Source organism: Oncorhynchus nerka, linkage group LG11, assembly GCF_034236695.1.
Source record: "Oncorhynchus nerka isolate Pitt River linkage group LG11, Oner_Uvic_2.0, whole genome shotgun sequence".
Taxonomy (NCBI): Eukaryota; Metazoa; Chordata; class Actinopteri; order Salmoniformes; family Salmonidae; genus Oncorhynchus; species Oncorhynchus nerka.
Genome location: NC_088406.1, coordinates 44,651,549 through 44,711,500, shown reverse-complemented (window position 1 = coordinate 44,711,500; position 59,952 = coordinate 44,651,549). Strand labels below are relative to the sequence as shown.

General features: G+C 45.1%; 4 protein-coding genes across 8 annotated transcripts in view; 2 read left to right on the top strand and 2 right to left on the bottom strand.

Moving 5' to 3' along the window:
- The first annotated feature begins 2,825 nt into the window (after positions 1-2,825).
- LOC115136965 (proprotein convertase subtilisin/kexin type 7-like) lies at positions 2,826-29,026 on the top strand. Its single transcript, XM_029672904.2, is given in 17 exon segments — positions 2,826-2,936; positions 4,208-4,681; positions 4,956-5,090; positions 5,484-5,649; positions 7,653-7,743; positions 7,947-8,001; positions 13,404-13,542; positions 13,633-13,733; positions 19,132-19,299; positions 20,560-20,664; positions 20,858-20,960; positions 23,307-23,463; positions 25,792-25,886; positions 26,028-26,121; positions 26,299-26,315; positions 26,318-26,415; positions 26,498-29,026. Coding segments are annotated over 16 exon segments (2,175 nt in total). The 5' UTR covers positions 2,826-2,936; positions 4,208-4,267; the 3' UTR covers positions 26,735-29,026.
- Positions 29,027-29,291: 265 nt separating this feature from the next.
- LOC115136966 (transgelin-like) lies at positions 29,292-34,971 on the bottom strand. 2 transcript variants are annotated; one of them, XM_029672905.1, is made up of 6 exons: positions 34,842-34,948; positions 32,002-32,044; positions 30,745-30,939; positions 30,297-30,468; positions 30,023-30,125; positions 29,292-29,892 (listed from the first exon to the last, which is right to left on the bottom strand). In XM_029672905.1, the coding sequence occupies exons 2-6, from the start codon at positions 32,011-32,013 to the stop codon at positions 29,754-29,756; spliced, it is 621 nt and encodes a 206-aa protein (XP_029528765.1). In that variant the 5' UTR covers positions 32,014-32,044; positions 34,842-34,948; the 3' UTR covers positions 29,292-29,753. The 2 variants fall into 2 exon arrangements, with proteins under 2 accessions (XP_029528765.1, XP_029528767.1); XM_029672907.2 differs by lacking the exon at positions 32,002-32,044 and having other exon boundaries at positions 34,842-34,971.
- Positions 34,972-41,865: 6,894 nt separating this feature from the next.
- ftr86 (finTRIM family, member 86) lies at positions 41,866-51,052 on the bottom strand. 3 transcript variants are annotated; one of them, XR_010465077.1, is made up of 10 exons: positions 50,479-51,052; positions 50,249-50,344; positions 49,819-50,052; positions 49,548-49,707; positions 49,290-49,388; positions 49,148-49,183; positions 48,501-48,566; positions 48,138-48,340; positions 43,297-47,717; positions 41,866-43,004 (listed from the first exon to the last, which is right to left on the bottom strand). XR_010465077.1 is itself a non-coding variant. In XM_029673961.2 (9 exons), exons 1-9 carry the CDS (start codon positions 50,986-50,988, stop codon positions 47,382-47,384), a joined length of 1,740 nt encoding a protein of 579 aa, XP_029529821.1. In that variant the 5' UTR covers positions 50,989-51,052; the 3' UTR covers positions 41,866-47,381. The 3 variants fall into 3 exon arrangements, 2 of the variants coding, with proteins under 2 accessions (XP_029529821.1, XP_029529823.1); XM_029673961.2 differs by having other exon boundaries at positions 41,866-47,717; XM_029673963.2 differs by lacking the exon at positions 41,866-43,004 and having other exon boundaries at positions 47,576-47,694.
- Positions 51,053-59,750: 8,698 nt separating this feature from the next.
- Positions 59,751-59,952, top strand: part of LOC115136964 (uncharacterized) — a 4,669-nt gene continuing 4,467 nt past the window's right edge. The window contains exon 1 of one of the 2 annotated variants that reach the window (XM_029672902.2): positions 59,751-59,925. The gene's annotated coding sequence lies outside the window, so the exon portion shown is untranslated. The other variant, XM_029672901.2, reaches the window with a different exon arrangement.

Genomic DNA, 59,952 nt, shown 5'->3' with positions numbered 1-59,952 from the left:
TTCATCCCCCTCCTGGATGCAGATGAGATTGTATGCATTCCGTAGGTCCAGTTTGGTAAAGAACCGGGCCCCACGGTGCTGTTCTATAGCTCCCGGCACCAACGGGAGAGGGTAATGGTACTTTGTGGTAATTTCATTGAGTCCTCTAATCCTGCTTGGCCACGACGCAGGAGAAGTGGACATGCTCCATGGCCTGGGTCTCAGCCACCGACAGACGGTAGATGAGTCTGTGCGGAGGCACAGCCCCTGCCAGCAGGTCAATGGCACAGTCCAAGGGGCGATGAGGAGGAAGACAAGTGGTGCGGGTCTTGGAGAATACCTCCCGCAAGACCTGGTAAACCTCCGGGGATGTTGGGCTGAAGGGCAACCATAGGACCCTCAACCAACGTGGAACCACAGGGGATGGGGAAGCGAAGCAGGTCCTCCAGCATTCAGGTGACCAGTCTGTGATTCTCATCCTCGACCATGAGATAGTGGGGCTATGGCGTTGGAGCCAAGCCAGGCCAAGGATGATCTTATGAACTGGTGATGTTCTCCTGATGAATGGACTCCACGGTGAGGGTGAGTGGTTGGGTGATGGTTCAGGGCCCTAATGGCCGACTATTGAAGGCTTGAACTAGGAAAGGATCGCGGGTATGATATGTTAAGAGAGGCGGCAAGGGTCTGGTCAATAAAGTTCCCCGCGGCACCAGAATCCACTAACGCTGTAGACACAGTACGTGAGGAGCAGTCAACTAGTGTGATGATGCCAAAAAGAGCATAGCAGAAAGTGATGATTGAATACTCACTCCTGCCCCAGGAGGTGGAAGATCACTGACTGTCCCTCTGCTCGTAGATCCCGAATTGGGAAGTGCCGGACAATGCTGGAGCCCTACTTGACCACAAAACAGACAGAGCCCCAGCTGTGTTGCTCCACCGCAGGGAGGTGTGTGACCCCTTACCTCCACAGGTTCAGGCTCTGATCGAGTGTTCACTGAGGGAGGGAGAGAAGCGATGAGAGTACCGAAGCTCCTGAATTAGGTTATCCAGACAGCCGGCCATCGCAATGAGTGCGTCCAAGGAGAGGATGTTGTCGCGACAGGCCAGTTCCGTCTGGACCTCCTCACACAGACCCCTTCTGAATAGCGTATGAAGCGCCGGCTTATTCCATCCACTGGATGCGGCTACTGTCTAGAAGGTGAGCGTGTACTCAGCAGCCGTCTGGTCCCCCAGCCGTAATTGAAGTAAGCGCTCACCCCCTTCTCTGCCCTCCGGAGAGAGCCATGAACCCCTCATTTGAATCTAGCTCCTCTCCCCCAAACGGTCGTTTCCCATTCAAACACCCACATAGTCAGCAGAGAAATGACTGTGGCAACCTTAGACCTCTCGGTGGTGGTGCTCCCATCTGGGGTGTAAATTTTAGGGAGCACTGAAGAAGGAAGCCACAACTTTTAGATGGGGTACTGTCATATTTATCCAGGAGGGACAAATGGGCATTGCTGACCTGAGAGGGTTGCTGAATGGGCTCTCTCAACTGGTTGTAGAGTATCCTTCGCTAGTTGACGACAACGCCTTCCGGGCATGTTCGAGACGTTGCACACTGTGAAGAGCCTCTTCCATAGCCGTCCCCAGTTGTGCCAGCTGGTCATGGCGTTGACGTAGAAAGTATCCCTGCTCGTCGACCATCTGGGAGATATTCTGTTTTCCTGCTGCTTCCATTGTTGGGGTCAGAATTCTGTAACATATATGCTGGGAGTCGGAAGAAAGTGGTGAGTTTAATAATAAATGGCGCATTAAACAATATCACAAGTCGCATATAGACATAAACAATACTGACTGGAGAAAGAACCTAAGGTAGTGCCAGATATAGGGGAGGTAATAAGTGAGGTGATGGAGTCCAGGTGTGCCTGATGATGATGGGCAGGTGCGTGTAATGATTGATGCCAGGTGTGCATAATGATCCCAAGACCAGTGGTTAGTATACCTGCGAAGTCTAACGCAGGAGGGGAGGAGTGGGAGTAGACGTGACAGTTACATTTTATGTAGGTTGGAAACACTCAAGGTCTCTAAGTGAAAGAACAAATACTGCAGTATCATGATTAGAATAACTTAAATTATATTTTTCAAGATGGGAAGCTATTGTGGCGACCCGCACAGACAGCTGTGTGTTATGTGTTAGGCTAGTAGGTGGTTGTGTTGTACTTACCAGTACCCAGTGTTCGCGGGGTCCGACATGCCAATCAACCTGCTATCTGCCAATCACGGGAATGCCTGGAATGTTCTGATGCCGGGCATCCTGGCGGTTAGCGGAGGGGGTTTGGGCAGGGGGAAGGAGCATTGGAAGTTAAGACCAGGTTTAGCCTTTGTTCTCTCTCTTAAATCTGGCCTTCACAAGAGAAGGTCACGGTTGGCTTGTGGGTTATCTTTCATTTATTTGGCTAAGGCCAAACAGTAGCCTGTGTAAAGTTGGGTTAATAAACTGTCAATTCGTAAACTCAAACCTCTGTCTGGACAATTGTTCCTTCATGATCTAGTCAGGTCATTACAATATAATTCATTTAAAAGTTTTAAAAAGTTTGTAGCAACTAAAAAAAATGATGTACCGTTAGCAACTTTCCTAGAGGTTATGATTATCTAGCTGTGAGAGATCGGTAAAAGGTTATTATATTTCACCTTACTTTTTACCTGGGTCCCAGTATGTTTAGCTAACATTCCACTGCTTGTACTCCGTGTCATGAGCCAAAGATGTTTAGCATGACAAGGAATGCAATGACGGCTAAACATACTGGTACACATAATAAGACTAGATCTCCCCCAAGTGGGGGAACAAATTATAGACCGCCAAGTTGTTGCGGAAGTGACAACATTTCGGAAAACGACAGATGACAGCGAAATAGCTATCGTAAATGAAATTGTTGTCTACAAATAAACTGTACAATAAAGACGTCGACGAAAAGGTAAAATACATAAATCAGTATGACATTTAGCCATGTTATTATACTATACTTGCTTGCGTGTTGTGGGCTAGCTCTAACTACAACATCCGCATGTCAAATGAGCCATACTGTCCGTTTATATCTCACTAACTAACGTTAGTAATGATCAGATTCACCAACGACTTCTCTGGCTATTTACATAGCTAACTAGCTGTTGAATAAAAACAATACAGTAAGCTGCGTTTCAGTCGCTGTCGTGTTATGAAACGAGCTTCCAAATTGCTTTACTGTAGCTAGGACAGTAACGTTAGCTAACTACAGTACTATAGCTAGCTAGCCTACGTATACTTTACAGATGGCTACACTCTTGAAACCAGCAATAATGGGGTTTTACATCGATGTATGATATCTAGCCATCTTACTAGCTGCTATGTCAAGTTGATTCCATGTATTTTGTAATTGGGATGTAGGAGGCTGAGTAAGCTAGTTAGTTTGGTAGAAGTAGGCCTAAACACACAAATGACATGGTTAACGTTAGCTAACAAACATGTTTTTCTTAATTTGTGAATATCTGTCAACATTGATATCCATACTCAATTAATTCACTACTGAATAACTGGTTGAACAGGTCAAACGACCCAGAAGTGACAAGTATTTCCCTTTGTTGATGTAGCCTAGCTTATTCTGCTTTGTAGCTAAATTCTCCCATCTTAATTTACAAGCTTGACAGATTGTGTACAAGTGGGTTGAAATGGCCTCTGTCCACACCCAGTAAAAAACAAAATGTGTGTGAATTCGTGACACAAGTCTGTTGTCGGTTGTCTTAGTCGGTTTATAGTCCTATTCTTTCCTAACAGAGAAAAAGGGCTTGTCAATACTCGGCAAAATATGCGTTGTTGGCTTTGGCTTTTTGTAGAACTTGAGTTGATTCATATGCTTACATGGCGTTGTCCTTGTATTCTGTGGTTAGACTAGCCTATAATTAGCAGGATCATAGTGTCACATGGATATGGTACAACATGTACCTGCCGCCTCTCCAGTGTTAGTGTCATTAACAGCACAATGTTATATAGGGCTGGTGCAGTGATTGGCTGGAGGTCTGATATGAACAGTGTGCCAATGAAGGGTGTGTACCAATGTGTTACTTTGAGGGCTGTTGAATATGAGAACTGGGCTGTTGTTGTGAAATATCGCTACTGCCTTTTGAATACCACACTGCAGTGGAACCATCTCTCTCCCTTCTGTGTGTTCAGCTACCTTCCCTACTCTTCCTCACCACACTGTCTCCTCAGGCTGCCGGTCCTAATGTGGAGGCGGAGCAGAACTTGCGTTGAGCACCTACCTGTGTTGCCATGGGTTCACCCCCCTTGTTCCTGCTCCTCCTGGGCCTGACCCCTATGCTCTGTCTGACTGTTCATACCCTCCATACGTCCGCCCCTCCTGCGGCTCCTCCACCCTCCTGTGGGCCGGGCCAGTCCTGGGCCGTCCGGTTGCACACAGACTCAGAGCTCCTGGAGGCTGACGGCTCCACCCTGCACGAGCTGGCCAGCATGGTGGCTGAGCAGGCTGGCCTGGAGAACAGGGGCCAGATAGGGCAGCTGGAGGGCCACTACCTGCTCTGTGCCGGCCCTGAGGAGGAGGGCAGAGCGGGGGACGTGCTGGCAGCCCACCCTCATGTGCTCTGGCACTCCCAAGAGCAGGTCCTCAGCCGCTCCAAGAGGGCAATGGCCTTCAACGACCCCAGATACCCCTTACAGTGGCACCTGGTGAGAATTGGGCCTAATTTGTCTTCTTTTATTTCCTCTTCAAAACTGTTTCATAGCTAAGCAACATTTAGATCTACTTACTGCACACTTATAGCCTATAGAAGATTCAGATCTGTAAGAATGAACAGTGCTTTTTGAACTGAGTCGGCTATATGCCACGTTTATTTTCATTCCTAATTTGCAAACAATGTCTTGGACTCGAACCATTGTCACTTCCCCGCTCTTCTCCTCCTCCATCCACGCTTTCTTCCTCCTCCTCTCCACCTACCCGCAGCACAACGATGTCAGGGAGGGCATGGACATCAATGTGACTGGTGTATGGGAGCACAACATCACAGGGACAGGGGTGACAGTGGTGGTCGTGGATGATGGGGTTCAACACACCCTCCAGGATATTCAGCCAAACTATGTGAGTTTCATACTGGCCACGTCTAGGCCTATTTCCTTTTTAGCTTTTTGCTGTTAAAAAGCATAAGATGACGCACACCTCAAAATCTTTTGTAGAGGTTCTGACTAACGCAGAGTAAACTATAAAAAGAAAGTAAGTAGCACACTCTAATTATGCTCCCAAATATTTCATGGGTATCGAAACCAATGTTCCCGCACGCAGTGCCTTCTTCAGTGTTAGGGTTCAGTGCCCTGAAAAAAGCACTGTGCCAGAAACGTTGGTTGCGATACCCATAAAATATTTGGGAGTATAATTAGTGACTTTCTTTCTATCATGTCATCATCTAGTATGTTATTTTCCAAATTCACATTCTCACAAATACGAATGTTGTCGTGCTTCATTCTGTCCCTTTAGAGTCCAGAGGGCAGTTATGACTTGAACTCCAACGACCCGGACCCCATGCCCCACCCGGACGCCCTCAGTGACAACCACCACGGCACGCGCTGCGCCGGGGAGATCGCCGCCGTCTCCAACAACAGCTTCTGTGCTGTGGGCGTGGCCTACGGCAGTAAAGTGGCAGGTACGTTGTGTGTTTGGAAAGCTTGGTTATGGTGGCTGGCAGAAGTTTTTCCAGGGTTGTGTTCATTAGTGCACACCGTAGCAAATAGTTTTGCACGGAAAATGAACATTTGTGTTGCTTATTGGACAAGATCATGTAATTCCTCCCTGTTTGTCTGTTTTCTTTAGTTTTGTGCCTAGAGGGGAATTCAGACCCAAGTTACGTACACATAAATGGAACTTTATTCACTTTTTATGCACTTTTCTCTCAATGAGTATTCTGATCTTGAACTTGAGCATCAAGAAATGCATGTGACAGCCAGCTAAACGTTTGGGGTGGATATCATAGAAATTGAGGTGGCAGAGGTGTACGCCATATTCTGACCTTGACTTAATTCCCTCATAACTCCACCACCTTGACGCGCAAGGAATCCATGAATAAGGTCGAGTACCTGTCTGTTCAATGTGGAAAAACATCTACTATTTCCGATAGAAATAACACCCTTCTCCATGCATGGTAATGTAGAAGTTGATAAGAGCTAGGTAAATTAGTAATCTGTTTGGAGAAGGGGATTGTAATTTAAATGGCAATTGTTTTAGGGTATTTTTCCTTATGATCTCTAAAAAATATATTTAAAAAATATTTTACCTTTATTTAACCTAACCAGGCAAGTCAGTTAAGAAAAAATTCTTATTTTCAATGACGGCTTATGAACAGTGGGTTAACTGCCCGTTCAGGGGCAGAACGACAGATTTGTACCTTGTCAGCTCGGGGATATGAACTGCAACCTTCCGGTTACTAGTCCAACGCTCTAACCACTAAGCTACCCTGCCGCCCCTAAAGACAAATGTGAAACCAATCATGGAATATAACAAAATAATATCAACGTGACATGTATTTCGGGCCTTTTTACAGTGCATTCGGAATGTATTTAGACCCCTTGCCTTTTTCCACATTGTTACATTACAGCCTTATTCTAAAATTGATTAAATAGTTGACCAAGGCCCTTCTCCCCCGATTGCTCAGTTTGGCTGGGCGGCCAGCTCAAGGAAGAGTCTTGGTGGTTCCAAACTTCTTCCATTTAAGAATGATGGAGGCCACTGTGTTTTGTTACCCTTTCCCAGATCTGTGCCTCGACAGAATCCTGTCTCAGAGCTCTACAGATAATTCCTTCAACCTCATGGCTTGTTTTTTGCTCTGACATGCACTGTCAACTGTGAGACCTTATATAGACCGGTGTGTGCCTTTCCAAATCATGTCCAATCAATTGAATTTACCACAGGTGGACTCCAGTCAAGTTATAGAAACATCTCAAGGATGATCAATGGAAACAGGATGCACCTGAGCTCAATTTCGAGTCTCATAGCAAAGGGTCTGAATACCTATGTAAATAAGGTATTTTTTTATATATTTTTTTTATAAATTTGCAACAATTTCTAAAGCACTGTTTTCACTTTGTCATTATGGGGTGTTGTGTGTAGTAGATGAAGATTTTATTTTATTTAATTCATTTTTAGAATAAGGCTGTAAGGTAACAAAATGTGCTAAAAGTCAAGGGGTCTGAATACTTTCCGAATGCACTGTATACAGTAAAGTAGGCTATAAATATTATTCAGAATTTTATTGTATGTCCTCAAAATTTGCAGGAATGAAATTGAGACCGAAGCTATAGGCACTCTACAGGGCACAGGTACTGAAAACTCCATGAGGAAATCTGTTGGCCAGCAAGTGGGAGTGTTTTCAGCAGTTTAATTAAATCTATTCAGTGCACATAATATGCCTCTCCCAAAGAGCTCGTTGCGCACCTGCATAAGGTAAGTCTGAATACCACATACTGAGACGTGCTGAAATCCAAATGTGTAGGAAAGGCATACATATCCTAAGTCTGAATCGGGCCCCTCGTGAATAAAACCTTGGTCTGATCAGGTGCTGAGAAAAATCTCATGGCCCTAGTTATGCAGATGGCGCTATGAGATTCTTATGTTTTTGAAGTCTTTTCTTCACGTCATGTTTTGTCTGTTCAGGTATCAGAGTCCTGGATGGGCCGCTCACAGACAGTATGGAGGCGGTGGCTTTCAACAAGCACTACCAGATCAACGACGTCTACAGCTGCAGGTACAACAGTGTACAGCTCAGCCTCACAGGACTCTGAACATGCTTGGTTTGCCTATAATCTCAGCGTAAAGCAAACTACTAAGCGTAATATACAGCCAACCACCGCTCTAAGCATAGTTATGAAGATATGCCCTTCTCGCTCTAGCCCCCCCCCCCCCTGTCTGACTCAACTGTTCTCTCCTCTTCCCTTTCCTCCTCCTCAGTTGGGGTCCTGATGATGATGGCCGCACTGTTGATGGACCACACCCCTTGGGCAAGGTTGGTTTGGATACAACACACGTTACTACACACAACCCATTTCTAACACATATTGCCAGTCCTGGTTTCTTTACAGAAATGCATTATGAGAATGCATTTTTTGCGCCACTCTTCTGTACCAGCAGAGGGCAGTATACTGTTGCACTCTACAGGGCACAGTTTGTGAGTGTCTTATGAGACCAAAAAAGAGAGCGCGAACGTCTCACACACACACACACACACACACACACATTCTGAATTGAGACAGAGTGTCTGGCTTTTTCTGGTCATGTTTGTTGCCTAGGTGTTCCTCACTCTCTGAATGGCTTTGGCAGGCACTGTGGAAGTGAATCAGAACCTTCAAATCCCCTCAGCCAGTCCTCATTGTCAAATAGAAATTCATGCTAGCTGTGGCATCCAGGTTTCACAAACCTAAGAATGGAGGTATACACACATAGTGATCATATAGTTATAGGATTATAGTGATGTATACTGAGTATACCAAATATTAGAAACACCTTCCTATTATTGAGTTGCACCCCCCTTTTGCCATCAGAACAGCCTCGTTGGGGCAAACGAGCTTCAATGCCATACAGCACTCCTTCCGTGGCCTCCAACTGCTCTTAAACGCGAGTAAAACCAAATGCATGCTTTTCAACCGATCGCTGCCTGCACCCGCATGCCCGACTAGCATCACCACCCTGGATGGTTCCGACCTTGAATATGTGGACATCTATAAGTACCTAGGTGTCTGGCTAGACTGCAAACTCTCCTTCCAGACTCACATCAAACATCTCCAATCGAAAATCAAATCAAGAGTCGGCTTTCTATTCCGCAACAAAGCCTCCTTCACCCACGCCGCCAAGCTTACCCTAGTAAAACTGACTATCCTACCGATCCTCGACTTCGGCGATGTCATCTACAAAATGGCTTCCAACACTCTACTCAGCAAACTGGATGCAGTCTATCACAGTGCCATCCGTTTTGTCACTAAAGCACCTTATACCACCCACCACTGCGACTTGTATGCTCTAGTCGGCTGGCCCTCGCTACATATTCGTCGCCAGACCCACTGGCTCCAGGTCATCTACAAGTCCATGCTAGGTAAAGCTCCGCCTTATCTCAGTTCACTGGTCACGATGGCAACACCCATCCGTAGCACGCGCTCCAGCAGGTGTATCTCACTGATCATCCCTAAAGCCAACACCTCATTTGGCCGCCTTTCGTTCCAGTACTCTGCTGCCTGTGACTGGAACGAACTGCAAAAATCGCTGAAGTTGGAGACTTTTATCTCCCTCACCAACTTCAAACATCAGCTATCCGAGCAGCTAACCGATCGCTGCAGCTGTACATAGTCTATTGGTAAATAGCCCACCCATTTTTACCTACCTCATTCCCATACTGTTTTTATACTGTTTTTTTCTTATTTTTTTTATTTACTTTTCTGCTCTTTTGCACACCAATATCTCTACCTGTACATGACCATCTGATCATTTATCACTCCAGTGTTAATCTGCAAAATTGTATTATTTGCCTACCTCCTCATGCCTTTTGCACACATTGTATATAGACTGCCCATTTTTTTTCTACTGTGTTATTGACTTGTTAATTGTTTACTCCATGTGTAACTCTGTTGTCTGTTCACACTGCTATGCTTTATCTTGGCCAGGTCGCAGTTGCAAATGAGAACTTGTTCTCAACTAGCCTACCTGGTTAAATAAAGGTGAAATAAAAAAAATAAATAAAAAAAATGGACTCTACAAGGTGTCGAAAGCATTCCACAGGGACGCTGGCCCATGTTTTTTACATTTTTACATTTAAGTCATTTAGCAGACGCTCTTATCCAGAGCGACTTACAAATTGGTGCGTTCACCTTAAGACATCCAGTGGAACAGCCACTTTACAATAGTGCATCTAAATCTTTTAAGGGGGGTGAGAAGGATTACTTCATCCTATCCTAGGTATTCCTGAAAGAGGTGGGGTTTCAGGTGTCTCCGGAAGGTGGTGATTGACTCCGCTGTCCTGGCGTCGTGAGGGAGTTTGTTCCACCATTGGGGGGCCAGAGCAGCGAACAGTTTTGACTGGGCTGCGCGGGAACTGTACTTCCTCAGTGGTAGGGAGGCAAGCAGGCCAGAGGTGGATGAACGCAGTGCCCTTGTTTGGGTGTAGGGCCTGATCAGAGCCTGGAGGTACTGAGGTGCCGTTCCCCTCACAGCTCCGTAGGCAAGCACCATGGTCTTGTAGCGGATGCGAGCTTCAACTGGAAGCCAGTGGAGAGAGCGGAGGAGCGGGGTGACGTGAGAGAACTTGGGAAGGTTGAACACCAGACGGGCTGCGGCGTTCTGGATGAGTTGTAGGGGTTTAATGGCACAGGCAGGGAGCCCAGCCAACAGCGAGTTGCAGTAATCCAGACGGGAGATGACAAGTGCCTGGATTAGGACCTGCGCTGCTTCCTGTGTGAGGCAGGGTCGTACTCTGCGGATGTTGTAGAGCATGAACCTACAAGAACGGGCCACCGCCTTGATGTTAGTTGAGAACGACAGGGTATTGTCCAGGATCACGCCAAGGTTCTTAGCGCTCCGGGAGGAGGACACAATGGAGTTGTCAACCGTGATGGCGAGATCATGGAATGGGCAGTCCTTCCCCGGGAGGAAGAGCAGCTCCGTCTTGCCGAGGTTCAGCTTGAGGTGGTGATCCGTCATCCACACTGATATGTCTGCCAGACATGCAGAGATGCGATTCGCCACCTGGTCATCAGAAGGGGGAAAGGAGAAGATTAATTGTGTGTCGTCTGCATAGCAATGATAGGAGAGACCATGTGAGGTTATGACAGAGCCAAGTGACTTGGTGTATAGCGAGAATAGGAGAGGGCCTAGAACAGAGCCCTGGGGACGCCAGTGGTGAGAGCGCGTGGTGAGGAGACAGATTCTCGCCACGCCACCTGGTAGGAGCGACCTGTCAGGTAGGACGCAATCCAAGCGTGGGCCGCGCGGAGATGCCCAACTCGGAGAGGGTGGAGAGGAGGATCTGATGGTTCACAGTATCGAAGGCAGCCGATAGGTCTAGAAGGATGAGAGCAGAGGAGAGAGAGTTAGCTTTAGCAGTGCGGAGGGCCTCCGTGATACAGAGAAGAGCAGTCTCAGTTGAATGACTAGTCTTGAAACCTGACTGATTTGGATCAAGAAGGTCATTCTGAGAGAGATAGCGGGAGAGCTGGCCAAGGACGGCACGTTCGAGAGTTTTGGAGAGAAAAGAAAGAAGGGTTACTGGTCTGTAGTTGTTGACATCGGAGGGATCGAGTGTAGGTTTTTTCAGAAGGGGTGCAACTCTCGCTCTCTTGAAGACAGAAGGGACGTAGCCAGCGGTCAGGGATGAGTTGATGAGCGAGGTGAGGTAAGGGAGAAGGTCTCCGGAAATGGTCTGGAGAAGAGAGGAGGGAATAGGGTCAAGCGGGCAGGTTGTTGGGCGGCCGGCCGTCACAAGACGCGAGATTTCATCTGGAGAGAGAGGGGAGAAAGAGGTCAGAGCACAGGGTAGGGCAGTGTGAGCAGAACCAGCGGTGTCGTTTGACTTAGCAAACGAGGATCGGATGTCGTCGACCTTCTTTTCAAAATGGTTGACGAAGTCATCTGCAGAGAGGGAGGAGGGGGGAGGGGGAGGAGGATTCAGGAGGGAGGAGAAGGTGGCAAAGAGCTTCCTAGGGTTAGAGGCAGATGCTTGGAATTTAGAGTGGTAGAAAGTGGCTTTAGCAGCAGAGACAGAAGAGGAAAATGTAGAGAGGAGGGAGTGAAAGGATGCCAGGTCCGCAGGGAGGCGAGTTTTCCTCCATTTCCGCTCGGCTGCCCGGAGCCCTGTTCTGTGAGCTCGCAATGAGTCGTCGAGCCACGGAGGCGGGAGGGGAGGACCGAGCCGGCCTGGAGGATAGGGGACATAGAGAATCAAGGGATGCAGAAAGGGAGGAGAGGAGGGTTGAGGAGGCAGAATCAGGAGATAGGTTGGAGAAGGTTTGAGCAGAGGGAAGAGATGATAGGATGGAAGAGGAGAGAGTAGCGGGGGAGAGAGAGCGAAGATTGGGACGGCGCGATACCATCCGAGTAGGGGCAGTGTGGGAAGTGTTGGATGAGAGCGAGAGGGAAAAGGATACAAGGTAGTGGTCGGAGACTTGGAGGGGAGTTGCAGTGAGGTTAGTGGAAGAACAGCATCTAGTAAAGATGAGGTCGAGCGTATTGCCTGCCTTGTGAGTAGAGGGGGAAGGTGAGAGGGTGAGGTCAAAAGAGGAGAGGAGTGGAAAGAAGGAGGCAGAGAGGAATGAGTCAAAGGTAGACGTGGGGAGGTTAAAGTCGCCCAGAACTGTGAGAGGTGAGCCGTCCTCAGGAAAGGAGCTTATCAAGGCATCAAGCTCATTGATGAACTCTCCGAGGGAACCTGGAGTTGACTCCAATGCTTCCCACAGTTGTGTCAAGTTGGCTGGATGTCCTTTGGTTGGTGGAAAGAGGGGGACTTTTTACCCCTTTTTCTCCCCAATTTCGTGATATCCAATTGGTAGTTAGTCTTGTCCCATTGGTGCAATTCTCGTACGGATAGGCGAAGATCGTGAGCCACGCATCCTCCGAAACACGTTCCTGCCAAGCCACACTGCTTCTTGACACACTGCTCGCCTAACCCGGAAGCCAGCCTCACCAATTTGTCAGAGGAAACACTGTCTAACTGGCGACCGTGTCAACATGCATGCGCCCGGCACGCCACAGGAGTCGCTAGAGCACGATGGGACAAGGGCATCCCTGCCAGCCAAACCCTCCAACCCAGAAGACGCTGGGCCAATTGTGCGCCTCCTCATGGGTCTCACGGTCGCGGTCAGCTGTGACACAGCCCGGGATCAAACCCGGGTCTGTAGTGACACCTCTAGCACTGCGATGCAGTGCCTTAGACCGCTGCGCCACTCAGGAGGCCCGGTGGACCATTTTTGATACACACAGGAAACTGTTGAGCGTGAAAAAACCCCAACAGCGTTGCAAATCTTGACATAAACTAGTGCACCTGGCACCTACTACCGTACCCCGTTCAAAAGCACATAAATATTTTGTCTTACCCATTCACGCCCTGAATGGCACACATGCACGATCAATAACTCAATGCTTAAAAGGTCTCCTCCCCTTCATCTACACTGATTTGAAGTGGATTTAACAAGTGACAGCAGTAAGGGATCATAGCTTTCACCTGGTCAGTCTATATAATGGAAAGAGCATGTGTTTTGTATACTCAATATTGAATATTCAGGTATGACTAGGCCTGAGAATGCTGCTCACCAATGAGGACCCTTGTTAACCATTTTAAAATGTTACTATATACTCTGGTTGGCTGTATAAGTCTACAAGAAGTTACTAGGTGTGACTGAAGCGAATGTTTCCTTGTTTTGCCTGTAGGCGGCGCTGCAGCACGGCGTGATTGCTGGGAGAAGGGGCTTCGGCAGTATCTTTGTCGTCGCCAGTGGCAACGGAGGCCAGTACGAGGACAACTGCAACTACGATGGCTATGCCAACTCAATCTACACTGTTACCATTGGTAAGTGAATAGGAGCAATGTTGTCTGTCTCTCTGTGTGTGTGTGTGTGTGGTGGTGAGTGTTTTCTAATTGTGTGTGTGTCTCTTGTAGGAGCAGTAAATGAGGAAGGGAAGATGCCCTTCTATGCTGAGGAGTGTGCCTCCATGTTGGCTGTCACCTTCAGTAGTGGGGGCAGAACGCTACGCAGTATTGTGAGTCTGTACTGGTAGCAAACACACACACCATTTAGGGCGTTATCACACAGTTCTGAGTTATAGTTCGAATCAGAGTTCCATTATATGTGGTATTTTTTTCCTTTTGGTCGCCAAATGTCAACCTGTGTGTCCCAAACTTCATATTACTTTCGCTTTGGTCTTCCAGCAACATGCGGGACTAAACAGCGCAGTAGTCACTAACTATATTCCATAGCCTATATCCCCGGGTATAGCCCCCTCCCCTCTCCCCTAATCCGCATCAGATGCAATCATAAATGTGCTGCTACTCACAGAATGTTTCAGAGGTGCCAAGTTGAGGCACTGCGTGCATTTCATCAAATGCTCTCGGTCAAACAGCCAATAATACTGCACACCTCTGGTTCTTTTCCTGTGTTTGGTCCGGACTGCATTCTGCACCACGGTACCAATGGGATCCCCCTTCCAAAGACCGGTTGTGCCTTGCCCCTTAAGACATAGATTGATGTGAAAGTTAGACAGTGGGATATTGATAGATGATACTGTACTGTGCCATCAGACATCTTTGAATGAAGCAGAGAGGACACATTGATGGCTAGTGAGCTAAAGGAAAACCGCCCAAAAACTGTATTTTGGTGCTTAGTCCATTGTTGATATAGTCCCAGAACGCTTTGCATGTCAGCAATCAAGTTTTCAAGATGCATAACTTTCAAAGTACAGAAATGCCGTCGGTATGCTGCATTTTGCATCATGTGATGCTGCGTTTTGAGCGAGGGCAAAGGAGAGGGTTTTTCGGAAGCTAGAGAGGAGATCTGTAAGGCAAACCTCTGTTTGCTGCTGTTTGTTGCCATCTCCTGGGTAACATGGTTTGGCCGGGTGATGTAAGCCCCGGGTTAAAACCATCTAACTCTCAACTGGCATCCGTGACTTCCTGAAAAGCCAAATCCACCACTTAACACCAGGCCAAGTGGTTTTAGGGCTAGGCTCTAGCTCTTCTACCCTGTCGCACGGTTGCTCTGCACATACTGTGTGTGTCCCACACGGCACCCTATTCCCTATATAGTACACTGCTTTTGACCAGTAGTGCGCTATATACGCAACAGGGTGACATTTGGGATACAGACACTATCCACCCACCAGCCAGACTGCCTCTAGCTGCCATGTGCTATTCTGCAGTGCCACCACTGCTATGCACCATTCCCTCATCACATTCGCAACACATGGGATCCCATTTGATGTTGAGCAGTGCTGCAGTCTGTGAGCTCGCTTTTCCGCTCTGTGCTGTCATGGCTTTGCTTTAAATAAGAGAAGGCATTCTAGTTGACCATATGTCTGTGGATTCTTCCTCCGTCCCTTTCCCTCCACAGCAGAGAGGCCACATGTCGTGTTCCCGTCAGACTCTCTCCTCTGGGTGTCCGACCAGGCCAGTCGTTACCTATGATCAAACACCCCTAGCTGTCTGTCTGTGTCACCAACGCTCCAGAGAGGTCCCTTACTCCTCTGGAAGACGGGCTGTTTAGACGTCACTGTTAGGATCTGTACTGCAATTCTGCATCCCAAATGCATCCCACATTTATATTAATTTGACAGGGAGTCGATGCTGAGACCAAGGTCTCTTTTTCCAGATGAGGCCTGTATAGCACCACCATGCACAATACAATAAACACATTCAACTACACATTACCGTACACGAAAAGCCAAACACAATCAATAGAAACAGACACAATCTTCAGTGAAAAGGTCCCCTAACAATCTGAAATGCGCTAGAGGCACACATTCCTCCATTTTGAAAGTGTATTGTAGATCGTTCCACCCGTAAGAGTTGGCCATCCCTGAGCCCGGGTCCGGTAGCTCGTACGTCTGTAGGTTAACAATGAGACAAGGTATGGCGGAAGTTTATGCAAGAGGGCTTTATAGACGAAAAGAGAGCAATGCATCAATCTTCAAAGAGGGCCAGGTTACTTTCTGATACAAAATGAAATGATGTGTACTGAACCTATTGCCCATAATAAAGTGCATAGCGCTATGATAAACTACATCCAATGGCTTCAATACAGTGGCAGCTGCATTCATATAAATGTGTATGCAGGTCATTTGAATGAAGCCATTGGATGTAGTTTATCATAGCGCTATGCACTTTATTATGGGCAATAGGTTCAGTACACCTCATACCATACCATTGTCATGCATTTTATGCTCATAAGCTAGTACATATGCAAAAATACACCCTATACTCTAACCCAAAAGTACACACATCACAGAGCTCATATGTTATTCTCTCCTTGTTTATGTCAGATATTGAGCCCATGACTGTCCGTGAATAGGCTCTCGTTTGGGACGCAACCATAGTAATTTCTCTCCATTTGGAAGGGCTATGGGATCTATACTAGTATGCAGGTCTGAAATGCTTGAGCGTGTCAGTGATCATTCAGTAAGGCTGAAACGGTGTCTATAGATCTGGTAGAAATGCATGTGAAGCGAGAAAATGGCATCTTTATCTGTTACCCCCTTCCCCCGGGCAGAGATGTTTATCAGTGACTCCCATCAGCAGTCTTTTTCTCCCTGCTGTCTCCCTGTCCCTGTATTCCTATCAATCTCTCTCCCTCCTTCACCACTTCCTGTCTGTCTGTTTTAGCCCTTCTCTCTCCTTGTCCTCCACCTTAAGACATTACATTACATTTACATTTAAGTCATTTAGCAGACGCTCTTATCCAGAGCGACTTACAAATTGGTGCATTCACCTTATGACATCCAGTGGAACAGCCACTTTACAATAGTGCATCTAAGTCTTTTAAGGGGGGGTGAGAAGGATTACTTTATCCTATCCTAGGTATTCCTTAAAGAGGTGGGGTTTCAGGTGTCTCCGGAAGGTGGTGATTGACTCCGCTGTCAATCATGAAACCAAGATTAAACTCTTTGGCCTGAATGCCAAGTGTCACGTCTGGAGGAAACCTGGCACCATCCCTATGGTGAAGCATGGTGGTGGCAGGGTCACGTCTGGAGGAAACCTGGCACCATCCCTACAGTGAAGCAGCATCATGCTGTGGGGATGTTTTCCAGAGGCAGGGACTGGGAAACTAGTCAGGATCGAGGGAAAGATGAGGAGGAAAGTACAGAGAGATCCTTGAGATCATTGATAAAAATCTGCTCTAGAGCGCTCAGGACCTCAGACTGGGGTCAAGGTTCACCTTCCAACAGGACAACGACCCTAAACAGCCAAAACGATGCAGGAGTGGTTGCGCGACAAGTCTCTGAATGTCCTTGAGGCCCTGCCAGAGCCCGGACTTGAACCCGATCGAACATCTCTGGAGAGAGCTGAAAATACCTGTACAGAAACCCTCCCCATCCAACCTGACAGAGCTTGAGAGGATCTGCAGAGAAGAATGGGAGAAACTCCCCAAATACAGGTGTGCCAAGCTTGTAGCGTCATACCCAAGAAGACTTGAGGCTGTAAGTACTGAGTAAAGATTCTGAATACGTATATGAATGTGATATTATTGCTTGTGTGTAGATTGATGAGGGGAAAAAAAACAATTGAATCAATTTTAGAACAAGGTTGTGACTTAAAATGTGGAAAAAGTCAAAGGGTCTGAATCCTATCCGAATGCACTGTAATTGCCTTAATGTCTTTGGACCCCAGGAAGAGTAGCTGCTGCCTTGGCAGGAACTAATGGGGATCCATAATAAACCCCAGGAAGAGTAGCTGCTGCCTTGGCAGGAACTAATGGGGATCCATAATAAACCCCAGGAAGAGTAGCTGCTGCCTTGGCAGGAACTAATGGGGATCCATAATAAACCCCAGGAAGAGTAGCTGCTGCCTTGGCAGGAACTAATGGGGATCCATAATAAACACCAGGAAGAGTAGCTGCTGCCTTGGCAGGAACTAATGGGGATCCATAATAAACCCCAGGAAGAGTAGCTGCTGCCTTGGCAGGAACTAATGGGGATCCATAATAAACACCAGGAAGAGTAGCTGCTGCCTTGGCAGGAACTAATGGGGATCCATAATAAACCCCAGGAAGAGTAGCTGCTGCCTTGGCAGGAACTAATGGGGATCCATAATAAACACCAGGAAGAGTAGCTGCTGCCTTAGCAGGAACTAATGGGGATCCATAATAAACCCCAGGAAGAGTAGCTGCTGCCTTGACAGGAACTAATGGGGATCCATAATAAACCCCAGGAAGAGTAGCTGCTGCCTTGGCAGGAACTAATGGGGATCCATAATAAACCCCAGGAAGAGTAGCTGCTGCCTTGGCAGGACCTAATGGAGATCCATAATAAACCCCAGGAAGAGTAGCTGCTGCCTTGGCAGGACCTAATGGAGATCCATAATAAACCCCAGGAAGAGTAGCTGCTGCCTTGGCAGGAACTAATGGGGATCCATAATAAACCCCAGGAAGAGTAGCTGCTGCTTTGGCAGGAACTAATGGGGATCCATAATAAACCCCAGGAAGAGTAGCTGCTGCCTTGGCAGGAACTAATGGGGATCCATAATAAACCCCAGGAAGAGTAGCTGCTGCCTTGGCAGGAACTAATGGGGATCCATAATAAACCCCAGGAAGAGTAGCTGCTGCCTTGGCAGGAACTAATGGGGATCCATAATAAACACCAGGAAGAGTAGCTGCTGCCTTAGCAGGAACTAATGGGGATCCATAATAAACCCCAGGAAGAGTAGCTGCTGCCTTGACAGGAACTAATGGGGATCCATAATAAACCCCAGGAAGAGTAGCTGCTGCCTTGGCAGGAACTAATGGGGATCCATAATAAACCCCAGGAAGAGTAGCTGCTGCCTTGGCAGGAACTAATGGGGATCCATAATAAACCCCAGGAAGAGTAGCAGCTGCCTTGGCAGGAACTAATGGGGATCCATAATAAACCCCAGGAAGAGTAGCTGCTGCCTTGGCAGGAACTAATGGGGATCCATAATAAACCCCAGGAAGAGTAGCTGCTGCCTTGGCAGGAACTAATGGGGATCCATAATAAACCACAGGAAGAGTAGCTGCTGCCTTGGCAGGAACTAATGGGGATCCATAATAAACCCCAGGAAGAGTAGCTGCTGCCTTGGCAGGAACTAATGGGGATCCATAATAAACCCCAGGAAGAGTAGCTGCTGCCTTGGCAGGAACTAATGGGGATCCATAATAAACCCCAGGAAGAGTAGCTGCTGCCTTGGCAGGAACTAATGGGGATCCATAATAAACCCCAGGAAGAGTAGCTGCTGCCTTGGCAGGAACTAATGGGGATCCATAATAAACCCCAGGAAGAGTAGCTGCTGCCTAAGACCCTCCATCTCCAACTCTCTCCATGTTTTATTTTCCTCCCTAGTCATCGCATAGCTCCTTACCACTGGCTGTTTGTAATAGTGTGAGCGTGTTTTGTCTGCATACATGTTTATGACTATTCTGTGTGTACTGTGTAGGTGACGTCAGACTGGTCACTGCAGCAGGGCACGGGCTGTACTGACGGGCACACGGGCACCTCGGCGGCGGCACCCCTGGCAGCTGGCATGGTGGCTCTGATGCTGCAGGTCCGGCCCTGTCTCACCTGGAGAGACGTGCAGCACATCATCACCTACACAGCCACACAGGTACAATGTACATGACAACAGAGTGACGTCACCACCTACACAGCCACACAGGTACAATCTACATGACAACAGAGTGACGTCATCACCTACACAGCCACACAGGTACAATCTACATGACAACAGAGTGACGTCACCACCTACACAGCCACACAGGTACAATCTACATGACAACAGAGTGACGTCATCACCTACACAGGTACAATCTACATGACAACAGAGTGACATCACCACCTACACAGCCACACAGGTACAATCTACATGACAACAGAGTGACGTCATCACCTACACAGCCACACAGGTACAATATACATGACAACAGTGACATCATCACCTACACAGCCACACAGGTACAATCTACATGACAACAGAGTGACATCACCACCTACACAGCCACACAGATACAATCTACATGACAACAGAGTGACATCATCACCTACACAGCCACACAGGTACAATCTACATGACAACAGAGTGACATCACCCCCTACACAGCCACACAGGTACAATCTAAATGACAACAGTGACATCATCACCTACACAGCCACACAGGTACAATCTACATGACAACAGAGTGACATCACCCCCTACACAGCCACACAGGTACAATCTAAATGACAACAGTGACATCATCACCTACACAGCCACACAGGTACAATCTAAATGACAACAGTGACATCATCACCTACACAGCCACACAGGTACAATCTAAATGACAACAGTGACATCATCACCTACACAGCCACACAGGTACAATCTACATGACAACAGAGGGACATCACCCCCTACACAGATACAATCTACATGACAACAGAGTGACATCACCCCCTACACAGGTACAATCTACATGACAACACCACCTACATGCACACTCCACAGTCATGTAGACATACAGTGAGCTCTAAAAGTATTGGGACATTGACATACTAACCTCTCCCCGTTACAATAACAGAGGAGGTTAGCATTTTTGGGGGCTATGATATATTGTCCCAATACTTTTGGTCCCCTAAAATGGTAGGATTATGTCCAAACAGTGCTCTGGTTTATAAACTGTTCACCTGATATGGATGAAAATGCCCTCCAATGAAAGCTGACAGTCTGGTATCATTTCAAATCCAGAGTGCTGGAGTACAGAGCCAAAAGAACAAAACAGTCACTGACTCAATACAATTTTGGACCTCACTGTATGACCCCCCTTTATGTACTGTATAATTAATCACTGCTACACAAGCACATGCAGTTCCTAATTGTGTGTGTCTGTAGTATGATGTGCAAGGAGATTGGAAAATCAATGGAGCGGGCTTCCACCACAGTCACCAGCACGGCTTCGGCCTGCTCAACGCCTGGCGGCTGGTCAACGCTGCCAAGGTACCTCTCCACCTCACCCACTCCCTTCCTAATGTCTCAGCAGCACACTAATGTCAAGCTTTACCAACTACACTACTGACACCGTTAGGAGTGGTAGGGATTTTCTTTCAGCTAATTCAATATTCTGCTCATTTAAAATAGACTGAGGGTATACATGTTAAAGTTTTTTGTTTTGTGCGTGTGTATTAATCAGGTGTGGGAGATGGTGCCGTTCCTAGTGTCCTATCAGAGCCCAGTGCTGAAGGAGGAGGAGCTTATTCCAGCCTATCCGGATCAACTCAACCTAACCTGGAACGGTTGGTAGCGTTTGTGTGTGTGAGAATGAGCAAGCAAGCGAGTCTGAATATTTGCTGTTTCTCTTCTCTCTGCCAGTGCTCTCCAGAGAGACCCTCCCAACAGGCAAATCAGCAGTCTGCCCTTATTAGGCAATGTTCTTCAGAGTCTCTCTGTCACTGGGTACACTGACTGAACTATGGAGGAGAGAACACATCCCTACGTTCCCTCTCTCTCCCTCTCTGACACACACACACACAGTGTCACAGCAGAGATGTCTGTATTCCTCCTCCCTCCCTCCCTCTCTCTCTCTTCTTCCCTCCTAGTCCAGCGTATGCAGCCTGTGTGTTGCCTGTTCTGTGGTCAGAAGCAGAGCCAGAAGCACTGTGTTTCCCTGCTGCAGCACAGCCGTGTGTGTGTGTGTGTGTGTGTGTGTGTGTGTGTGTGTGTGTGTGTGTGTGTCCAGTCTCACGTGACTAGGGTTCCTAAGGACAAAGCAGAGGAGGAGTTGTTGTCAAAGGCTAAATGTTTTCGTCCAAGTGGCAAATGTGTTTTGAATGAATGAAATTCGAGATATAAATCGACTTTTGTATTTATACATGGAAATTATATTTCCGTTCATTGAAATGTAAGCTAGTTTTGGTTATTCCCAACGATACATGAGGCAGGTTGTTATGTTAAACTACTCTATCGCTAGGCTATTTGTTGTCCTTGTTGCTATGTGTTTTGGCCGGTCCATTAGCTTAAGGTCCAGTAGTTAGTGTGATCACTATTTCCTTCCCATGTGAAAAGGGAAGACTAGAGTGTTCAGTCTCAAACGTTGGATTCCCAAAAGATAGGCGCGTGTTGTTGTTGAAAAGAAAAGCTGCTGTTAAAAACGTCTTAAGATGTTTGTCAGGAGAGGAATGTATGGGGTGCATGTCAGGGCAGTGTTGATTAAAACCTCTGCCATTCAAACTGCATCCCAAATTGCACTCTGTTCTTATAGTGCACGAAGTCTGACCCGGGCTCATAAGGCTCTGATCAAAAGTCATGCAAATATCTAGGGAAAAAGGTACCACTTGGGATGTAGCTACAATCTCTGGCTAATTAATCTTCCCGTGTGTGTGTGTGTCGGAGAGGGAGAGAACAGTAGAAGCGAAGCATAGCCATTGTGTTGATTTAGCTTCATTGAGTTGATTATGCAGACCTCCCTATTGGTGAAAAAGATTCTATCATTTCAGAGCTTGGAGCATTTGGGTCGCAACAAGTTTGTGCATCATTTAATATGAAAGGTGTATGAAAAGGCAGTAACGCACTCTTAAGACACACTAGTCGTGATCATTAAAAGTCACTGTCTGTGTGGGAGGGTCTCTGAGGAACTTTTACCAGTCCTGTATGTTTGGAAGATGATTGGACTCCAGGAAGAGTCCATACTTTCCCCCTCCCTCCATCCATCCTGCTCTACCCCTATACACTCTGCCCCTCTCTCTGCACCCCTTCACCACCAGTCTCTCTTCCTCCACACCTTTGTATATCCCTCCCTCTAGCTCTCCTTCCTTGGCCTGGGGAAGTGTTTTTCCCTAGATGGTAATGGAGCATTAAGGCCCATTAGCAAACAGGGGGTGAGGAAATGCCAGTGAATTACAGTACGCTGCTGCTGCAGGTCAGGAATCCAGAGTGAAACGGAGGCTCCGCTGTGAGGGACTTACAATTCTGTCTGCTCCTTGCATGTTCTACGACTGAGACATATTGTATTCCTCTGGGGGGGGGGGCGTGAACATTTTACTCTACTTGTGAGTACCAGATGTCCTGACAAGAATTGGCTGTAGAATATCGACAACAGAGCCATTGCACAGTGGATGGTGCAGTAACAATTTTAAAGGCTTCTGGGGAAGATTTGGGTGTAAAAGGAGACCGCTCAGACAGCAGTCAAGTTACGAAAATGTATTTGAATGTCCCAACAGGCACCTGATACAATTGCTAAAACAATATATAGTCATTCTGAATGAAGAAGAAATGCATCATTACAGACACTGGGTAATATGAGACTGATGACACTTTCAACAACTTTCAATTAAACATGAGGACAGTGATACATGATCTTGAACAGAGGCGAAAACAAGATTGCAGGTGTCTGGGACAGACGCATATACAAAGATCTTATGGGGAAATACAGTTTCACACTAAATGGAATGGCCTTAGATGGCCTTTAATTAAGATTGGACCTATGGGCAACCAGAGTAAAGGTCAATCACGTGTGGCCACAGCCGACCCTTCACTGTTTATATGTAGTTTTCATTGGCTCCTCTGCTCTTCCCCTCACTCTGCCGTTCCTATCGAAAGACATATAGTCATTCATTGGGATCTCTGTGCTCCTCTCACCCTAGTCACTGCAGCGGACCTCAGGCAGTCCGGGATGCAGTCCTTGGAGCACGTGTCTGTCACCTTGACGATGGTCCATTCTCGCCGTGGCAACGTGGAGATTGTACTACTCTGCCCCAGTGGCATGACCTCACTCATCGGGGCGCGCCGTACTCTGGACATGTGAGTTAGCGCACGCACACAAATCAAATGAAAAGCTTATTAGTCGCGTACATAGATTTGTATAATGTTATAGCAGGTGCAGCGAAATGCTTGTTTCTAGCTCCAACAGTGCAGTAATAACTAGGGATGCACGATATATCGGTGAACATATCGGAATCGGCCGATATTAGCAAGAAATGCCGGCATCGGCCTGATGTCTAGTTTTACGCCAATGTGAAAGACCGATGTCAAAGCTGACGTGCATACCTATATAACGTAGGTACATGACGTCATGATGCCACGTAACACTTAGCGCTACATGTGCTACAGCATTCTTAACCTAACCCACCATGTCTGCTGTGTGGATGGAGCAGTCAACAAGTCGAGCAGTCATTTGAAAGAGTAAGACATTTTCAGCGAGACAACTCAAAGGCGAAATCCATTAAAGCCAAGATAATGGAATGAATTGCTCTTGACAATCAACCGTTTTCTGTCGTGGGTGATGTTGGCTTTCGCCGATTGGTCGATCACCAGTACACACTACCTAGTACTCTCTTTTTCAGATGTTTCCCTACTGGAGTTAAACGGTAATAGTGTCACTGCTAAAAAAAATGTTTTTTATGTTATTGCTATTAGCTTTACGACTGTCATTTGGACCAGCGATATCAACCCCATGAGTCAGACGGCACAGTGGGTCGTCAAGGATTTTGTACTGAGGAAGTCGTATTGCATGTTCATGAATGTGCTGGTTGTCATGCCGCTCCTGCCATTTCAATGGCATTTGAGAACATGTTTGAAACATGAACACACTAGCTAGTTCCATTTGAACAACTGACTGGAGTGTGTGTGTAACCTTTTTTTATTTAACTAAGCAAGTCAGTTAAGAACAAATTCTTATATACAATGACGGGCAAACCCGGACGACGCTGGGCCAATTGTGCGCAGCCCTATGGGACTCCCAATCATGGCCGGATGTGATACAGCCTGGATTCGAACCAGGGACTGTAGTGACACCTCTTGCACTGAGATGCAGTGCCTTAGGCCGCTGCGTCCATGTGTGTGTGTGTTAACTATTAAGCATTCTAGTGCAGTTAAAAAGGCCGCCAAAAATTTTAATATAAGTTATCGGTATCAGTTTTGTTTTAGCAAGGAAAATATCGGTATCGGCCAAAAATGTAATATCAGTGCATCACTAGTAATAACAGTGCACACACAGACACTATATATTCAAAAGGATGTGTGGGCACACCTTCAAAGTAGTAGATTATACTATTTCAGCCACACCCGTTGCTGACAGGTGTATTCAATCAAGCACACAGCCATGCAATCTCCATAGACAAACATTGGCAGTAGAATGGCCTTACCGAAGAGCTCAGTGACATTCAACGTGGCACCGTCATAGGATGCCACCTTTCCAACAAATATCTGCCTTGCTAGAGCTGCCCCGGTCAACTGTAAGTGCTGCTATTGGGAAGTGGAAACGTCTAGGAGCAACAACGGGTCGACCGCGAAGTGGTAGACCATACAAGCTCAGAATAGGACTGGGTTTCCATGGCCGAGCAGCCGCACACAATCCTAAAATCACCATGCGCAATGCCAAGCATTGGCTGGAGTTGTGTAAAGCTCGCCGCCATTGGACTATGGAGCAGTGGAAACACTTTCTCTGGAGTGATGAATCACGCTTCACCATCTGGCAGTCTGATGGACGTTGGGGTTGGCGGATCTGGGGTTGGCGGATGCCAGGAGAACACTACCTGCCCAAATGCATATAGCTAACTGTAAAGTTTGGTGGATGGGGAATAATGGGCTGGGTCTGTTTTTCATGGTTTGGCTAGACCCCTTAGTTCCAGTGAAGGGAAGGCCCTTTCATGTTTCAGCATGACAATGCCAATGTGCACAAAGTGAGGTCCATACAGAAATGGTTTGTCGAGATCGGTGTGGAAGAACTTGACTGGCCTGCACAGAGCTCTGACCTCAACCTCATCGAACACCTTTGGGATGAATTGTAACACTGTTTGCGAGCCAGGCCTAATAGACCAACATCAGTGCCCGACCTCACTAATGCTCTTGTGGCTGAATGGAAGCAAGTCCCCGCAGCGATGTCCCTTCCAACATCTAGTGGAAAGCCTTCCCAGAAAAGTAGAGGCTGTTATAGCAGCAAAGGGGGAACCAGCTCCGTATTAATGGCCATGAATTTGAAATGAGATGTTCAACGAGAAGGTGTCCACATATTTTTGGTCATGTAGTGCATGTACACACTGATTTTAGTTTGACATTCTATTTACTTACTTGAAAACAATTGCACAAAATATGACATCCTTGCCTCTGTCCTTTTGTGTGTTACTCCAGGGATACCTCTGGTTACTCAGACTGGACGTTCTCCACTGTGCGCTGCTGGGGGGAGAGAGCCGAGGGCCAGTACAGGCTGCAAGTCTCTGACCACAGTAAGGACCAGTCTTTGTCTCTCTGTCGTTCACCTGTCTGCCACTGACTACTACATGACCCTGGCTACAGTATGAGCTCTCTGTTGCTCAGTCATCATCTCCTCCCCCCTCTCTGTCTTTGTCCCTTTCTTTGTTTTTTAGAAGACCCTGGGTTGACCCTGGGCTCTCTGAAGCACTGGAAGCTCACTCTGTACGGCTCCTCTCTGTCCTTCGAAGAGGTCAAGGAGAGACAGAGGTCAGGAGACACATCACTGTTAAAACAGCAGCCTGCATTGATATAAATAGAAAATATGTCTAATTATATTTGTTATGTGTTTTTGGATGCTCTATTTTTAAAGGGAAGGGATGTTTAGTCATTGGTGCTCCCTTAGTGGATGTGAGCATTGATTTGGTTGTGTGTTTTGATTGACAGTGTAGTGGAGGAGGCTATGGGGGGCAGTATCTGGACAGCAGTTTCTCCCTGCCCTGTCCTGCAGGCATGGACATCCCCTCTGAGACGGTCAGCCCGTTCACCTCCAAGAGCCTCAAGGTATGTTACACACACTCACACAAAATAAATATGCCTAATTTTGTAATTTCCTCCCCTCACCCATCACCATGTCTCTGTGTAGTCTCTGCTACTGCTGGGCTGCTTTGCTCTCTTCTGGTCCTTGTACTACACCCTGGAGGTGACCCTGGCCAACCTGGACTTTAGGGGACTGTGTCGGCGGGGCAGGGGGACGCGGGGCTCCCGCGGGGGCCGGGGGAGAGGCACTGGAACTCTGGGGGACAGCTCTGAGCTGGAGATGCAGAGTGTGTTGGACTCAGAGTACAAGGTACCCTTCATCACTGGAGACACTGCCACATAACACTGGAGAAAACCTCTGTCCTTTCTCCTTACGACATCCCACCCGCTGCTCAACAGTCTGGGCCTGGCACCAGTGGGGCCAACTGAACTGAACTGGAGACTGAACTATGTGGGCTGGAACTGTGTGCTCACTGGCCAACCCATTGCTCCCCAAGCCTGTGGCCTTTTATCAGTGTTGCAGTGCCCCATGTGTGTGTGAATAAGTGTACTGCGGTGGAGCAACCTAAACCCCCTGGATCTCTCAGGACCCTCCGGTCTCACCTAGCAGTGCTATAGAGGTGGTAGTTTGACTTGGTCTTTGGTTTGGAGTATATATCACTAGTTTGGTTCAGTCCCATACCTGGGTCTTTTAGTGTGGGACTAGGTGTGCCGGACAACCAGACAGAGCATCACTCCCGGGGGTTTTCCTGGACAACCAGACAGCATCACTCCCAGGGCGGTTTCCTGGACAACCAGAAAGAGCATCACTCCCGGGCTGGTTTCCTGGACAACAATTAAGGCTAATCTTGGTCAGGATTAGGTTTAGTCTGGGTTTATGGCAAACTTCTAAAGTTTATTAGGTGTGTACCATGGGAAGGCATTACAATGCTGTGTGTGTGTGAATGTGTTTTAAAATGTAAATGGTGTTTGGTTTTGAGGATGTGTGTGAGTGCTCTTGATTATGGTTACTTTAAGTTATTTTTTTTAATTAAAGGTGTTACTCATAGGATTTTATAAAAATGTTGCATTGTAATTTCAGAAAATGTCCATAATACACTGTGTACAAAACAAACACCTTCCTATTATTGAGTTGGACCCTCCCTTTTGCCCTCAGAACAGTGTTGATGCCAATTATTCCCACAGTTGTCAAGTTGACTGGATGTCCTTTGGGTTGTAGAACAAGTTGCTTTCAGTTTTGATCCACCAGCATCAAACAGCTGTAAAATAATGTATTTTTTGCAACGATTGAGATGGTACAATGGTTCCCAACACTATTCAATGCTTGTTTTTGCATATAAATTGAGCGAACAGTGTAGAATTTGAGCAGCTAGGAAATAAGCAATTTCCACTAGATAAGTCAGAACAGCTTTCCTATTTTAACAGATGCCGTTCTGGTGGGAGATTACAGGTAAGATAATATTGTGAAACACTATTAGCGACAGATATTTTATGGACATTTTCTGAAATTACAATACAAAAAATAAATCCTATGTGTAGAAACTTTAAAGCTACAATATGTAACTATTTGGGTGACCTGACCAAATTCACATAGAAATGTGAGATATTTCATTCCTATTGAAAGCAGTAGATCTGTTCTATGTGTGCTATTTCTATGCTTCCCATTCTGAAGTTTTGTTTTTGCTTCTTTTGGTTTTGGACACCAACTTCAAACAGCTGAATATACAATATTTTTGGTTATGGAAAATATATTTCACAACGACTTAGATGGTACAATGATTCTCTACACAATGGTGGTTTTGTCAAACTGAAATTAGGGGAACTATTCTAATTTGAGCAAACAGGAAATGGTGGAGCGATTTCTGCATAGTGCACCTTTTAACTTAATTATTTTGTAAACAGACCTCCCGTTTGGGCGTGGTGGTTTTGGAATGTTATTTTGTGCAGACTATATACATTTTTCTGGTACTTGAGCTTGAGTTGGGGGTTGAATGTGTTAATTTTTTTTTGTATCAACTGTAATATGTTACAATCAACAATATTTTGGAGTTTGATTTTTTTTTAATGAACTGAAACAAAGATTATATTTGTGTTTACTGGACTAAACTGGAAGCCTGTTCCGGTCACAGCTTGACTGAGTAAAATGAATTGGAGTTTCAGGCTGGATCATTCCCATCATTTCCCTTCCAATCATACTAGAGGAATTTAGGACGAAGTCAGTGCTATCGCCGGCGTGTTTTGGACTTCTGACCCCTTTTTTAAACATTGTCTGACCTACAACAGCTGGGTTGTTGCATTAGTCTGTGTGATTAACAGGGGTTGAGGTAGAGTGGTGTTTGAGACGAGGGCGGATCCTGAAAAATTGTTATTCTCACAAAAAAACGTGTGAGCGACAATCTATTAAAAGCTGACCCTAGTCGTTAGAAGGCAAGAGGTTCTTCTACATAGATCATTGGAAATCCCAGGACATAGTCTTATACTGTAACAAACTCTAAACTTGTCACTGACTAATTGGATATTCATTTCCCACTGAGCAAACAATCTGTACTTACAGCATTCTTATTAATTTATGCATTTTTTGCTTAACGATCCTTATTTGTGCGTTGACATTTGTCAATAAAACTCATGGATGCAATTATTTATGTCAAATTGTTTTCCACTTGAAGCCCTGGTTGTCCTGAAAAGACACTGGTAAAACGCTTCAATGTGAGGCTAAATATGAGGGCAGAGCAAGCAGTGAAATTCAGTTTTCACTGTGGGAGGCCTAGGACAAATGGAGTCAATAAGACCATGTACAAAAATATGGGTCTGTTAGAGGTCATAGCAGCTGTCCGGGAATGGTACATACAGTATTGCACTGTTAACTTAGTCATCCATGACACAATGAAGACACAATGAACTTCAACCTAATATCCTTCCTTTTTATTTGGTATTTTTCAAATGATCTCTCAATGTTTCTACATATGGATAGAATGTCCTTGTTCTAAGAAGACAGCTTAGTTGCTTCAGTGCCTTCTCTATGATTAAAATATCAGTCTCATGTAAACATGCGAATTGCATTTGAGGATGGGTGATTGACAGCTGTATATGCATGTTGTCCCTTTCACCTTAAGCCTCACTTTTCACATATGGCATTTGTAGTGTGGATTTGGGTTGTAAGATTGGTCTGGTCAAGGTTGGTCATAGTGGTGTGTGATACTAGTGAGACTTCCTACTACACTGGGATAAGGTTGAGTTGAGGCATTAAGCCAATCTGTTGGGCCTGTTGTAGCTGCAGTGAGAGGACGAAGGGGGGAGGAGGGCAGTGCAGGGTGTGGTGGAGAAGGGAGGGGAAAGGACAAGGGTCAGTGGTTTGGTATTTATTATTGAATCTGTCGGGTGGCCCCGTACGACATGCCAGTTTGGCTGGCCCCTTTGTTAGAGCCCATCTGCAGGCCAATCACACCCTTCCCCGCCTTCAGCTGGTCGTCTGTGAACTCCCTCCGGTTCTCCTGGGCTTTCCTGCAAGGGCACATGGACGATGAACTCAAAAACACACACTGGCACAGCACAATACACACTCCAGCATTAAAACAGCCACAGCACTGGCTGAATACACGAGCAATGCAACATCAGCATTCTTCTAACTCACTTGAAGAACCAGTTGGGGTCGCCGTGGTAGTTGCCGTCATCCTTGGTGACAGCCACACTGCCAAGGGACATCAGTGTCCTCTGGACTGCAGCTAAATCCTTCCCTGTCACCACAAAATCACAGCAGGGTTTATAAGTCGCCTCACCATAGCGACAGTACACTACACCGTTGTATGTGCCCACCACTACATCTGCTGTTATCTGTGGCATATTTACTGCCCTGTGTTGTTATTGTGATTGTTTGATGATATGCCAGATGGACATGCTTTGCGAACCTTCCCAGAGGTCCACGGTCTGGAACATGTCGGTCTTGATGACACCGAAGCTCTCGGCAGCAGTTAGGAACTGTGAGATCTGCTCCATCTGTTTGAAGGCCATGCTTGAGCTGGCTATCTTCTTGATGGGCTTGTTGTCCTTATGCAGGCTGTTAATGAGCTCACTCAGGACCTGGGGAATAGGAACATAAACACAAGAGTAAGTTGGCAGAAAATAACCACCTGTACCGTCATATACTCTTGTGGGGTCCCCCAAGGTTCGATACTTGGCCCATTGTTGTTTTAAATTGTATATGATCATCTGATTTCCAAAGTGTTTGTTTCTCCGTTCTCTATACAAATCTTTAGATCGAATAAAGATGGTCCAAATAAATGGCTCATATGAATTCTGCTAAGTTAAAATGTATGTTTCAGTCTGAGGGGTCTTAAGCATTAGGTTAGTACTCACACATCCATCCTTGAGCCAGTCCTGGAAGCCCAGTTTGCCAGCCTCAGGCTTCCCAACTCCAGATCCACACTGGGCCACAATCCACTGCACCAAAAGCTCCTCCACCTCAGCGTCGTACTTCTTGTCAATCTTGTCCTGCACCACACGGCTCATGCCATAAGATGGACCTTTGTTGGCCATGCCTACCTGAGGTCCCTTTCCCACCGAAAGGGAGAGAAGGATTGAGGGAAAGATGGAGTGGAGTAGAACAGATATTAAATAGAGGTAATATGGATATTTATTTGAGGAAAGGAAGTTGTTATATGATAGGATTCCCCAACTGGTGTTTGACCATTGTTTTTGGTAAATTTTTCTGCGTTTTCTGACCATTTTTTGTTATTAGTTTATTTTTGGAAATTTGTTCCTGATTATTTCCATGAATAATAGAGAGATATAAAGTATGTAATTGTATACGAATGTAAAGCAAGCTTTAAAATGATTATGTTTTAGTAAAATCTTATATCCGTTTGGGCTTCTTGCGGTCAATTTGAGGTTTACAGATTATTTGTAATTATGTTCCGGCCCCCTGATCTTCCATTCATTCAAGAAAAAAATCATCCTGCGCCTGAATCTAGTTGATGATCCCTGTTCTATAATATCTGAGAACATCTTGATCTGGTATTAGACCTGAAAGTATTCCATGGTCAAGATTACATTGTGACATTGACTATGTATAATGTATGACCGTTTCTATACAAGTAGTGCCTGGAGGTGAGCATGTACACCTCCATTTGCATGTCACTTGTGCTATAATCTGCTATCATGACTAATACAAAGGGACTCATTTTTCCATTGGCCCTTGACTGAAACAGAGATGACCTTAGTTGCAAGCCATTTCCAACAGCTCTGTGGATATATATGCAGATTCACATGCGGACACATTAAGACATTGGACAAATGGCACATTCACTCACAAATACGCCTGCGAACACTTACACACATGTAGATGTCATGCATTTAGAAAGGCGTGTATTTGAGCCGCTCCCTCCCAAAGATGATTGTCTCCGAATGCACACCAGTTCAGCCATCTGCATTAATTACAGAACTAAATATCAGGAGCCAAAGTGCTGTACAATGGGAGCCCTAGAATCAGCAGAATCACTCTCTTTTTGTGTCTCTCTGCCTCTCTCAAACACACTAGGCGCCACCAACACCATTGCTTGCAAAACTGTTGCTTTTGGGCCAAGCGCAAAGCCCATATCAATGCACACTTATCACCTTGTTTGCCATCTTGATGTCAGGGTACCACGACTTGTTGTGCCTGGGGGTTGAAGGTCAAATGTTAAATGTTACCACCTGGAGTTTATCCTCATCCTGATTGGAGGTCATGCTCGGTCCTTCCCCAGACTGCTGTTGGATGGGCTAGCCAATGGCAATAGTAAGATCTGGCCACTTCATGTGTCTCAAGGAGCCAGTTGCCTTATCTACACAAAATAGTTCCAAAGGGATTCTTTGGATGTCCCCATAGGAGAACCCTTTTTGGTTCCATGTAGAACTCTCTGTGGAAAGCGTTCTACATTGAACCCAAAAGGGTTCTACCAAAAGGGTTCTCCTATACAGTAGATACAGCCGAAGAACCCCTTTAGATTTTAGATAGCAGCTTTTTGTCTAAGTGTGTATTTGCATAGTTTTAGTTGGACCCAACTACTCACACGCCACCACAAGGTCAGCATGGACCCTTCCATACCTAGTATTTGAATGATGACCTGTAGCAAGCTCAAAAATCCTTACTAGCAGCAACACAAGCAACAAATGAAAGACAATATTTATTCTTCAATCTTCATGCTTATTCTTTCTTGTGTTTCTACAAAAAGATTCATTTGAAACTCAGCTCCCATTTTTTTTCTCTCCAAGAGTTCCTGAATCGTTATGTGCCTACACTTCCTCATTCCCATATTGACTCATCAGTTTAAGTCAGGCAACACTTAAGAGAAAATGTATCGATCAGCTGCCATTAACCTAGTTTTCTGAGCCAGCAGTCATTTGTTGAACATTGGCATTAAGAGCATGTATCTGTGTCACCACATTGTGTTGGATTGGCAGCCATCAACACACAGCCCTGGACTGTCTGGCACTGGGCCCAGTCAAACATTAGTGCTGCTCCATCATGCAAAGAAGTAGACCAAGGCACAGTCCTTCTAGACACTATCTGCCAACAATTCAGTCACACGAATATGAAGCCTTCAGAATACAGAAACATGACAGGAGGTTCTTTAGTGTTTCAAGTTGTTTCATGGAACCAGTTGTTTCATGGAACCTTATTGACAGACTGCTGTAGTTCATAGGTGATGAGATGAACTCTGGACCATAAAGACAAGAAACGTGCCTAATATGCCCCACATCCTCCTCAGTCAGACCACAATAAGCTCCCAACCTCACCCTAACACACACTCAGTCAAACCCTTGCACAGTGCATCATTATAGAAACATTACAGAGGAATGTGAGGAATGTTGGGCTGCTAGCCATGTCATTACTTTTTCACTCCAGTTGGTCTAGACCTATGCTTCATAAACAAGCATTTCGACCAACAGAAATTAGACTGATGTTCCTCCAATGTGGAAAGCCCCTTTCTTCTCTGTGCTACTGGCAGTATAGGTCACAGCCCCCCACAGAGGTGAAATGGATGGCCTGAGAGGTCAGTTTACATGGGACGGGACCCTGGTTCCATTATGGTGTTTATGTGTGCTTAGGGACCTACTCTACTGTTAGGTTTGGCATCAAGCCCTGTCTCTGACATCTCCAGTCCAGAACAGTATGTCAGGCTGGCCTGTTGGTTGGCGTATATATGTATGTATGTATATGTGTATGTATGTGTGCATGCGTGTGTGTGTTAAGTACATAGCTATTTTGACCTGATCATAATGAGTTCTACATTTGGTAAGACATGTAGACTATGTGTTTGGAGTATTGTCATTCAGTCTCTGAACTACATGTTGCTTCTCAACTACTGGTACTACAGTATGAAACAGTATCCACTTATCCTAATGAAAATTATCCTAATGACATCACCATCCATCTCTGCTTTCATGTCTGTTTTTACTTCTGTGTTTCTGTCTCGCCATGGTAACACAGCTGGCCGTCTCGCCATAAAGCAGTTTGAAAGCTGTGGTCTGTGAACTGTGGCTAAAACCGTGACGTACTGCCAGCGGCGCTGCAGTGCCACTGAAACGGAGCTCGAGATAAGACTATCTCCTGCTGCTGGTCAGCTATCCTCTGGGACTTTACTCCTGCTAGCCATACTGTACTGTAGATAACTCCACAGCTACTGAAGCTGCTGCTGTAGTTCTCCAGTGTTATCTCGCTGCCTCTCAAACACACACTTCCGCTCACCCACAGAAAACATCAGGCTGAGAAACGGTATTGATTAATCCCATACGATCAATGAAAGCCGCTGTGTTACTTGTTTGCATCTTTGTCTGTGTGCGCGTGTTTTTCTTCTTTGAAAAGTGCGTCTGCCGTGGACTTGTGTTGGCTATTGAATTCCTAGCCAAAGCCAACGTATGGCACTCAGTCATTTGCAAGTGAAAACTGAGCTATGCAAGTGTGTCTCTTACAAGAGGAGCTGCTGCGCTGCCTATCCCAGATCTCTTTCTATGACCAAACTGGTCAAACGTTTTCTCTGTTGCCTTTACATCTTTGTGACTGATTTGGATGGTTATTCTACAGTAGAAACACACTAGCTAAAATCAGAACTACATATCCCGTCCACCTGGCACCTGGTATCCCATTGAGCAAGACACCATCCCACATAGATCAGTAGTGTTTGTGCGTCTATTCACACCCAGTCACACACAGGATGGAGTATGAGGCACACAGACATACAGTATGGATGATTAGTGAAACAATGAAAACATGGTTAGAGAAACACAGTGCTCTGATAAGGTTACTTTTCTCAAAGACTTAACCGATGACATAGCTGACAGACAGCCATATGCCTCTTCTAGCTCTGTACACTCAGGATACCATCACAGGACTGACAGACAGACAGACAACCCTCTCAGCAAGGTGTTCTTCTGACTGGAACCCAAAAGCAGCAACAGTAAAGAGATATACTCACTGTGTTAAAGTATGAAGCGAAGAGTCTCTTCTGTACAAGCGCTGGGTCAGGAGGTGTGTGTGTGTCCGTGTGTGTGACTGAGTGTTTGTATACTTCTAGCTCCAGCAAAGTCCTCCCTCTGAAAAGTGCTGGCTTAAATGGACCAGACAAGCTGAAATGACTTCACTTCTCGTAAGCCTTGTTTACACCTTGTGCTAACATGTGAGTTTCATGAGCTCATCAATATGATCCAACCACTATCTGATCAAGGTTTATCACGTCTACACATTGTATTAAAATGTGTCTCCTATCCGTCCACTGTGTCCACATTGTGACTATATTCGTTGGTGGCTCCCTGTATGCAAATTATTTGACAGAAATTATTTCAAAATAATATGATTTTATTTATTTTAAGACCATTACGGAAGCCATGAGTCAATGGTGCTACCTGTCAATGACGGTATAATGATGAGTTAAATGCTTTGACCACTCAGATCTGTTTCCACTTGACTGATATCCAGACATGATGCATGTCTGACTACCTCCTAAAGTGGTCAGGAAGATCGGATCACTATCGGATCACAATGTGTCTTTTAATCTACACCTTTCAAAACATTTGGGCACAATCGGAATGTGGACAAGAGGAGGACTCAGGGCACATGTTAGCACCATGTATAAACATGGATTTAGCTAAGAATGAGAGAGGGAGAGAGAGTAAATAGGAAACCACAGCCTTAAAAGGGCATGGGCTTTCTGTCTACTCTCCTTCCATCCCTCCCTCCTTTTGTCTAGTGCTTTCCCTCTCTCCTCCCCTGTCTTTCTAGACTTCTCTTTTTTTTCCTTGTCTGTTAAAAAAGTGCATCCTTATTTGGGAAGGCCTGTTCAGTGCGAGGGGAGCTCTGCCAGGAGGCTCTGGTTTGGTCAGTAGGAATACTCCAAATACTTCACCACACCACTCCATCAGCAGAGAGAGAGAGAGGCGCTGCCTGGGAAGAGAGAAAAAGAGAGGATGGAAAGGGAGGCTTGAGCTAGAGTAGAAGGTGATGAATAGAGGTGGTCGTTAAGGGCCCATGGATAGTGGCACAGATTGTTTCAACAGACCACATCTGTTCTTTCCCCCCTTCATATTTCCGAAAGTCTGTTATTGATGTCAGAAATTTGATGAGAGAGGGGCGGGGGACCACAGATGCGAGGGCCATGTGAGAGGAGGAGGAGTAGTAAAGGGAGGAGGAGAGGGAATCTGAGGTTGAGAGAGATAAATGAGTGAAGACGAGTCATCTTACCATCAGAGCACAGCAGACCTTTTATGTCCAGGATGCTCCTCAACTGGCCTGCTGAGTTGTGTTTGGGCAAACGTGTGTGTGTGTGTGTGGTGAGAGAAATGGGGGTGGGGAAGAGAGGATGTGTGGATGTCATAGTTAGTAACACATTCCCTTCTTATTACCCACACTCCTTCTCTTGCCAGACCCCAGTAGTGTAAACTCACTTTGCCTCACACCCAATGCCAACCGTTGTTTCCTACATTAAGTCAGTTGTTGTCGCTTCTGTCCCACTGTCTCCTCCCATCTCACCAAGGTATCACAAGCCCCTTTTAAACCTGGTGCTAACATGCACCCTTTGTCCTTATCTTGTCTACATTCTGAATGTGCACACATTTTTTTGGAGAGGTGTAGAAGATTAAACGATACCTTGTGATCTGATTGTGATCGGATCTTCCTGACCACTTCTGGAAGTAGTCAGGCACGCATTGTGTCTGGAATCTGGAAATCAATCAAGTGGAATATTTCCAGAAAGATCACCAGTCTCAGTAACCAGACTTAGTAAAATACAAAGGCCTTCAGGTAAGTAAGCAAGCTTCGGACAAATTTACATTTTCAAATGTATTTATTCATAAACGCTCTTTTTACATCAGCAGTTGTCACAAGGTGCTTATACAGAAACAAAGCCTAACCCCCAAAGAGCAAGCAGTGCAGGTGTAGAAGAACGGTGGCTAGGAAAAAAACTCCCTAGAAAGGCAGGAACCTAGGAAGAAATCTAGAGAGGAACCAGGCTCCGAGGGGTGGCCAGTCCTCTTCTGGCTGTGCCGGGTAGAGATTCTAAGATTGCATGGCCATTAAGGCCAGATAGTTCTTCAAGATGTTCGAGACAGATGGGAGAATTAGAGGAAGCATGTAAGTTCACATAGGACACCAGATAAGACAGGAGAATTACACCAGATAGGACAGACTGACCGTAGCCCCCCGGCACATAGACAATTGCAGAATAGGGGGGGGGGGGGGGGGGTCAGAGGACACTGTCGCCCCGTTCTACAACACCCCTGGGCATTACAATACCCCTGGACAGGGCAAACCAGGCAGGATAGATATAACCCCACCCACTTTGCCAAAGTCAGAATGCCAGAATGGCCCAAATGGCAGTAGCCTACCGTTTGCATCAGGAGGCAGTTTTAATGTACAACCCCTGGACGGGATGTTAGTCTGTCGCAGGGCCTTACCCCAAATCCATCTATTTAATGCTGATTACCAAGCAGGTCCCATTTTTAGAGTCTGGTATGACTTGACCAGGGATCAAACCCCCAATCTTCCTGGGCGGTAACTAACCACAAGTCCAATGATAGTTACATATAAATACTTGGTTATTGCATAGTGAAAAGTACTGTAAAACCTCAAAATGTGTGAGACGCATTACCTCTCCACTCTCTTGCACTCTCTCTATGTGAAGCAGTGCCGCAACGCGTTATATTTTAGCGCGAATGCTGCAGCAGAAACTAAACTCCTTCGTCCCTGTGCGCCCACGTCAAACCGCAACCGCTGACGAGTTTTGCTAGACTAAAAGACACGCAGCCTTTCTATGCAACCAGAGTGTTCTTACGGTCGTCATCGCCTTCTGAATGGTGAATTTACAGGGGGGGGGCCTTAGCATATGATACTGTACACTATGGATATATTGCCATTCAATCGTCATCAATACATTTATTGAAACTAGACGAACCTGTAACAGTATGCATATTATCATGTCAAAGCAGCACCCTCTCATTCCCTTTAAATCCCAGTCCCCTGGAATGATCGCCATGCCTCTGTTAAAACCCTCACGCTCTTAGACTTTAATCTGATGGGTGTATGAGCGTGTGCATGTGTGTGGATGTTCGGCATTTGTGTATGCATACGTGTGCGTAGGGTCAGACGTCAGAGTGAGTTTGTAAGAGTGGAGGAGTTTGCTTACATCCAGCCCCTCGCTGGTTTATAATAAATTAGGATAAACAGTGAGAGAAGACATGTGTGTACAGGGTTACACAATGCCGCCAGAGGACATGTACAGTATGTCCTCCAATATCCCCCATAATCTCTCTAGCTCAACATCTCTCATTGCTTTTTTCCATTTCAGGAAATACAGTATTTGGGGTTTCAATGTGCCCTCTAGTGGGCAAAACGAGTCAACAGAGTGTATTATGTATCTGCGATGGCTACTAACATTAAAGTGGGGCCTATTCAATCAAAGCTGGTTTCTGGGTTTGTCTGACATTCTTTTATACACTGCATGAATTAGCATTTTTATTATTTTTGTTGAATAAAACAGTGTTAAATATGTTTAGGTTTACATTATTTTAGATTATATGATATACTTATCTTAACCAACTTTAGTGTCTGCCCTGAGATTGGAAGGTTGGAGGTTTGATACCCGGTTTGATACCAGGCTGTTGCTGGGAAACACAGACTTTCAACTCCCTCCAAATATTTTCTATGGGGTTGAGATCTGGAGACTGGCTAGGCCACTCCAGGACCTTGAAATGCTTCTTACGAAGCAACTCCTTCGTTGCCCGGGCGGTGTGTTTGGGATCATTGTCATGCTGAAAGACCCAGCCACGTTTCTTCTTCAATGCCCTTGCTGATGGAAGGAGGTTTTCACTCAAAATATCATGATACATGGCCCCATTCATTCTTTCCTTTACACAGATCAGTCGTCCTGGTCCCTTTGCAGAAAAACAGCCCCAATGCATGATGTTTCCACCCCCATGCTTCACAGTAGGTATGGTGTTCATTGGATGCAACTCAGCATTCTTTGTCCTCCAAACACGACGAGTTGAGTTTTTACCAAAAAGTTATATTTTGGTTTCATATGACATTCTCCCAATCTTCTTCTGGATCATCCAAATGCTCTCTAGCAAACTTCAGACGGGCCTGGACATGTACTGGCTTAAGCAGCGGGACATGTCTGGCACTGCAGGATTTGAGTCCCTGGCGGCGTAGTGTGTTACTGATGGTAGGCTTTGTTACTTTGGTCCTAGCTCTCTGCAGGTCATTCACTACGTCCCCCCATGTGGTTCTGGGATTTTTGCTCACCGTTCTTGTGAGCCCCAGATCGAGGGAGATTATCAGTGGTCGTGTATGTCTTCCATTTCCTAATAATTGCTCCCACAGTTGATTTCTTCAAACCAAGCTGCTTACCTATTGCAGATTCAGTCTTCCCAGCCTGGTGCAGGTCTACAATTTTGTTTCTGGTGTCCTTTGACAGCTCTTTGGTCTTGGCCATAGTAGAGTTTGGAGTGTGACTGTTTGAGGTTGTGGACAGGTGTCTTTTATACTGATAACAAGTTCAAACAGGTGCCATTAATACAGGTAACGAGTGGAGGACAGAGGAGCCTCTTAAAGAAGAAGTTACAGGTCTGTGAGAGCCAGAAATCTTGCTTGTTTGTAGGTGACCAAATACTTATTTTCCACCATAATTTGCAAATAAATTCATTAAAAATCCTACAATGTGATTTCTCATTTTGTCTGTCATAGTTGAAGTGTACCTATGATGAAAATTACAGGCCTCTCTCATATTTTTAAGTGGGAGAACTTGCACAATTGGTGGCTGACTAAATACTTGCAGACAATCTTTTAATACAGGATGTGGAAGGAATCATAAATATGTTAATACTTATTTTCTATAACTTTGTTTGAAATCTATTTATTGTTTTAACAGTAAAATATGCCCTCTCTGTTTTATAGAAATGCAAGGTATTTAATGTGAATGATTTTATGCTTAGTGCTAATGCTTTTTAATACTGTTCATTTTTTAAATGTTTTCTAAAAATTCATTTGAAGTATATTTCTTTTTAAAATGGTCTAGGGGGAAGTGTAAGAATATTTCGAAGATAAATACACAATGCAGAGGACTAATGGTCAAGAGGGAATTAACGATCAATGGAAATAGTGTTTTTTATGTAGTAGGGAATTAATGATCAATGGGTCAGAAACATGGGAGGAATTTGTCTCGGCATTGAGCCTGAAACAGGATACTTGTTATTTGGTTTTATTGCAAGGAATTGGTCAACCACAGGCTAGGGTTCGGTCATTAAACTACATTCTGTCTCTTTGTTCTGTGGAGAGAATTACTGAGGACAGGGGTAATGAACATCTACCTCAGCATAACATCCATGATTTGTCGTCGTTGAATAAACCTATTTTTCTCCCCCTGATTTGCTCTGTGGTCTGTGTTACTGAAGAGGAACATCAACTGCTAACACCTCCAAACCACTCATTGTTGAATTAGCAATTCCCAACTTGTTGTCTAATGTTTATGTCCAATGGCCGATGAGTACTGATACGTTTTATCTATAATTTCTCTTCATATGACAAGGATTGAAAAGGATTTGCCAGTAGATTGTTGACTTGATTCATGATGATGACTGCTAGCTTGACATGATCATTCCAATCAAAGCTACTGTAGATATAACGTGATTTTAAGTAATTTTATCTGTGGCCAATGACCTTGATCCTTCTTGGATGGGCACTTCTAATGTAACTCTATGGTAGCACCCAAGGGGCTTGAATTTTCGAGCTCTCCCCATAGATTTTGCGGTGATGTAGTGTCCCCATGAGTGACAGAACACTGAGCCAATCACGGCGTAACTAGAGAACATTACCAACCCCTTCACTCTGTATTTTCCGCTGGCTGCCCCACCACCACAGAAAGCACTGAGCTAGGCTGAAAAACCTGCATTTTGGAGCTGCCTTACTCAAGAAAGCAAAAAAGAGATCATATTTGTATGCAGCTTTATTAACTCAATGTTTTTTATTTTACATTGTTTGCGAACTGATATGTGACATCTATTAATGCCAAAATAACATGCAAGGTGGAGCTGTACCCTGAATGACGGGTTGCCACTGATGCTTCCCTGTTCCGGGCCAAGTGTAATTTTCCCAAGTCCCTCTTTGTGGCACCTGACCACAGTGTTAATGCTGATGGCTAAACTTCACTGCTCTTTACACCCTTAGCCTGTACATTCCTGACAACGTGTTAAGCATAACTGTATGGTACAGATGTCAGATAATAGCAACATGTTGAAAAATATTATCCGATTACATCTGTAACCAACAGATGCATATTTGCATTCCCAGTCATGTGAAATCTATAGATTAGTTCAATTTGATTCATTAATTACATTTGATTGATCTCCTGATATGAACTGTAACTCAATCAAATCTTTGAAATGGTTGTATGTTGCGTTTATATTTTTGTTCAGAATACACACAGTATATGTGAATATAAATGTTGCATTGTACGTCTGCATGTATGTTGATGACATAAATATATGACACATAAATAATGGTCAAGGACATAGCATTTAAGTAATGTGCTGCTGAAAGGGACATAAGAAAAGCTGTAAAGATATTCATGTCACTATTGCCGAGCCAAATACACATTGTATTACACTTGTGCACCTCTATTGTTTTGATTCATGCAAATGATATCTCGTCCATAACTCCTCCCTGGATTTTCTGGCACATTATCTCTTGGGTCACTGAGGTCAAATCTGCCTCATGTGGAGTCTGATGGCCATAGAGACAGAAACTGATAGAGTTACACAGATACAGTATTAATGCGGATGGCTTAAATTCACTGCTCTGTACACCCCTAGCCTGTACATCCCTGACAACATGCTGAGCTGTATGGTACAGAGCTCAGAAAATAGCAACAAGTTGAAAAATATGATCAGTGTCACGTTTTATCAAGGTGGGTGGAATCAGGCGCAGAGAGCAGGTTTCAGATATTTGACCGTTTATTCTCCGATGCACAAAAACCACGGTCAACCCAACACACAGGGTGAATAATACAACACAGGATCAAAAATAGACCGGAGAATAAAACACAAGCACTACACCAAATGACATGAATACAAAAACAATCCCGCACAAAACAAGGGCGGGACAACCTACTACATATAAGGACGTTAATTAAACTAAAATACACACAGGTGAAACTAATAAGACAAAACCAATAGACAAACGTAAAAGGGATCGGTAGTGGCTAGTAGGACGGTGACGACGACCGCCGAGCACCGCCCGAACAGGCAGGAGAGCCAATTTCGGCGGAAGTCGTGACAATCAGATTACATAAAGTGGTGTCAAATTAATCCATTTCACTCAAGAGGACAATGTACGCTTTCAATGTGTAACGATTTAGTTGAGTGAATTCATAGCAATACAAAGGCAAGTTGAGTTGTCTGTTTGTGTTTATTTGTCACTTTAGTGACAGACTTTAGATTTTTTTCCCCCTCAAAAATGCTAATTTGGCATTTATCTTTATTGTGCAGAGGCTGTACTTTCACCCCACTCATCTCAGTACATGTAAATGTTTGTCTCTATTTGTGGACCCTTAGGATCATTAAGTAATGTTACTATTAGTATGAATACAGTAATGCAATAACACAGAGAGATATAAAAGATATACACAGACCAAGTACTTGTTGTATAATCATGGCTTATAAAAATTTAAATAATCTAACACATGCAAATTTATTTTTCCCATCACGGCATACATCACCTGTTAACTTGATTGGGTAAGAAGTTGTTACACCAAAGTTGTTGGGGGATGGTCAAAGCTGGGGGGAGCCTAGTTCTGGTCCTGGAAAGATGAATGTAGTTCTGATTGACATTCACTGGAGGAGCTGGCCCCTGATCACATTCTCATCACAGAGCCTCAAGACCAGCTCCAGGTTCCCTTCCTGAAGCAGGACTGGGCAAAGGAGTTAAAGACAGGGCGAAGGTGGTGGTGGGGTGTGGTAGCCTCAGTAGCTTCAGCTCAGACTTAGTCAGTGGCGTAGAGCAGAAAGCCGGTAAAGGTGTTGTAGTGGCTCTGTTCGTCGCACAGGAAGCATCCGATGGGCAGGGTGACCCAGCAACCACAGCAGTACGATAGCTGTTGGAGAAGAGAGCATGTTAGTTACAGTGATGGAGAGAGTAAGCACACCACAGTATGCAGTTACACCACAGTATGCATTCTTCCATATACTGTACACACACCTGCCGCGACACACTATTTTAGACAAATGGTACGTGCAGAGAGAATCAACACCACTCACAACCGAACAGACTGTATTTGAATAGGGAAAGTATAAACATAACAGCCATGGAATAGTCGTTGTAACTTGAATCTCTCATAGACTACCTGATCTAGCAGCATGCTCCAGTGATATATTAAATTGTTTTACCTTACAAAAAGCAGCAGGACTGCTGCCTTCCAGGACAGGATTGGTGCACCCCCTTGGCTACAGTTGGCACTATGCATGACAATACCCCTGTGCAAAAGCTTAACTCCTCTGTCCTCATACAACCACTCTGGAGCCTAAATCTGCAGTATGCCTGTCATATAGGAAATCATAGACACAGCTTGGGGATGGCAATCGATGTTCACAGATAGCGGGATGGGATGGCTAGACTGTCACCAGGAAAGGAACTCGGCCTATAAACCCCACCTCCCACTGTCTGCCCTCTGTGGACTGGGCAGTGACAGGCTTTGTGTCCTGGATATGTGGGACAGGTATTGTCTGTCACCCGGACCATGTAGTTCCCATTGAACTGCAACGACACTTTACCTGTGTTTTCAGGTGTCAGACAGCTCCCACCTGCTCATTGTGTATTTTAATGGGAGATGGTGAGAGTGTCAGGTAGTCGGCAGGGGACCCTTCCCTGATGCAACGGGCGATAGGCGTTTGTGTTGGATTTGCTTGGTGGGTGTACTGATCAGCAAGATTTGAAAAACAGTGAACTCATTCCCAGCATAGCATGTTGGGAAGGGAGGGCAGGGGGAGTAGGTTGTCAGGGTGTTTGGTGTTAAAGTACACTATATATACAAAAGTACGTGGACACCTCTTCAAATTAGTGGATTTGGCTAGTTCAGCGACACCCATTGCTGACAGGTGTACAAAATTGAGCACACAGCCATGAAATCTCCATAGTCAAACATTGGCAGTAGAATGGCCTTACTGAAGAGGTCAGTAACTTTCAACGTGGCACCATCATAGAATGCCACCTTTCCAACAAGTCCGTTTGTAAAAGTCCTGCCCTGCTAGAGCTGCCCCGGTCAACTGTTAGTGCTGGTATTGTGAAGTGGAAACATCTAGGAGCAACAACGGCTCAGCCGCAAAGTTGTAGCCCACACAAGATCATAGAATGGGACCGCCGAGTGCTGAAGCGCGTAAAAATAGTCTGTCCTTGGTTGCAACACTCACTACCGAGTTCCAAACCGCCTCTGGAAGCAAAGTCAGAACAATAACTGTTCATTGGGAGCATCATGAAATGGGTTTCCATGGCAGAGTAGTTGCACACAAGCCCAAGATCACCATGTGCAATGCCAGTTGTCGGCTGGAGTGGTGTAAAGCTCTCCTCCATTAGATTCTGGAGTGGTGGAAACGTGTTCCCTGGAGTGATATATCACAGTTGGCAGTCCAACGGACAAATCTGGGTTTGGCGGATGCCAGGAGAACGCTATTTGCCCCAATGCATAGTGCCAACTGTAAAGTTTGGTGGAGGAGGAATAATGGTCTGGGGCTGTTTTTCATGGTTAGGGCTAGGCCCCTTAGTTCCAGTGAAGGGACATCTTAACACTATAGCATACAGTGACATTGTAGATGATTCTGTGCTTCAGTCTTTGTGTCAACAGTTTGGGGAAGGCCCTTTCCTGTTTCAGCATGACAATGCACCAGTGCACAAAGCGAAGTCCATACAGAAATGGTTTGTCGAGATCGGCGTGGAAAAACTTGACTGGCCTGCACAGAGCCCTGACCTCAACCCCATCACACACTTTTGGGATGATTTGGAACGCTGGCTGCGAGCCAGGCCTAATCGTCCAACTTCAGTCCGACATTTGGGGGAATTCCACCACTACTACTCTGAATGGCCAGACACTCTACAGTGTAGTCTACACTGATGCACTCTTTTTCCACCATACATGTATCCAACATCTAGATCAGAGAGAGAGGGAAAAAGAGCAAAGTTGTGAAACGTGTGATTTGATGTAAAACATAATACTAACTATTCCATCAAATCTACAAATTTAAAGATTTCTAAATATGCAGTGCATTCGGAAAGTATTCAGACCCCTTGACTTTTTCCAAATTTGGTTACGATACAGTCGCATTCTAAAATTGATTGAAACATTTTTTTTATTCTTCAATCTACACAGAATACCCCATAATGACAAAGCAAAAAGAGGATTAGAAAATTCTGCAAATTTATACAAAATAAAAACAGAAATATCTTATTTACATAAGTATTCAGACCCTTTGCTACGAGACTCAAAATTGAGCTCCGGTGCATCCTGTTTCCTCCATTGATCAATCCTGTGATGTTTCTACAACTTAATTGGAGTCCACCTGTAGTAAATAATTTGGAAAGGCACACACCTGTCTAAATAAGGTTCCACAGTTGACAGTGCATGTCAGAGCAAAAACCAAGCCAAGAGGTTGAAGGAATTGTCCGTAGAGCTCCGAGACAGAATTGTTTTCGAGGCACAAATCTGGGGAAGGGTACAAAAACATTTCTGCAGCATTGAAGGTCCCCAAGAACAAAGTGGCCTCCATCATTCTTAAAATGGAAAAGTTTGGAACCACCATGACTCTTCCTAGAGCTGGCCGCCCGGCCAAACTGAAAAATCGGGGGAGAAGGGCCTTGGTCAGGGAGATGACCAAGAACCCGAGATGTTCACTCTGACAGAGCTCTAGAGTTCCTCTGTGGAGATGGGAGAACCTTCCAGAAGGACAACCATCTCTGCAGCACTCCACCAATCAGGCCTTTATGGTTGAGTGGCCAGACGGAAGCCACTCCTCAGTAAAAGGCAAATGACAGCCCGCTTGGAGTTTGCAAAAGGCACCTAAAGGCTCTCAGACCATGAGAAACATGATTCTGGGTCTGATGAAACCAAGATTGAACTCTTTGGCCTGAATCCCGAGCATCACGTCTGGAGGAAACCTGGCACCATCCCTACAGTGAAGCATGGTGGTGGCAGCATCATGCTGTGGGGATGTTTTTCAGTGGCAGGGACTGGGAGTAGTCAGGAGAAGGATCGATGAATGGCACAAAGTGCAGAGAGATCTTTGATGACAACCTGCTCTAGAGTGCTCAGGACCTCAGACTGGGGCGAAGGTTCACCTTCCAGCAGGACAACAACCCTAAGCACACATCTAAGACAACGCAGGAGTGGCTTTGGGACAAGTCTTTGAATGTCCTTGAGTGGCCCAGCCAGAGCCCGGACTTGAATCCAATCGAACATCTCTGGAGAGACCTGAAAATAGCTGTGCAGCGACACTCCCCATCCAACCTGACAGAGCTAGAGAGGATCGGCAGAGAAGATTGGGAGAAATTCCCCAAATACCAAGCTTATAGCGTCATACCCAAGAAGCCTCAAGACTGTAATCGCTGCCAAAGGTGCTTCAACAAAGTAAAATACTGAGTAAAGGGTCTGAATACTTACAGTACCAGTGCAAAGCTGTCAAGGCAAATCGGGGCAACTTTGAAGAACCTCAAATATAAAATATATTTTGATTTGTTCAACACTATTTTGGTTACTACATGATTCCATAGGTGTTATTTCATAGTTTTGATGTCTTCACTATTATTCTAAAATGTAGAAAATAGTAAAAATGAAGAAAAACCCTTGAGGTTTTCTTGAGGTGTGTCCAAATTGCCACAGTTAGTTAATGTGCCATTTTAATTTTTAATAAATTAGCAAAAAATGTCTAAACCTGTTTTTGCTTAGTCATTATGGGGTATTGTGTGTAGATTGAGGAAAAAACGTAATACATTTTAGAATAAGGCTGTAACGTAACAAAATGTGGAAAAAGTCAATGGGTCTGAATAGTTTCAGAATGCACTGTAAGCTCAAAAGATCATTGTCATGACAGTGCATTATGGGCTGGTGGGCCAAATCTTATCTCAAACCGGGAGAAAATAAAAACGGTGGGCAAATGAGTGACAGGTATTCCAGTGTTGCTCTTCCTATGTGGAAAGCTACTACTGGCATTTTGAAAACAATTCAAATTCACCTGAATCAACTTTGTTGATGCTTATTTTTTATTTATTTATCATGCATTTAATATAATGCTCACAATCCAAAAGGGCACATGACAATAGGACAGCAGCTGAGATATGGCTGGAACAAGCTATCAGCAAATCAGCATCTCCTACTGGAACTTTCCTATCAGTTCTATAAACTGTTGTTAAGCACTGAGCACTGTATTGTCATTGCTGACTTCCTTCTCATGGCTTACAGAATGGATCTGAACGACCAGATGCCAGCCTAGTCCAGTTGACATAGAGTCACAGACGCCCCAACCCCTGACCAGAAGCGGAACCCGGGATAGAGGAGGCCAGTAAAGTCTGTCTGGAGGGAGTGGATGAGATGGGCCTGGTTGTTGGAGATCCTGTAGAAGGCCAGTACTCCTTCATGTTGGTCCAGGTACACCCCCAGCCTGCGAGCCTTGGTTGAACTTAGCCGGGTCTCCTTCCCAGCATGCCACATGGAGAAGCCTGTCCCAGACCAGTTCAGGCTCCAAGACTGCTCATTGTAGCCCAGCCTGCTGCTGTCGTCAGCCTCCTTCCTGCCCAAGTCTCTGTAGGCCACGCCGATAGTGATCTTAGTGACAATCAATAAAAAAGTAAAATACTCAAAGCCAAAATAGTGAAAACTAGTCAATTGATGATAGATTCAAATCAAGGGCACCTCTCAAGTACATAACATAAGTTGATGTGATCTTAATGACGAGGGAGCAACCATAGAAATATAATTAGATTGAGTGTGTACCAGTAGAGGCTGCTGAGGGGAGGACGGCTCATAGTAATATCTGGAATGGAGTGAATGGCATGGTATCAAACACGTGGTTTCCATGTGGTTGATAACATTCCATCGACTCCATTCCAGCCATTTATTATGAGCCGTCCTCCCCTCAGCAGCCTCCACTGGTGTGTACGCATGAGTTTTCGAGTCATGTGTGGTCACAGCCTGGGACACTGGGTCCCTTCCAGTAATTCTATTTCTATACCAGTAATAACATACCTTCTGGCCCGTCCACTCTGTCTCCCAGTAGTAAGGGCTTCCAGCCAGGGGCTCCCTGCACAGTATCTGTCTCCAGTAGATGAAACGGTCGGGGTGCTCCGGCTGGTTCTGCTTCTCTGCTTTCAGAGTGGCTTTACGATCTCCATCACCCAGTTTCAGGTGGCGGTACGCAGTGTTGGGGTCGAATGTCGGATTTAAGCAAACTACATGGAGAAATACAGGAAAGACTGGTGATGCTATTGTCGTCCTTTGTAGTCCACACTCACTTTTTTTGTCTGAAGATCTGAAGACGCTTCAACGGTGAATTTGGCTACATTTCTATGACTATTTAATGGGTGGAAAGCAGTAAAAAGGGGTACTCACATTTGAGCATTTCTTCTCTGGTTTTTGGCTCTGGGTTTGCCAAACTAACAGTGGTCACCTGGTTCACTAAAAGTGAGAGAAAATAAAAATGTTTAATGTCAACATTTTATTTGCATTTTAATGCAAACTTTGGAAGTACACTGTTGATGTCACCTCATTCACTAAAGAAAGGCAATAGAGGTGAGAAAATAAGAAAGCTGTTTTTATGGTTATTATGAAACTTTAACTTTTTTCAGAATACTCAATGCATGTATTTACCTTGAGGTCTAGGTGGAGGTAGCCAACTAAACTCAACGATTTATGATCAAGTTGAGTATGGGTGGACTGGAGCTCCGTCACATACATTTAAAAAAAAAACGACACCCAAAGAATAGCGCACAATGTGTGTAATTGCGGGCTATTCTCTGGGAGCTGAAATCAATCTTTTTTTAAATAAAAACGTCTATATGTAACGTTGGAGCTCCAGTCCGCCGACACTAGTCGCCGCTCAACTTCGTGGAGTTGAATCGGCTAGGTGCAGGTAGAGGTGAAGGGTTTAATGTTATTTCACATACTAAAATGCAATAAGGGGAAAGCATCTTTAGTCTGTTATTAAAGGTTGATGTACTCGATAATCTTCTCATACAAAGACTGAATGAAAAATGTACCTGTGTTCAGTCGAGGGTTTGATGGCACCCCGGAAGCTGCAGAGAGATTAACACATAAAAAAGACTAACATTCTGATAGGAAATGGCAGCTGCACCTTTCTGTGTTTTTTTTATTTTTTAAACATGACTTGTAGATGCTTACCTGTGTTTTGTGTAGCCACCTGATTGTTGTCAGTAGATGCTCCGTTCCCTGCAGCTTGACCACTGAACAACTGAGATGGACTAAGAGTGGCATCATTCACTACAAGCAAGAAACAGTTTGAGTAATATTGAGAAGCATATACTGCTCAACCTTTGAGCATTCTCAACAGAACCAACACAATCAAAAGGGAAAATAGGAAAACAGGTCCTAATTTCCCTGTAATATGTTTCAGGCCATTGAACACGCCCATGGACTCACCAGTTCGGAAGAGCTTGGTCATGCTGGATTTACAGAGATCCTTTAGTCCATCTCTTAGCTCTTCCATCACGGTTTGAATCTCAGACACAAGGGCCTCCTCACCCAGCCCTAACCCCTCTCTGCCCCCATTCTGTGTGAGGGGCTCCAGGGTGAAGAAATTCTGTGAAGGATGATAGATTAAGACAATAACACCTGGTGGTGAGGGTGGTCATTGGCACTTGTCTGAATTAAACTGTCATCATCTCAATCCCATTATCTTGTCCCCTTGTACCTTTAAGAAGCAGATGTGATCCTGCATGCTGGCCAGTCTGCTGAGTTCCTGGTCTTTCCTGCGGAGCTGGGCCAGCTCCTGCTCCAGTTTGTGGATGTGGCCCTCAGACCGGCTGCCCATGGAGGCCTCATAGGTACAAAGCAGCTCCCCGACCTCGGTACTCATCAGCTCCACACTCTTCACCAGCTCAGAGAAGAGCTCTACACCCTCCTTTTGTAGGGCATGGACTGAGCTCTGAGAAGAGAGGGGACACAGACATTGAGAGAAGCTAAGCAAAAATGGAGGGATGGACAGAGGGGGAGAGACGAGGAGGAAGTGAAAGAGGGGACAGAGTGTTATGAAACTGTGACTAACTACTAGGCTCTGACAACAAATGTTGTAACCACAACATATTTTACTCATACTGCCATTGATGAGGGGTTTCCTTTACTTTGTGGAGCTGGGCAGCTTGTGGGAACTCCTTGAGCTCCTTCTCCATCTCTTGGATCCTCCTCTGTGTCTCGGCCTGCATCGGAACTAGCTCCCTCTGCACATAGGGACACAGTATACAGAAACACCGGATTCTCTCAAGCACCCAGTATTTTCTCAAATTCAGATGATGCCGTTATATTCAAATAAAATAGTTGTGGCAACAGACAAAACGCAGTCATGGTTCTTTACCTTTCTCTCCTTCCTCTCCTCTTCTGGCTTAACCACACGGTGGCCCTTGTGTCCATGACGACCACACTCGTCACACACACATTCCTTATCGTCATGGCAGTAGAGCTCTAGGGGCCGCTGGTGTTGAGGGCAAAGCCTGTGGCTGACGACTGGCAGCTGGGGGTACATCCCCCCTTGGCGTAGGCCTGTGTCCGCACACACCTCCAGGTAGACAGGCGTGGATGGTGGGGCAGACGAGATGGAGAGGTAGGGATGCTCCTGGATGCCCTTTCTCCTCAGTTTCTCCATGGCCTCCACTAGCACTGTGCTCTTGGCCAGAGAGGGCCGTGGGGTGAAGACCTGTCTACACTGGGGGCAGTTACACTGACCCTTGGCCTCATTCCGGTCCCAGTGCCCCTGGATGCAGGGCAGGCAGTACGTGTGACCACAGGGCAACGTGGCAGGGTCACGTAGCGTCTCCAGACAGACAGAGCACACAAACTCCTCCTCAGGCCATGCGGCAGTGGCCATGGTGGTGGGAAATGTAGGTCCTGGAGATAGAGTGGACCAAAGTCATTCTAAGTAAGACTGACAATGCTTCCCAAATGTCACAGCATGCTGGTTAAAACCAAAATGGGCTGGGCTTGGGTTGGGTGAGGCAGGAAAAACAGGTAAGACCGGAAAGGAGTTTCCAAAACATTCTGACTGATGTAAGGGTTTGGCCGGGTAGGCCGTCATTGTAAATAAGAATTTGTTCTTAATTGACTTGCCAAGTTAAATAAAAGTTAAATTCAAAAGGCACTCGCACATCTGAGCAATCTTATTTGTAGGTGCATAGTAACAGTTGAACAAGATGAAGGATCAAGGAAACCACACAGTGCTCTTGATAGTATCACTGATATTTAATTATCTTACGTATCGGCCTCATACGTAAGCTTATTAAATATCAGTGATACTATCAAGAGCACTGTGCGGTTTCCTTTTTCCTTCAATAAAGGTTCAATAAAAATGAATTAAAAAAATGTCACAGTCACATTGATGAGGCAAAAACACTGTAGTTGCAGGCCCGCCTCAGTTGTCTACATTTTTTAAATAATCTCAAGGAGGTAGACCAACAGGTTTTTCACCTTCTCCAAGATGGAACCACATTTTCACCTTCTCTGTGGATATAAATAGCCTAGGTCTTGTTAAAAAAAATACACTGCCTTTTCTTTTGGGGTGTTTCTATAGGCCACCAAGTGCTAACAGTCAGTATCTAAATAATACGGTATGTGTGAAATGCTTGATAGTGTATGTGATGTAAACAGAGATCTACTTTCTTGGGGACCTGAATATTGACTGGTTTTCTGTCAATATTTTTATAATCTGATCCTAGAGGAAAGTCCACTCAAGAGGAAGTTTCTCACTGTAACCAGTGCCTGTAATCTGGTGCAGGTTATTAATCAACCTACCAGGCTGTTTACAAACACTACAGGAACTATATCATCCACATGTATCGATCACATTTTTACTAACACTGTAGAACTTTGTTCTAAAGCTGTATCCGTACCCATTGGATAAAGTGATCACAATACAGTGGCTATATCCAGGAAAGCCAAAGTTCCAAAAGCTGGGCCTAAAGTAGTGTATGAGATCATACAAACGATTTAGCTGACTCTTATGTGGATGATGTTAAAAATATTTGTTGGTCTGATGTGATAAATAAGAAGCATCCAGACGCTGCACTTGATGAATTTATGAAATTGCTTCTTCCAATTATTGATAAACATGCACCTGTTAAAAAACTGACTGTTAGAACTGTTAAGGTTCCATGGATTGACGAGCAATTGAAAAACTGTATGGTTGAAAGAGATGGTGCAAAAAGAGTGGCTAATAAGTCTGGCTGCACCTCTGACTGGCTAATTTACCGCAAATTGAGAAATTATATGACTAAACTCAACAAAAAGAAGAAACTGTATTATGAAGCCAAGATCAATTATATAATGATTATCACATTTTTTCTTGTAGAGTACTTTAAATGAAATTATGGGCAGAAAGACAAATTCAACTCCATCTTTCATCAAATCAGATGCCTTATTCATCACAAAACCATTTGATATTGCCAATTATTTTAATTATTGCTTCATTGGCAAAGTGAGCAAACTTAGGCATGAAATGCCAACAACGAACAGTGAGACATCGTATTCATGCATAAAAAAATGAAATAATAAAAGAAAAGCATTGGGTGTTGTAAAGTTAGTGTGGGAGAGGTGGAAAAATGATTGTTATCTATCAATAATGATAAACCGATTGAAATGCTATTAGCGCACACCACTGCTAACTAGCTAGCCATTTCACATCAGTTACACTGGCCCAGAACAGAGCGGCACGTCTTGCTCTTCATTGTAATCAGATGGCTGATATAAATACTATGCATGCCAGTCTCTCTTGATTAAGAGTTGAGGAGAGACTGACTGCATCACTTCAAGTCTTTATAGAGAAACATTAAATCTGTTGAAAATCCCAAATGGTTTGCATAGTCAACTTACACATAGCTCCGACACACACACTTACCCCACCAGACATGCCACCAGGGGTCTTTTCACAGTCCCGAAATCCAGAACAAATTAAATAAAGCGTACAGTACCATATAGAGCCATCATTGCATGGAACTCCGTTCCATCTCATATTGCTCAAGTGAACAGCAAACCTGGTTTCAAAAAACAGATAAAGCAACACCTCACGGCACAACACCTCTCCCCTATTTGACCTAGATAGTTTGTGTGTATGTATTGATATGTAGGCTATGTGTGCCTTTTGTCATTTTTTAAAATTGATGTAGTTCTGTCCTTGAGCTGTTGTCTATTAATGTTCTGTATTATATCATGTCAGGAAAAACATCAGGAAAAACTCCCTAGAACGGCAGGAACCAGGAAGAAACCTAGAGAGGAACCAGGCTATGAGGGGTGGCCAGTCCTCTTCTGGCTGTGCCGGATGGAGATTAACAGAACATGGCCAAGATGTTCAAATGTTCATAGGTGACCAGCAGGGTTAAATAATAATAATCACAGTGGCTGTCGAGGGTGCAACAGGTCAGCACCTCCGGAGTAAATGTCAGTTGGCTTTTCATAGCCGATCATTCAGAGTATCTCTACTGCTCCTGCTGTCTCTAGAGAGTTGAAAACAGCAGGTCTGGGACAGGTAGTACGTCCGGTGAACAGGTCAGGATTCCATAGCTGCAGGCAGAACAGTTGAAACTGGAGCAGCAGAACGGCCAGGTGGACTGGGGACAGCAAGGAGTCATCAGGCCAGATAGTCCTGAGGCATGGTCCTAGGGCTCGGGTCCTCCGAGAGAAAGAAAGAGAGAGAGAGTTAGAGAGAGCATACTTTCACACAGGACACTGGATAAGACAGGATAAATACTCCAGATATAACAGACTGGCCCTAGCCCCCCGACACACATAAACTTCTGCAGCATAAATACTGGAGGCTGAGACAGGAGTGGTCGGGAGACACTGTGGCCCCATCCGACGATACCCCCGGACAGGGCCAAACAGGCTGTTAGGATCAGCTTGATCTTGAGTTAAAAAGGCCAGAGATAGGCTTGGTGATGATAGGGCCAGCAACCTTAAAGAAGAAAGGGTCTAAACCATCTGACCCAGATGTTTTTTTGGGGCCAAGTTTCAGGAGCTCCTTTAGCACCTTGGACTCAGTGACTGCCCAAAGGGAGAAACCTTGTAGCGGGGCAGGGGAATAAGAGGGAGAAGCATCAGGGAAAGTTGCATTAGAAGGGGTGAGGAAATGTTGGACGGGCAAGGAGGCATGGCTGAGTCAAATAGGAATCCTGACTAAATGAAGTGGTGATTAAAGAGCTCAGCCATGTGCTTCTTGTCAGTATCAACCACATCATCAACTTTAAGGGACGGGCAGCTGTGAGGAGGAGGGTTAATTCCTCAGGTCTTTAAACATTTTCCAGAACTTCTTGCGGTTATACCCACAGAGAGAGAACTGCTCTTGAAAGTAACTAACTTTGGCCTTCCTGATAGCTTGAGTGCACTTATTTCTCATTTGCCTGAATGAGATCCTGTCAGCCTGAGAATGTATGTGCTGAGCCTTTCGACAAATGCAATCCTTGAGGTGGAGTAACTCTGCAAGATCACGGTCGAACCAGGGGCTGAACCTGTTTTTAATTATAATTTTCTTTGTTTGTTAACAATACCACTGAAAATATTTTTTTAAAGTGTCTTCGACAGGGATCAAGCTGATTTTATACCATTTTACATAGACGAGGTCAAGAAGGAAGGCTTGCTCATTCAAGTTTTTTAGCAAGCGTCTATGACAAATCAGGACAGGTCGTTTCACTGAGCAGCCATTACGAACACAAGCTGTAAAACAGTGATCACTAAGGTCATTACAGAAAACACCAGACTGATACCTATCAGGATTATTTGTGAGGATAACATCAAGAAGAGTAGCCTTCTCTGGGTGTTTGGAGTCATACCTTGCGGGATTGGTAATAATCTGAGAAAGATTTAGGGAGTCCCATTGCTTTAGGACTTGGTCAGGTGGTTTAAGCATGTCCCAGTTTAGGTCAACTAGCAGGACAAATTCAGACTTAGTGTAAGGGGCCAGGGGAGAGCTTAGGGTAGGTAGGGTACAAGCCGGTGCTGATGGAGGACGATAGCATCCAGCAACAGTCAACAAAGAGCTATTTGAAAGTTTAATACTTAAAACCAGCAAATCAAATTGTTTGGGGACAGACTTGGTGGACACAAACGAGCACTGAAGGTGATCCTTGGTAAAGATTGCCACTCCTCCACCATTGGAAAATCTGTCTTGCCTAAAAAGGTTATAACCAGAAAGGTTAACATCAGTATTCAAAACACTCTTCCTTAACCACATCTCAGTAACAACCAACACATCTGGATTGGAGTTATGAACCCACACTTTCGACTGATCCATTTTAGGTAATAAGCTTCTAGTGTAAACATGCAGAAAAACCAGGCTTTTACGAGAGCATAAATCAGTGAAGCAGATATCAGAGCACAAGTCAGAATTGGGGCTAGCAACAGTAGATGTGCCAGGGAGTACATCCACATTTCCAGATATCATCAACAGTAATACAATCAGGGCCCAGCATAGGACAGGGAGAGCTCTGCAGTGCGAATTTATGACATCTGAATGTGCATCAGATGGCAACAAGATCATATTGTACAGCAATTTCATCAGGTAACATGAATACAAAGCCGGCGAGAGGTGGTTAGAATGGGATGGGAGGCCAAAAGTCTGTGTAACCAATAGAGTCAGAGTCCCGAGTGTGGTAACAAACATAAGTCTGTCCCACGGTAGGGTAAAGAAAGTTCGTAGTCAACAAAGCATGCAGGAGTCATGAGGTAAATAGCAAGATGTCCAAGATTTAAAAAATATATATAGACCGACTCGGGGCTAGCCTTTGTAGGTTAGTTCAGAGTCACTCGCCCTGTGTGCTGTAGGAGTGCAAAAGCTCGGGGGAGAGAATCCAAGCAGCAGTGTAGCAGATTACTTGCATAAAATGCCGGTGGTAGGCCCTGAACAGCAGGAGGTGGCTTCAAGGACTCTGGATTTGTGTGGGGTAGCCTACCATTTGTTGGGCTCAAAGGCTTCGTAACATCTTGCTTCACATGTCAGTGCTAATTTAAGTTGTATCTCTTTGTCCTAGCAAGCTTGGTAGCCTTAGTATTCAGTCCTTATAAAGTCAAATGTATCATTGTAATGTATTTTTCTTCTTGGCTTTTGAAAGTAAAAAAATAGCTTCAGACTGAGCATTACTCACTCAGTTCCAGGTTGGATGGTGTTTTGTTTGTTTGTTTGCTGTATAGGAAGTAAGTGGGCTGGGGTAAATAGATATTGGGGAAATTGTTAATTTTATTATAGGCAGAGCAGTGGTCACAAATGTGACACTTATTTTTTTACATACAGTACACACACACACGTCAAAAAGTATGTGGACACCTGATCGTAGAACATCTCATTCCAAAACCATAGGCATTAATATGGAGTTGGTCCCCCCTTTCCTGCTATAACAACCTCCACTCTTCTGGGAAGGCTTTCCACTAGATGTTGGAACATCTCAACAAACCATTTATGTATGAACCTCGCTTGGTGCACGGGGGGGCCTTGCCAATGACGAAACAAGAAAGGACCTTAGATTCGTCCGTCAGACTGCTAGATGGTGAAGCATGATTCATCACTCCAGAGAATGCATTTGCTCTGCTCCAGAGTCCAATGGCGGAGAGATTTACACCACTTCAGAAGGGGCATGGTGATATTAGGCTTGTGTGCGGCTGCTCGGCCATGGAAAGCAATTTCACGAAGTTCCCAACGAACAGTTTTTGTGCCGATGTTGCTTCCAGTGCCCGTTTGGAACTCGTATTAAGTGTTGAAACTGAGGACAGGTGATTTTTGCATGCTTCAGCACTTGGCAGTCCCGTTCTGTGAGCTTGTGTTGCCTACCACACAACGGCTGAGCCGTTAAGGCGCCAAGAGGTTTCCACTTCAAAATACCAGCACTTACAGTTGACCGGGGCAGCTCTAGCAGGGCAGAAATATTGCGAACTGACTATGACGGTGCCACATTGAAAGTCACTGAGCTCTTCAGTAAGGCCATTCTACTGCCAATGTTTGTCTATGGTGATTGCATGGCTGTGTGCTCGATTGCATACACCTGTCAGCAACGGGTATGTCCACATATACAAATACACATATCTGAGACTGGCCTTCTAGGCAGAGTTCCTCTGTCCAGTGTCTGTGTTATTTTGCCCATCTTAATCTTTTCATTGGCCAGTCTGAGACATGGCTTTTTTTTTGCATCTCTGCCTAGAAGGCCAGCATCCTGGAGTCGCCTCTTCACTGTTGACATTGAGGCTGGTGTTTTGCGGGTATGATTTAATGAAGCTGCCAGTTGAAGACTTGTGAGGCATCTGTTTCTCAAACTAGACACTAATGTACTCCCACTCTTTCTATTCTGGTTAGCCAGTTTGCGCTGTTCTGTGAAGGGAGTAGTACACAGCATGGTTCGATATCTTCAGTTTCTTGGCAATTTCTCGCATGGAATAGCCTTCATTTCTCAGAACAAGAAAAGACTGACGAGTTTCCAAAGAAAGTTCTTTGTTTCTGGCCATTTTGAGCCTGTAATCGAACCCACAAATGCTAATGCTCCAGATACTCAACTAGTCTAAAGGCCAGTTATATTGCTTCTTTAATCAGAACAATAGATGTCACATGTGCTAACATAATTGTAAAAGGGTTTTCTAATGATCAATTAAACTTCTAAAATTATAAACTTGGATTAGCTAACACAATCTGCCATTGGAACACAGGAGAGATGGTTGCTGATAACGGGCCTCTGTACACTCATGTAGACGTTTCATTAAAAATCTGCCGTTTTCAGCTACGTAGTCATTTACAACATTATCAATGTCTACACTGTATTTCTGAACAATATTATGTTATTTTAATGGACAAAAATGGGATTTTCTTTAAAAATCAAGGACATTTCTAATTGACCCCAAACTTTTGAATGGTAGTATATATATATATATATATATATATAACACGCACAAAACGTCCTCTCACTGTCAACTGCGTTTATTTTCAGCAAACTTAACAAGATTCAACAACTGAGACAAACTGAACAAGTTCCACAGACATGTGACTAACAGAAATGGAATAATGTGTCCCTGAACAAAGGGGGTTGGTCAAAATCCAAAGTAACAGTCAGTATTAAGTACACCAGCTGCATTAAGTACTGCAGTGCATCTCCTCCTCATGGACTTTTTTGCCAGTTTTGCCAGTTCTTGCTGTGAGATGTCACCCCACTCTTCCACCAAGGCACCTGCAAGTTCCCAGACATTTCTTGGGGGATGGGGGGGAATGGCCCTAGCCCTCCCCCTCCGATCCAACAGGTCCCAGACATGCTCAATGGGATTGAGATCCGGCCTCTTCGCTGGCCATGGCAGAACACTGACATTCCTGTCTTGCAGGAAATCACGCACAGAACGAGCAGTATGGCTGGTGGCATTGTCATGCTGGAGGGTCATGTCAGGATGAGCCTGCAGGAAGGGTACCCCATGAGGGAGGAGGATGTCTTTCCTGTAACGCAGTGTTGAGATTGCCTGCAATGACAACAAGCTCAGTTCGATGATGCTGTGACACACCGCCCCAGACCATGTCAGACCCTCCACCTCGATCCCGCTCCAGAGTACAGGCCTCGGTGTATCCGACCATCACCCCTGGTGAGACAAATCTGCGACTCGTCAGTGAAGAGCACTTTTTGCCAGGTCTGTCTGGTCCAGCGACGGTGGGTTTGTGCCCATAAGTGACATTGTTGCCAGTGATGTCTGGTGAGGACCTGCCTTACAACAGGTCTACAAGCCCTCAGTCCAGCCTCTCTCAGCCTATTGTGGATAGTCTGAGCACTGATGGAGGGATTGGGCATTCCTGGTGTAACTCAGGCAGTTGTTGTTGCCATCCTGTACCTGTCCCGTAGGTGTGATGTTCAGATGTACCGATCCTGTGCAGGTGTTGTTACACGTGGTCTGCTGTCCGTCCTGTCTCCTTTTAGCGCTGTCTTAGGCGTCTCACAGTACGGACATTGCAATTTATTGCCCTGGCCACATCTGCAGTCCTCATGCCTCCTTGCAGCATGCCTAAGGCAAGTTCACGCAGATGAGCAGGGCATCTTTCTTTTGGTGTTTTTCAGTCAGTAGAAAGGCCTCTTTAGTGTCCTAAGTTTTCATAACTGTGACCTTAATTGCCTACCGGCTGTAAGCTGTTAGTGTCTTAACGACCGTTCCACAGGTGCATATTCATGAATTGTTTATGGTTCAATGAACAAGCATGAGAAACAGTGTTTAAACCCTTAACAATGAAGATCTGTTTAGTTATTTGGATTTTTACAAGTCATCTTTGAAACCCAGGGTCCTGAAAAAGGGACTTTCTTTTTTTGCTGAGTTTATATATCAAAACAAAAAGGATTACATGCCAAGGTTATGGCATACTATTTGCCTTGTGGCAAGGTTGGGGAAAATTTGGGAACAAAAGGGTTAAGAGTTCATGGAAAACATGGTAAATTTTTGGGGGTTAATAAAAGGAGATTTTACAGAAATTGTTACCAAAATTTGCTTCTGCCCAGTTCTTCCAGTAAATGTTGTTTGGTAAAATATTCAGTGTAAATTGTTCAAAGTAGTCATTGTGCTTAGAGTTATGGTTTGTTAAACTTTTAAAGGCAATGTTTTTGAATGGCATACATTAAGTGAAAAATCTGAGTATCCTAGAAATTGTCACCGTGGAATTGCCCTGCTTCAATTAAGAAATTAGTATAGTCCTAGCTATTTTCTTTTGAAAATCTTTAACGTCATACACGATTATATTTAGTTAATGGTTTGATAGGCCTTATATTATTTGTGGTATGGCAACTCTAAATGTTTGATAACGTTTCACCTTGTACGGGTAAGTGATTGACATGAAGCTTTTTTC

Excerpts from the sequence above, each read along its gene's own strand:
- LOC115136966 (XM_029672905.1), bottom strand. Across the intron at positions 30,469-30,744 it reads ACTGGCTCAAGGATGGATGT|GTCCTGAGTGAGCTCATTAA; the intron begins GTGAGTACTAAC and ends CCTATTCCCCAG. Across the intron at positions 30,126-30,296 it reads GACCGTGGACCTCTGGGAAG|GGAAGGATTTAGCTGCAGTC; the intron begins GTTCGCAAAGCA and ends TTGTGGTGACAG.
- ftr86 (XM_029673961.2), bottom strand. The coding sequence starts at position 50,988 with ATGGCCACTGCCGCATGGCCTGAGGAGGAGTTTGTGTGCTCTGTCTGT. Across the intron at positions 48,567-49,147 it reads AAACCCTCGACTGAACACAG|TGAACCAGGTGACCACTGTT; the intron begins GTACATTTTTCA and ends TCTCACTTTTAG. Across the intron at positions 48,341-48,500 it reads CAGAGAAGAAATGCTCAAAT|TTTGCTTAAATCCGACATTC; the intron begins GTGAGTACCCCT and ends TTCTCCATGTAG.